This window comes from Amphibalanus amphitrite, unplaced genomic scaffold, assembly GCF_019059575.1.
Source record: "Amphibalanus amphitrite isolate SeventyFive unplaced genomic scaffold, NRLGWU_Aamphi_draft 000173F_arrow, whole genome shotgun sequence".
NCBI classification, from domain to species: domain Eukaryota; kingdom Metazoa; phylum Arthropoda; class Thecostraca; order Balanomorpha; family Balanidae; genus Amphibalanus; species Amphibalanus amphitrite.
The window spans coordinates 575,633-645,978 of record NW_024881668.1 but is presented as its reverse complement, the minus strand read 5'-3'; the positions used below and the strand labels follow the sequence as shown (position 1 = coordinate 645,978).

General features: G+C 51.5%; 5 protein-coding genes across 5 annotated transcripts in view; 1 reads left to right on the top strand and 4 right to left on the bottom strand.

Moving 5' to 3' along the window:
- LOC122383778 (histone-lysine N-methyltransferase PRDM9-like) overlaps positions 1-8,156 on the bottom strand; it is a 16,280-nt gene extending 8,124 nt beyond the window's left edge. Inside the window, exon 1 of the mRNA XM_043370534.1 lies at positions 7,398-8,156. Within this exon, the coding sequence (XP_043226469.1) occupies positions 7,398-7,560 (163 nt within the window). The 5' untranslated portion in view covers positions 7,561-8,156. The remainder of the gene's footprint in view (positions 1-7,397) is intronic.
- A 4,707-nt stretch (positions 8,157-12,863) lies between these two features.
- On the top strand, positions 12,864-17,168 carry LOC122383786 (broad-complex core protein isoforms 1/2/3/4/5-like). Its single transcript, XM_043370543.1, has 5 exons — positions 12,864-13,052; positions 13,811-13,847; positions 14,520-14,644; positions 15,004-15,237; positions 17,157-17,168. Exons 1-5 carry the CDS (start codon positions 12,864-12,866, stop codon positions 17,166-17,168), a joined length of 597 nt encoding a protein of 198 aa, XP_043226478.1.
- Positions 17,169-26,693: 9,525 nt separating this feature from the next.
- LOC122383785 lies at positions 26,694-48,447 on the bottom strand. Its single transcript, XM_043370542.1, has 6 exons — positions 48,408-48,447; positions 47,250-48,022; positions 46,887-47,020; positions 38,893-39,609; positions 38,520-38,647; positions 26,694-27,887 (listed from the first exon to the last, which is right to left on the bottom strand). The coding sequence occupies exons 1-6, from the start codon at positions 48,445-48,447 to the stop codon at positions 27,712-27,714; spliced, it is 1,968 nt and encodes a 655-aa protein (XP_043226477.1). The 3' UTR covers positions 26,694-27,711.
- Positions 28,190-37,588, bottom strand: LOC122383777. Its single transcript, XM_043370533.1, has 2 exons — positions 35,867-37,588; positions 28,190-29,052 (listed from the first exon to the last, which is right to left on the bottom strand). The coding sequence occupies exons 1-2, from the start codon at positions 37,514-37,516 to the stop codon at positions 28,447-28,449; spliced, it is 2,256 nt and encodes a 751-aa protein (XP_043226468.1). The 5' UTR covers positions 37,517-37,588; the 3' UTR covers positions 28,190-28,446.
- A 701-nt stretch (positions 48,448-49,148) lies between the features above and the next one.
- Positions 49,149-51,618, bottom strand: LOC122383784. The gene is made up of 3 exons (XM_043370541.1): positions 51,609-51,618; positions 50,206-50,997; positions 49,149-49,333 (listed from the first exon to the last, which is right to left on the bottom strand). The coding sequence occupies exons 1-3, from the start codon at positions 51,616-51,618 to the stop codon at positions 49,149-49,151; spliced, it is 987 nt and encodes a 328-aa protein (XP_043226476.1).
- Positions 51,619-70,346: the final 18,728 nt, after the last annotated feature.

Genomic DNA, 70,346 nt, shown 5'->3' with positions numbered 1-70,346 from the left:
TGTTTTATTAGTACGACGTTATGGGCGCAAAATGACATTAGAAGTCCGCGCTCCCTTAAGCCTCAATTAACAACAAAAAGACCCAAATGACCTGTGACCTACTTTTCGAGACCATGTTGCCGGAATCGCGATTCGGCGTATGTCGGGCCGACATACGTCGCATTAGCCGCGCGTTTGCAGTCTTTTCGTGGTTTCAAGCATTCAAACATGATGTATGATGCTGCTCCCATGCATTAGGGTGGGTGTCAAGGTCACCTGAAGGTCAGGTCAGGTCATTGACCTTTGATGACCAAGGTCCACTTTTTCGAGTTTTACATGTTTTTAAGCTAGATTTGGGAGCTGAATTCGAATTCAACCATTTGAACCATATGAAGTACTTTGGTGCCTTCATAATATGTTACGAACTGTCAGAGGCGGTCGACACCTACTACGAATACTCGGCAGGACCCCTCCTAGTTGAACTGACCTGACCCTACCTGGCCTAAATGCATGAAGACATTATCTGTGATCAAAACAAACATGACATTCGTGATAAGCACCCCGAAAAACCCTTAGCAGCCACACTTAACGACGCTTTAACAGGTCCCGATTTCCCTGCTATTGGGTCACTTAGTTAATGTTCATTCAAATGGTTGCTAAATTCAAATTCAGCTCCTAAAACTAGCTTAGAAACATGTCAAACTGGAAAAAAAAAGAACCGAGGTAATCAAAGATCAGTGACCTGACCTGACCTTCAGGCTTCAGGCGACCTTGACACCCACCCTAATACATGTCACAGCATCATATCACATGTCTGAACGCTTGAAACCACGAAAAGACTGCAAACGCGCGGCTATGCGAACAGACATCCACCGAATCGCGATTTCGGCCAAACATGGTCTCGAAAAATAGGTCATAGGTCAAAGGTCATTGGGGTGGTCAGCCGGGTCATGACCAGACATGTGCATGGATCCGAGAAAATGGATCTGGGATCTGATCCCACGGATCCTGATCTCGGATCCGACGGGATCATAGATCCAGCTCTGTAATTTATCGAGAGATCCGTAGGGATCACAGATCCGAGTCTCATTTTTTGCTTAAGATCCAGTGAGATCATAGATCCTCACTTATTTTTTGTCAACACATATATCCCAAAAAAGCACTTGTTTCAACTCACAAACGTTCTGTTTTAGTGATTTTAGGTGATCGCACGTCATAATCCATAGTTTTGTGTCACTTATTGGCATAGAAACCCTTTAAAAAATGGTTTCAAATGTGGTGCATGGTGGGATCCACTCGGATCATGGGCCCAATCTTACCAATGCCGTGAATAGGCAAAATGCCGTGAATGGAGCCCATTCACGGCAACGGCATATTACCAATGCCGTGGATAGCTATTCACGCCATCTCATTCACGGCATGCGGTCGATGTTTATCCACGGCATTTTGGCAGTGCTTTAACATGGGCAGTGGCACAAGCTGCCGCGAGAGCGGCAGAACAAACGCAAATAATCAGCTGTTTGCGCTGTCGGTGGCCGTTCCATTCACGCCACCTTTTAGTGCCGTGAATGGCGGGTGTTGTGAAAGGGATAGGTCACTGGGAGGATGTTACTATTGCAATATTTGACACTATTATTTTTTTAAAGTAAAGAATTCTTCATATAATGCCCTTGACATCTTAGAGCGACGATTACACGCATGGTGATTATTTCAAAAACATGTATTTTCCAGGGATAAAATCACACTCGAATCCATAAAAATAAACATGTTTATCCATTATATGGTCTTATTTTTCAAATACATAAGAGTTCGTGGAGGCAATTTTAACATCTGGGCCAAATCATACCAATGCCAAACCTATCTATATATGCTATAATATGGGTGTTTCAGTGTTCACCCCGTCCGGACGTCTCGCAAACATCCTTCATGATTTCTAAGTAAATACTTAAAACAATTAAATACCGTAAACTTGTCAAACAAGTATCAGCACTCACAATGCATGTTTTACCACTTTCTGTCTGGCACAGACAGCTACCTACGGAGCATGCATGCTGTCTTCATGCGTCTCAATCTGACTTCCGAACTGAATGCCTTTTTCTTGATATGTTATGGTTTTGAGATGTAGACGGGTTTCTTCAATATTTTGAGTAATTCCTTTTGTTATCGTGCTCGTAAAAAGCAGCAAATAAGGCTATAGCTTGAGCTGGCCGGGTGCATGTACCCAAAGTTTAAACTTTACGAGCTGCATTTCAATTGCATTATTCCAATGTCTTAGAAACAACAGCGGAGCTATCACTAGGTCGTTACTTCAATAATTTTATCTCAAAATTGTTGCAATATCTTGACAGCTAGTAAATGAAATGATGAGCAGCGCAAGGAGCAGCGAAACGAAGTTGAAATCTAATCCACTCGATTTTCTCAGCGCGAGAATGTCCTCGCGGAAGTTTACTAGGCCAGTAATCCGCTTTTCAGGAGAATTTTTTAGGCAGGCTTTAGTTTTTCATAGTTTGCTATCACGTTTTCCACAAATAACTTATCCTTCACACATATGTATGGCTCTAAAACAAATAAACGCCCGACAAAACTTTAAATAGAGAGCTATACTTGTTCACAAGCAATACGCACAATTTCCGATAGCCAAGGTGACAAGAATTGACCAATCACGTTGCGTGTTTTCTGCTGGCGCTGAATTGTACCGTGGGCAAAATGCCGTGAATAGAAATGCCGTGGCACGGCATTGGTGAGATTGGGTAAATGGAGTGCCGTGGATCAGCCGCCGTGGTAGGCATCCACGGCATCTGCATCCACGGCATTGGTAAGATTGGGCCATGGATCCATGGCCCAATCTTACCAAATGCCGTGAATGCGCATTCACGGCATTTGGTAGCATTCAGAACTATTCCGCATTTACTTATTCATTCGTTCAAGCAACATTCGTAATTATTCACGCTTTCAAAATCATTGGACAAGATTAGCTGGATGTAAATAAAAAGGATATCTTTGATATCAGTGCCGTGAACTCCGGCCAGTGCTGCCAAATCCTATTCACGGCATTGGTAAGATTGGGCCCATGTTCTTGATTTATCGTCAGATCACATGAGATCATAGATCCAAGATGCATTTTTCACGCCGGATCCGGTGGGATCATAGATCCCAACCTGTATTTTGCTTCGAGATCCACTGAGATCATAGATCCATCACTCGGATCCATGCACATGTCTGGTCATGACATTTAAAGGGTAAGTGCAAAATTGATTAACGCGAGGGTATTGAAAGTTTCATCGCGATCGGCCGCTTTTTACATGAGTTATCCGCGCAAACCAGGGGGAGGGTTCGTTCGACCTCCCCCCCCCCCCCTATATACGGGCGAGGATAAACTTGGGTTCTCCAAATAGCCGTTCCGTATGGATTACACTTTAACCCGCGCCCGGCTGGGGGTCCTGGATTTCCACGCCCTGCTGGGGGGGGGGGGGTGTTTGAACACCCCCCCCCTTGTAACTCGGCTCCTGGGCCACGTAGCGATACGCGGAAGGCGGCGTTCGAAAGAGCGTCAAAAATAATGACGAAATCACTTCGGTCAATTTTTTGGTCAGGTCAAAGGTCAGGTCACCAGAGGTCATTGAAGGCAAAATTTCGCCGATTTCCAGGTCGAATATCGAAAATTTCCAAGAAGCCAACGCATAACTCGGGAACCAATAGAGCTACAGCGCCGCTGAAAAGCGCATTCGATAGCCCTATTAACGCCCTTTCTGAGTAATTCTCTCAGATTTGACCTAACGTCAACGGTTTTGCCTGCAGGGGGCAAAAACTGCAAAAATAGCCGATTTTTTCGGAAACAGTTTTTCTGCAATAACTTTTGACCCAAGCCTTGTACGAGCTTACTTTTACCGGTATCGTGTTCCTCTCGTCAAGACGCATCGAATGAACTATAACTTGACCTTGAAAGGTCAACTTGAAAATTTGACCTCAGGTCAAGGTCATGACCTGACCGGAAAGGGTCATGTTGCATATCAGTCGATCCGTATCGTCGAGCTGAACACATCTTAGGCGTTTTCATCGCTCTAGCATGCCTCTATCAAAAGTTATTTGCGAAAAACTGTTAGATACAATTCGTGACCTAAGATGACCTCAGGGCATAAACAAGGGTCACGGACACCATTTTCATATTCAGTGTGTCTAAACCACTTGTAATTCAGTGTTTGGGAGTGTTTATAATGTCTTTCGTCCAAAAGAGGCGCATTTCAATTTTCTCCCATTGACTTATAATGGGGAGGTCGCAAAATTGACCTGACCTTAGGTCACCGATATCAAAATTCCGAGATATACATTTTATAGATACTGCTACTCTTATCAATCGCTGAAAGTTTCAAAGCGATCGGTCACTCGGTGTAGCTATGACAGACATTGAAACTTTTTATGAGGTGAGGTCACTTCAAGTGACCTGGTGACCTGACCTTGAATGACCTTGGTCTGAAATTTTCACAACATGTGTAGAATTGATGTATGATAAGGTATACCAAAAACGGCGGCGCTCCGCGCCGCCGTTTTTGAGATATTCGCGAAAAACCACAAGGGGGGTGTTCAAACACCCCCCCCCCCCCCAGCAGGGCGCGGGTTAAAGCAGCTCCATCCTCCCGCTAGAGATACAAACTACCGAATAATGCACGTTTAATTCATACCATAATTTAATTCATGCTGAATACCGGCAACATGTTTACAGCTTGCTTTTCCGTTATCCTAGCACACCTTTTCCGTGGATTAACCCTCGCCCGTATTGGTGTTTTTCCAGCCGTGAACGTATAAGTGGGGGGGGGGGGGGGGGGCGTTGGACCCTCCTTGCCGTTTCGCCCCTGATCGAGCTAGAGCTTCGCGGTAATAACGAGCGTGTTGCCCATGACGAGAAGCCGAGATACTCAATTTTAAGGTCCTAGGTCATTGGTTGACCTTCCAGGTCAGCTCAACGACCCAAAAGTCGGGAAAATCGGGACCTGTTAGAACGCCGTAGTGTGGCTGTCATGGGGTTTTTCGGGGCGCTGATCACGAATATCATGTTAGTTTTGATCACATGCATTTAGGCCAGGTCGGGTCAGGTCATGTCAGGTCAACCAGTAGGGGTCTTGCCGGGTATTCGTAGTAAGTGTCGACTGCCTCTGACAGCTTCGTAACATGTTACAAAGACACCAAAACTACTTCGTAAATGTTCATATGGTTGCTAAATTCGAATTCAGCTCCAGAAACTAGCCTTGAAACATGTAAAACTCGAAAAAGTGAAACGAGGTCATCAAAGGTCAATGACCTGACCTTCAGGTGACCTTGACACTCACCCTAATGCATGGGGCCGGGGCAACATCATATCCCATGTTCATGTTTGAACGCTTGAAACCACGAAAAGACTGCAAACGCGCGGCTAATGCGGCGTATGTCGGCCCGACATACGCCGAATCGCGATTCCGGCCAAACATGGTCTCGAAAAGTAGGTCACAGGTCAAAGGTCATTTGGGTCACGGTCATGAAATTTTTTGGGTATGTGTAAAATTGATTAACGCGAGGGTACTGAAAGTTTCGTCGCGGTCAGCCGCTTTTTACGCGAGTTATTTGCGAAAAACCGAGAGGGGGGTCTGTTCGACCCCCTCCCTATTACACTGATACGGGCGAGGGTTAACGACACCTCTATACTGATACCTTTCAAGATTCCTCGTTGATGGAGCTACACAGTACACAGTACACATTACCCGGCCAGAAACTGACGGGATGTTTGCCATTGGTTTTGTTTTGTAGGATTAAATCTTTCGGTTCGACGAGACACTCATTAAGGCTGCGCGTATACAGCATACGCAGCCTTCATTAACCCGCGCCCGGCTGGGGGTCCTGGATTTCCACGCCCTGGGCCTCGTTTCATAAAGCGAGTCCGTAACTTACGCCGGTTTTTGGGCTTGTATTGCAAGTGCATGTGAAGCGATAAATTTATTTCCCCTTTTCCCTTCTGTTCTTGCTTGCAAGATAAATAAACTCAACGAATGAAATTATCGTCATCGCTTCATATGCACTTCAACTTGCAATACAAGACCAAAAACCGGCGTAAGTTACGGACTCGCTTTATGAAACGAGGCCCTGCTGGGGGGCCTCGAACCCCCCCCCCCTCCTAAGTTCTAACTCGGCTCCTGGGCCACGTAGCGATACGCCGAAGGCGGCGTTCGAAAGAGCGCCAAAAATAATGACGAAATCACTTCGGTCACTTTTTTGGTCAGGTCAAAGGTCAGGTGACCAGAGGTCATTGAAGGCAAAATTTCGCCGATTTTCAGGTCGAATGTCAACAATTTCCAGGAAGCCAACGCATAACTCGGGAACCAATAAAGCTACAGCGCCGCGGAACAGCGCATTCGATAGCCCTATTAACGCCCTTTCTGAGAAATTCTCTCAGATTTGACCTAACGTCAACGGTTTTGTCTGCAGGGGGCAAAAACTGCAAAAATAGACGATTTTTCGGACAGTTTTTCTGCAATGATTTTTGACCCAAGCCTTGTACGAGCTTACTTTTACCGGCATCGTGTTCCTCTCGTCAAGACGCATCGAATGAACTATAACTTGACCTTTAAAGTTCAACTTGAAAATTTGACCTTAGGTCAAGGTCATGACCTGACCGGAAAAGGTCATGTTGCATATCAGTCGATCTGTATCGTCGAGTTGAACACATCTAAGGCGTTTTCACCGCTCTAGCATGCCTCTATCAAAAGTTATTTGCGAAAAACTGTTAGACACCATTCGTGACCTGAGATGACCTCAGGGGCATAAATAGGGGTCATGGACACCATTTTCATGTTCAATGTGTTGAAACCACTTGTAATTCAGTGTTTGGGAGTGTTTATAATGTCATTCGTCCAAAAGAGGCGCATTTCAATTTTCTCCCATTGACTTATAATGGGGAGGTCGCAAAATTGACCTGACCTTAGGTCACCGATATCAAAATTCTGAGATATACATTTTATAGATACTGTTACCCTTATCAATTGCTGAAAGTTTCAAAGCGATCGGTCACTCGGTGTAGCAATGGGAGACATTGGAACTTTTTATCATTATGAGATGAGGTCACTTCAAGTGACCTGACCTTGAATGACCTTGGTCTGAAATTTTCACAACATGTGTAGAATTGATGTATGATAAGGTGTACCAAAAACGGAGGCGCTCCGCGCCGCCGTTTTTGAGACATTCGCGAAAAACCACAAGGGGGGGGGGGGTGTTCAAACGGTATCGGTAACCCTGGCGTCACCGGTAGCGTTTTCGTTCAAAGTTAAGATTTCCTGTATTAGGCCGCCGTGCCAAGCCGAAGCATTCTGTTTCAAACACCCCCTCCCCCCCCCCAGCAGGGCGCGGGTTAATTAAACATATAAAAACGTAAAGAATGGGTAGCTCTGACTCACCGAGTTCAGATAACTTGTCATAGTTGGACTTCATGTTACAGGGTGTCCAGAAAAAACGGATACTATTATTTTTTGCTCTAATTCCGAAAATAAACACCTTACATTTTAAAATGGCACATGCTTGTATTCGTAAAAATATGGCAAAACAGACAGCAGGCGCCATATGGCATATTAACTCTTTGGTTAGTCGCGGCAGCTCCTCAAAGTAGATACTCAATGTGAGCGGCCTTCCGGCGGATCAGCTCCAGCACTAGCACAGTCTGCAGGTGACTGATGGTCATGTTGACCATCTCGGAGGGCAGACAGACAACTTTCCAACGACGCATTACAGTGCTCATGAGTTTTGCCAAATCTTGCACTATGAGCACACGAAGTTGGAACAAAATCGGCACGTGCGTTAATGAATGCGACTTAATTTTCGTAGTATCTTTTTTTTCTGGACACCCTGTACAATAAACTTGCTTCTCGAGATCACTTAGGGCTTCCCAGGCGTCCTCGGCAAAAAACTGTCGTATGTGTCTAAACTTCCCATCTTCGACTTCCATCTTACGTTACGATATAATCAGCGGTCGCAGCAGCAAGCAAGGGCGTTAAAACAACACAATCGCGATATTATAGGAGCTTAAATATCAATCTGTTGCTTTCCTATATAGATCCAAGCAATCTAATTAAGTTATACCCTATGTTTCAAAAGCCTCTTCTTGGCTTCCTGCCCAATCCCATAGCCCATATATTTCCTGCCACTTCCAGCTGCTTCCTGTTTGTTGCTGTTTACATTCATCTTCTGCTTGGGACCGGAATATACATTCAAGGTTTCATAGAAATAAATCAAATATTTATTGAGGCAAGATTCCTTTTCTACTCCATTGAGTAACTATTTTATTTATTATCCTGTAATTTTGTCAAGATGATGTAGTAAAATTTAAAATAAGGATGAAAAAATTCACAAGGAATATCACAAGAAAGATTGTAAATTTGTCATGTAAAAAGTTATCAAAAAGTTTTACGACAAAATTACACATGCTATTACAACTTTTGCAATTTCTAAAAGAGCATATGTACTTTAATATAGTTTTCCCATATCGAATGGCTGCTTATTGACTTGAAGTATGCATCAAATGGCATCAAATCATAAAAGAAACCTTGCATAGTCTTCCATGACGTCATTTATGTTTGACAAATTCAATGTGCATTTCACGCAAATTTCACGCTAGGTTGATGCCAAGTTGATGATAACGACGCGTTTTGAACGTTCACGCACCTAATTCAATATACCGCGTTCACGTGCGTTTTGAGCGTTTTGAGCTCAAATATATATGGCCTTGGTTTTGAGTGGTTTCCGGCGCGCGTGTTGGTGGTTATCAGGGGCGTCGTTTTGTATAGGCCTGGGAGTGCCCGAGCACTACCAATGTTCAGCTGAGCACTACCAATGTGTTGTTGAGCACTACCAACATTTTTCTTCACTTATTGAGAAAATTGCATTCAAACATGTCATACAAATAAAATGAATGAGGTTCTTAGGTATGTATAAAATCAACATGATAGCAAGTAACTTCAATGGTAAGTGGTAACTATTGATGAAAATCTATAGACTTACTCCACAAGTAGATTGAATTTGAATCGGTTGACCAATTCAATCTTCTTGTAGCGTACCTAAGTCCATAAATTTCCATCAATACCAAGGTATCATTTTCACTTTCCACATCATGTCATTACGTCAAGTAATTTCAAGTTATGTGGTACCTACCTACCTACCTACCTACCAAGTTTCACAATAGTCATGGGGGCGTCGTTTTGTATAGGCCTGGTAGGGCCCGAGCCTTACCAATGTTTATTTGGGCCCTACCAATGTTCGCTGAGCCCTACCAATCTTTTGTCACTTATCAGTTGATAAAAAATCAAAATAAACAGATAAGCAAATATTAAATAAGCACATATGCAAGTACATAAATAAGGTTCTAGCCACAGTAGGTGCATGTAGCTGACAATGAGGTTTCACGTGTCTAGGACTCCGGTCCTTAACCCTCGCCCTGGCAGGGGGGGGGGGTCGATGCGACCCCCCCCCTAAGGTTTTTCGAAGATAGCGTAAAAACGGCGGCGCGCAGCGCCGCCAAATTTGGCACAGCCTATGGGGCAACCTTTTTACATATGACCTAAAAATTTCAGGTCCGGGTGACTTTGGGTCAGGTCACCAGGTCAGCAAAACCGGTACAAGGTCATGGTCAAATTTCAATTTTCTTTTTGCACCTGTCCAACTCACAGTTTTCGACTGATTTCCTTCAAACTTTCAGGATGTGCTAAGTTCACCGAGTTGTATAACATATAGTCCGTTTTTTTTGAGGTCACTGACCTGAGGTCAGACAGAGGTCATTACGTCGTAATGTTAAGCCTATGGGAAAATACTGAATTCGGAAAATACTGGAGATATCCGCTTCGTTTTATCACTTTTGTGCTTTGAAACCACGGTACTTTACAGCAGGTCACTTGGTGCTTCTTTGTTTGGTGTACTTATCCATGGGTCAGGTCAAATGAGGTCAACTGAGGTCAAATGACGTTTTTGCCAATAACTTGGCACATAATGACGCTAGAGCTTAAAAAATGGTATCATTGTGTTCCTGGTGATCAGCCGAATCCAATGATATGCGATATGATGCAATTTGGTTAACTTGAACTTAATTTATTAATTTAAGTTTACTTAAAATTTAAGAAAAACTTTAAGTACACTTAAGCAAGCTAAAAAGTATATCATTCGATGCGCCTTTACGTGCTGAGTTCACTGGTGCTTTTCTTTTTGCTCTATCTTAATTAGATCAAAAGTTATAAGCGAAAAACTTTTGACCTGTTTTTAGCGAAATTTTTACATTTATTCCCCCTAAAACCCCCCTAAATATTGACCTAGAGCAACCAAATTTGCACAGGGGCGAGAACTCCGGGGGGCCCACCTACCTACCAAATTTGGTGTTTCTAGGTGCCATAGGAGCCAATCGCGAGGGGGGGGTCGCATCGACCCCCCCCCCCTGCCAGGCCGTGTTATGAAAAATGCCCTGCCAGGGCGAGGGTTAATGGATTTTAAGAGGCTCGAAAACGCAATTGGTTATAGAGGTCCATAACTGCCTCTGAGTCCCGCATACGCACGCGACCGCCCCTAATAGACCCCGATCCGTCTCCACACCAGCCGCTGGAGGCCCTACACCGATTTCGGAAGGTGCCGCGGTGCTCCAGATTAGGCCATAGGTATATTGATTTGAGTGGGTGATGCAGCCTGATTCCCCAGGGTTCAACGCCAGGTCATTACCGCATCAGACCCCGAAAACTGAAGCTCGTAACTACGAGGGGCGTTCAAAAAGTTTCGGGCCGAACAATGAAGGAGTTGGAATTTTGGCCTGCAAGGCGGTGTGTTAAATGATGTGTTATTGGGATGTCCACTTACGCAAATTAAGTAAGTGGTCATTAATTAAGTCTCTTCTGTGATTGATTCGGGCTTCTATTCGTAGCATAGTTCGCCATTTCGGATAGGATGGGCGACGCCCAGAAGAGAGCAGTGATTCGTTTCATAGTAGTTAGTGCAAAAAAAGCACCAAGCGTTAACCCTCGCCCTGGGCATTTTTCATAACACGGCCTGGCAGGGGGAAGGGGTCGATGCGACCCCCCTCCGCTCGTCAACTTTCCAAAACAGGGGCACACAATTGATGATGTGCGTCCATTCGATAAACATCGAGGAGAGGCTATAGGAAAGCTGACGTAAAGTGTGCACCTGATCCGCGACCACGCACCTGCGTACATGGGCGGGATGACGAACAGTGAAGCGATGAGCTTCGAGTTGTTGTCGCATCCACTTTTTTCTCTCCGAACCTTGCACACTCTGGTTAGTGGTTGCCACCTCTTCCCCAACATAAGAAAATTAGCAGCGGCAACCTCGCTAACAGCAGGGAGACGAAATCAGCCGTCTTGGACGTGCAGGATGGGTCCAAAACCCACTTGGTTATGGAGGCCTTGAGGGCTCTCGCGAAGTGCTGCGCGAAATGTGTTTGTCTTAACGGTGTTTATTTGAATAAATGAACTTTTTGGTCTAATGAGTCGATGCTGCATCTCTCTGCTCCTTCATGGTCGGGCCCGTAGCTTTCTGAACGTCCCTCGTACTGTCATCCTTTTATTTTGGCAAGCAGGTCTTTCTAACTATCGTTGTGTTTCCAGTCCTCGTTAGTTGTCGAACCCTTCAATTGGCGTGGGTCTTCAAAACCGTTCCTGGCCCCGCAGCCGTCTTTTTTAGTCGGCTTGGGCCCTCAAAGCTGTTCCTGTCCCCTTTCAGCACAGCCGTCCTTTTAAGTCGATGTGGGCCTCTTTCAGAATGGCGTGGATTCCTCCGACACTATTGCCTATATAACTGCACGTTTTGTGCATGACGTCCGGTGTGGACCCAGATTTCCAAAGTTTTTTTTTGTGTTTTTTTTTTTTTTAGATTTCGGTTAGTCTTGTCAATGACCAGGGCGAAAAATAAGTGGCCGAAATCAGATGAGAAAGGCAGATTTGGGGGTACCCTACCTTGTAAGCCCCGTCATATATGGCCAGCCGCCGCCTTTGGGCACTACCAATCATTTTCGGAAAACGACACCCCTGGTGGTTATTGTTGTATGTGGGTGTGGTGGGTGTTTCTCGATGATTGTTGTGAATGGCAAGAGTCTTTTTATTTCTCAGTTCGTATTTCCGAGCCGTATGTTAATTTTTACCAGCTAAAATTCAAAGGTAACCCATGGAGCATCCGTCAAATTGCGCTGCAAATGTCGCGGTTGCGTCATATATATCTGAGGGCTGTTCACGGGCTCCTGTGTGCGGTTGGACCGTACACAGCCTCCAAGTTCCGCCCACTGTGTCCCTATGTCAGCCTTCCGTCACCGTTCATGGCCGGTCGGGACCTCGAAGATGGGAAGATGGGAAGTTCTGACGTGACGTCAGAACCGCCTACCCATTTCCTACCCCCACGCCTGCCGCCCACAACGCACACACCGCACTCAGCAGTTTGCGGTGCCCGTGAACACCCCTCTGGTACCTAATACCTATGCTAGCTCAGTTGTTTTGCTTTTTAGTTTTTACATAAAAATATAAGCACACCTAGAGCACGGTATTAGTATATAAAAACCATTCTTTTTTGCTTTACTTCTTACTTCAGGTACCTTACCAGTACAGGAATTTTGATGGCCACCATGGCCATTGGCCTCAGGCCTGTAGGGTCCCTATGGCATCGAGCTCCTGAACTGAGGACTCTGGTGGGAGCTAATCTAGGAATTAGGATAGAGTATCTAATTCGGTTTCAATAATTGTCCAGTCTGGTCTTGAATTGGTTGAGAGTGGATACCAGGATCACACAAGGAACCAAATCAGAACCAAACTGAACAAACCAGAATGGAACAAATCACCTCTCATGAACTAACCAATTGCTGTCTTGCCCCCGATCTTCAGCCCTCCAGGATGGACTTTCAGAAGTTCTGCCTCAAGTGGGAATCCACTGGGTTCCAGGGCGGCGTCACCTCCGTGTTTGACCAGCTCCACTCTGGAGGGGAGCTGCTGGACGTCACGCTCTGCTGTGAGGGACAGCATGTTCGGGCCCACAGGGGGATGCTGTCCGCCTGCAGTCCGTACCTCAGGGAACTGCTGAAGGTGGGTGATGGGGAATGTACCTACTAGAGTTCTGGAGAGTCATATGGGGCTGATGACACTGACAATTGACTTAAAACTTTGGATGCAATGATTATTGTTATTCGAATATGATAGCAGTGGCATTTAGTTATAATACTGACAAAAAACCTAAAAGGCTTTGAAGTTTGAACTTTGAAGTGTAACAGTAGTTTACTTGGCACTCGTGCCCCTAACCCCCAACAAACAAACAAATGTAATTGTAGTTTTGCTTTAAAGAGTAAAAGACATGCTTTAAATCTAGCAGAGGAATGCATTTTCTTCACAGGCATCCTGAATAACTTAAATAGCATTTGGGACGTCAAAATAACAAATATTACACTTGTTTAGTAGAACGAGACCCGAACGTTCCTTCCGTGGGCGGGCAGGCGGGCCGAGAGTGCCGGGTCTGCGAGTCAATAAGGGTCATTTCACGCTTCTCTGTGTGGCTGACTATGTTCTTGCAGGTAGTGGTCTTGTACCTGCAGCTCAGTGCTCACCCATAATGATACTCTATCAAGTAGTACCTATAGCCGTAAAAACACTGACGCTCATTCCCCTTCCCTCCCAGGCTCGGCGGCTAATGCTCCGGGCTCCTTACCGATGACGGAGGAGGGTCCTTCTCTCCGCCTCTGAGGGAGCTCACTGAACTACCCTCTCGCCCCGCGCCATCTGCGCCGTCCTCACCGCCGGCCGATCCGACCAACGAGAACGACACAGACGCCCTCCGGCACTGCTGGCAGAGGAAACTGAAGGAGAGCGTCGCTGCCAAACTACCCGGTGAGTGCGGGTTCGAATCCCGAGCGGGGTGAAATTTTTAAGTGTAATTTTAGGTTAGGTATTTAGACTCACCGCGATCGTCTAGAGTGACCAGATGGTTAGTCAGGTAGAAAAAACAGTTATCTTTGTAATTCACTGAAGAGCTGTTAGCTACATCATAGTTCTTGCTTTGAGTAGATTTGTTTTGTGTCGGTGCGCTAAAATTTGCCCACCGTGATTGAAATCAAGAGACTCTTCTTGACTGTTCTAATATTCACCCATGGTGGTAATTTAAAGGCTTTTTCATTATGTTTTTGTGTTCATTATGTTGTTAATGTGTCAGATCGACTGAATCATTTTGATTTACGTGCGATCGGCGAGAGATACTTATTAGAAGAAGTTTTGCTACGGGCGTTTGCGTCTGCCCTTAGTCTGGCGCCTGGCGCCGCGCATGTCGCCTCCCAGATGGGCGCGCCTGGCGCCACCCCTGCCGCGTGACCCGGGACGGAGTCAGCGGCTGGCTCCCGCGGACGGGCGGCGGCCCGGGAGGAACATGCAAACGGCTGAGGCGAGTACAAGCGTAATATACTCCCGCAATATTATCTTATATCTACATAATTTTGTTTGTCTTATATGGTGGTTTCCATTCGCCCCGCGTTTACCTGACTGACGCTGCCATCTATTCTCCGACAGAGGGCACCTACCTGCACCAGCCGCCGTCCCGGTACATTTTCCCCGGAGCGGAGGTGCTGGTCGATCCTGACGACTCGGACAGCGACAGAGACTCCCTGAACTCGGACCGCGGCAGTGACGATGAGGTGAGTCAGTGCGAGGGCGTTGGCTCGATTCCAGCCACGGGATATTGTATTCTGCGTTTTTTTATACTACATGCGTTTTATTAAAGTTGCACGAATGAACGTTGTTATTGCTTTTATTGATATCGAATTTCGACCTTAAGTGGCTGAGCTGCTCCAAAATTGCTTTCTTTCGGCACATTTTGTCGCAACTCAGCAATAGCTTCGCATCTTGTAATATTACAGGTTTCCTATAAATCTTTCATTTATACTCATCAAGGCACATCATAGGTAATCAATAATCATCCTAGGGCGTAGGTATCACCACACATCATCTCGGAGTACATCAGGGCACTAACACCGCGCCCCTTCTCTTTCTCCAGTCTCCGACCGCGGAGGGCGACCATCTGAACAACTCCACGGATACTCCAGAGACGGCAGTTACTCCTACACACACCGACTCCTGTCCTCCGACGCCTCCTGGACGGACTACAACCTCTGGAGCATCATCAGGAGCACCGGGAACGTCTTCTGCACCACCTGCTGAGGAGCAACCCTCATCTACACCGGCGGTGAACCCTTCCTCGACGTCGGATATCGAGATGGAGCCAGAAACGGTGGGTTCGCCGGGCTCAGCCCTGAAAAGGCCGATCAGTGAAACACTAGGTGGAGAGCAGGAGAGTGGTGTGAAGAGAGCGACGTTCGGTGGTAGGGGTGAGCCTGGCGTGTCTCCCGCCCCCGCCAAAACCGCCCCCGCCGCCGCTGGAGACAATGGTGGCGCGCAGTGTGCGTCGGAAAATACCACCGGCGCAACTGAGGCGATCAGCTAATCTACCGCTTCGGGATTCGGTAGAACACACCGAAGTTGGGGTCAGTTTAGTGAGTTTTCACGTGAATACCTACATTGGATGGTGACCATATAAAGATCTATTTTCATACAGTGTCTATCAGTGTGCGTTAACTAGCGTTGCGTCCTATGACTTGTGCAGTTAGACGGAGTTTTGAGCGAGGAAGTGGAAATCATGAATCCGACCGATTCGGTTAGAAATCAATCATGTCAACTGTTGTGGAGCTGTGAGGCAATGGTGAGCTAATTTAGGGCTACGAGCTCCATGGAGCTATGAGCCAGTGGTTAGGTTCATTGAGATTTCAGCCAGTGGTGAGCTAATTTGGAGCTCGGAGTTTGGGATCAGCTAATTGGAGATCTGTTGACCAGGAATGATCTAATATGAGCTATATGAACCAGTGGTGAGCTATCCTGGAGCCCTGAGCCAGCTGTGAGCTGATTAAGCCCCTTTGTCGGCACGAAGTCGAACACGCACCCACCAGATAACCAATTTTATTCGTGACATCATGAAACACCGGAACTGAAGTTTCTTTTTTTCAGTACTTCTCCTCACTCCTCAGTTTAATCATGTGTTTCAGAATAAAAAGAACCATTTCATCTATCGATTTTGGTGATCGCTTTTATTTTTCCACTCATAACTGTTCATTTTTCATACATTTATAATATTTTACATATCGCCATTGGAAGCGAAATGACCACACTATTGATCTACCCTGAGAACCCAACAAACAAACAATAATATCTTATACACTCAGAGAACTCTTTCTGCGTCATTGGACTGGCGTATGACACAATAGTATGGAAGGGAGCACTGTTTGGTGCTTGGGGTAATACCGGAAATAACTTAAACTAGATGAAAGCTACTTTTCTGTGCCAGGCTGTATGATGGCACCAGGGCCTCTTTTTCCATCATTTGGTACGAGCGATCCCTCGTCATTGTCCGCTCTGAGAGGACTGACTGAGTCTGTCTCTTGGGGTGGCTCGTACGTTGACTTGTCTTGACCCCGACCGTCCGTCATTGTACTTGCGGTTCGTCGGATTTACATATTTAGTGTTGGACGGTGGGCTGAAGTCCTCGTCATGTCATCTGACACACGAGTCTCCAGACGTGGTGGTGATATTCCAACTAGAACCTTCAATGTTGGCACTCTTGTAGAGAATTTGTGGTCCTTTGGAGGGTTGGGTTACTTGGCCGATTAATTTTGATTTCAGTACAGTCCAAGTGAATGGCGGACCAGCGGAACAAACCGTACGCTCCTGGGTACCCCGAACATACGGGGTGTCATCCCGTGCCGCCGCTGGTGGAAAGTCAACCTCCAGGTGACAGCCGTCGAGCTGGTCCTCTGCCGGCCACCACCCGCGCACAAGGATACAAGGCACGTGGTCAGTACCACCGTCTGTAACATCACGAGATGACTTTACGTTGACCGACGGTCCGGCGGTGCTGATTTCTCCGTCTATTATAACCCGACAAAATTCCAGCATGAGATTGCGCATTGTGTGGGCTGGTAGTGCCTCCAGTGAGGTGCAGTGCTTCTAGTGTTTCTAGTGAGAATGGGCACTATTTGAGGTGGGTGCCCATGCTGTCTGTTCCCGAGGTTCCGACATGGTGACACTTTGCGTGAACCACAGGCCAAACGGTTGCACCTTCTCGGTCTCGCTCCCACTCATGACACCCCATCGCCTCAGGCGGTCACGTGATGGCACACAGCGCAGTGGCGGCGCCAGGTACGCCGCAGCGGGGCGCTGGGTCAACGCGCAAGGGCGGCACCAGGCAAACTACCTCGGCGCCAGTGATGTTTCCCGGGAACCCTATTCCGGATAGGATGATATTGGATCTTATATTCGGTCATTGGATCGCAACAGGTGTTTGCCAAGGCTGCGCTTTCGCTGATAAATGAACTCCAAGGTTGAGCAATGAGCATGAATACGAAAAATGTTAATGTATTCATAATAACAAATATCACAACACAACTGTGTTTACGCTATGTACCAAATCTTCTACCCTTACGAAGAGATACCAAAGGGAAGGGATACGAAGGGATGCCCATGCAGGGATAGCCGAAAGGCCGCAGGGACTGGTTGTATCTGGAAGGGGGCGAGTACCATGGTGCCATGGTATACCATGGTACCATGTACCATACCATGATACCATGTACCATACCATGTGGCATGTACCATGTTATATGTTAGCCGTTTCTTCTCCTCTCGGCCTTTACTCATCAACACCAGTTCTTCTCCGGGCATATATTTGCCACACCCAACTCATCACAGTACCGAATCAACACCCGAAACACAACGAACTCCTCAGCGTCGACCGCCACGTATCAGCTGGTCAGCTGACCCCTGACCTTGAACTGACCCAGAAACTCAGACGGTACGAAACTGTATCGTCGACTTTGGTACGGTTGTACCCAGACGGCCTACCTAATCGTCCTAACACTTGGTACGCCGTACGATTGTACCCAAGGACATCTATTGTACCAAAAGCTCTAAACCGCTGCCGATACAAAAGTCTGTTCGCTTCCAAATTACCACTTAGGCGGAAACGCATCGCAACCTTACATATACCACTCGTCGGGACGGTCACGTTCCCGATCTGGCATGACCAGCTGTGGGCCGTGCGCTCCCTGCTCTTCCGACGGCAGTGGCCGGACCAAGTTCACGTATATAAATGAACATATGCTGAGCCGCGGCGCCCTTTTGTCCGCACAGCAGCTATTTGTAGCAGCGTATCTGTTCCTGTCTTGACGAACGCTGCCACAAAGGGGAAAAGCCGCCAAGTTGCAGAAAAACAACTCTGACTTATGTGCATTGACGAATCTGTTTGGGATTGGTCTTGCTCCCAATGCACTTCAATGTATCTACAATATCCAAAACCTTGTTTCATGCAGCACTAGCTTCACCATTATCCTCTAATATTTTATATAATACAACATACATAAACAGCTAACCATTGTCAAATCCCGCTGGGTTGGCCGACTTGTGGGGGCTGGTTGGGTTTCAGTCCGACTTGTCAAAGACAGCAGAGTCTTGTCTAAGGCACGGACAGCAGAGTCGAAGCAGGGCCAGCGGACGGCAGGCGGATAATACCAATATTTATTGTTTTGCTCTTCTAGAGCAAGCTGATATTTCTTAGAGTTTGTGTACATGTTCCTGCATTTGAAAAAAGTTAGTGCAGTGAAACTCTGACGGTCAGAATCAGAATCAGAATATATTTAAAGCTCATCCAGACAATCACTGGTTTTTCATGTGCTCGCGTTAACAATATGGGCAAAAGACACTTAACCGGTAAAAGACACGATATGGGTAAAAGACACTTAAAACATGTAAAACAAAAGTGCAAGTGCTAAGATCACAATAAAAGCTCCTGTGCGTACATATATGTGCGTTCACCGCCGCGCCGTGCTCAAGTATTTCTTGACGGTCCCTCTGAACGCCAATAAGCGGGTCTCCCTAATGTCGCGCGGCATGGCACTGAACGCGCTGGCGGCTCGATAGCCAAACCTTCGCTTGCCAGACTCGGTTTTGACACGTGGCAAAACAAGAAGGTCATCCACGGTATATTGCATAAGTCATTCGACTGTGTCAGGGGCCTTATAACCAATTGTAACCTCTGCGCTCGTGATAGTAAAAATAAAACCTGGATTCTCGCGTTGTGTTGTTATAAAAGAAGACGTTCCTTTCGGCTTTTATTGACTTTAGCCAAAAGAGGTTAGTCAAAGTGTGGCCGCAAGTGACAAGGCCCAACAGTCGAATGTCCGGGGGCTCTGCCCGCTCCGGCCCGGCCACGGCTCGGCCGGCACACAATGTTACACGTCACACATGTACGTCATATCCCGGGGCCAATCAGGAAAGGATTGGCATATTAGGAAGTAAAGCTGGGCGATCGACAAGGAGGCTAATTGATAGGACAGGGGGGTTGATTTAGCTTCGTTACACCAATGAGAAGCATGCACTGCTGTTTTACTGTTGTCAGGTCAGCAGCATCTTCAGGTCAGGTCAGCAGCATCTTCATCAAAACGGTCTCATGACTCATGGCTCGCGTTTATTCAAAGCGGCGAGCAACACAACTGAGATATCTCGATACAAAATGGAAATGTCCCAGTCCGCCTCGGGGTGCCCCACGGGCTACGTCTCGGGCGGCGACTGCCCCTTCTCTGCTGAGGATGCCGGTTGTGTCGTTTTTGCCGCCACAAACGAAACAAATACCACTTCAAGAAGACTTACTGTTGACGGAAGCTTTCGACTTTGTGCCGTCTCGGCAGGGTTGGCGTCATAGTTTTGAATACTTTCGCATCGAAATACCTGAACTGTCGAGGACTTCAGATACAGCGCTTACGGACGGTGATGGAGACGAATCATCGGACGTACAGGGTGTCTCAAAAGTTCGTTCACACATTTCCCATGCCAATAAAGCATATAAGAACCGGCCAAAAGTATAAGGTTTTGGTGTCTGTGTGTACACTAGACAAATATGCATGTTTTGACAACTGATTAAGAAGGTTGGAAACCAACCCATTTGCTGTATCTCCAAAAATATTTTCCCATACCGATTTTTGTTGCTCCGTCAGCTGCCGGAGGCTGATAAAAGGTTACCAGCTTTCAAGCTCTTGCAGGGGAATCCCCTGCAGTTTCTGCGTCGGATTTAGTTTTGACTAGCTCCCCGGCAACATCTGATTTTCCCTGAAAGCCGACAGCTTGCATCGACACCATTCTTGAGTATTTTGTAGGCATTCTCTGGCGCTAACTCCTTCATGAATGACTGGCGCCGACATCCCAAGCGCCATTTTCCTTTTCAAAACGACCCCAGTCCTGAACAAACGGAAAGTACCAGGAGTAAATTTTTCGCATCATATGGTAGCAGAATGTGTCGGACGTCTGTTTCTCAGACACATTGTGCAAATTTTGCAAATTCCAAGCGCTCGTCATTCCCCATGCCAAGACCTTCGCTCGGTTGCGGAGTGTTTTCCTCGGGAGATGTTCTGCTTTGTAAACGGCCCAAACCTGTCCATCGTGTGGTTTTATCGGGATTTTGTGTTTAAAAGAAAATTATTCGCTGCAGATCTGCCTCTTGAAACTTCGCTAGATAAAATTTTACAATAACTGATACTTTTGGAGGGTCAGGTGTCCTTGGCATTGACGATTTTTGTGTTATTGTCCCCAAAAATTAGCGTTATAGATATTATAAACAATTTTAAATTATAATTTGTCTTTATTTTACGATGACCTGCACTTTTTGAAAATGGGTAACCTCTGTCTGTGACCTTCTTGCCAGTTTTCAATAGTTATGACCGCATTTTCAGCTGCTTTCCGGAACACGAGTCTGCTGTTGTGCGAGGGTCGTTCAAAACGCCGTTAGTCTCGCATGGTTTCGTCCTTCAAAAATTTTAGCCACCGTTTTTATGAGATGATCATCATGTTGCACTCATCCTCGCCGACACTTAGCCATGTGTCATTTCCGACTTAACCATTCCCATTACTCCTGAAACAGAGAGTTTCACAACATACCCGACTTTGCAACCTACATTTTCGTGCCTGACCCATGGTCAGAGGTGAACCCTTTTTGTGAGCTCATGAAGGGTCGAATGCACTTGAAAACAATGAGGCTGCTTGAGGAAGGTTGTCACCAATGCCCATGCAAAATTTCGACTGTTAATTTCTTGTTGATTCAGAATTATTGACAAAAAAGCATGGCTGGTACCTGTGAACGAACTTTTGAGACACCCTGTAGGAAGGGTTATCCCGCAGTGCGCTGCCTCGTCTAGAAGTCTCCTCTTAACCCGTCTTTTATGCCGCTCCCTGTAAGCGAGCCTTTACGGCACGCTTTGAAGAAGGTCCATCGGCCAGAGCTGCGGCGGGGCGCCCCGGTGCGGAATTTTCGCTTTCGAATCCGCTCAAACTAATGTCCACAAATGAGTTTGCTATAGACTAAAAAAGTAGCCAGTAAAGTTATGGCACGAGAGTGGACCAGTTGGGTTCACTTGGATCAACAGGGCTCATTAGTCCTCTTTACCTGCACATCAAGTACATCAAGTACATCAAAATGGCGTTGGGTAAACAAATGACACAAAATGACGCACGCGAGACATGAGTGTGTTCAGCGTGAGGTACCGATAACCTAGTGTGAACGCAAGATAAACAAAGGACACAAAGTGGCGGACGTGTAACATGAGGTGGTGTTCGGCTATTTATATTGGCCAGGACGAACTAACCGGGTTGTTATATTTTAAGTTCCAAAACGAAGTAAAAAAAGCAAAAACGAAACAACGAATTATGCAGTGGAGAGACGAAAAGACGAGAAGAATAATCCAAGTTTGCCAAGTATGCCCTGCCTAATCTAAAAGTTCTAAGTACCGAACAGAACGGCCTCTGTTTGTCGGAGGCCGGGACGTGGTGCACGGTGGCATGGTCCTCGGCGCATCCACCGTTCTTCAGTAGTTGGTCAATGCCACCACTGTTTCTGGGAGGTCGGGCTGGGTTGCTTGGACCGCGGCGCTTCCACCGTTCTTCAGTAGTTGGTCAATGCCACCACTGTTTCTGGGAGGTCGGGCTGGGTTGCTTGGTCCGCGGCACGTCCACCGTTCTTCAATAGTTGGTCAATACCACCACTGTTTCTGGGAGGTCGGGCTGGGTTGCATGGCCCGCGGCGCTTCCACCGTTCTTCAGTAGTTGGTCAATGCCACCACTGTTTCTGGGAGGTCGGGCTGGGTTGCATGGCCCGCGGCGCTTCCACCGTTCTTCAGTAGCTGGTCAATGCCACCTCTGTTTGTCGGAGGCCGGGACGTGGTGCCCAGTCAGTGGCGGCGGAAGGTAATTTTGGATGGGGGTGCAAAGTTTTCTCAAGGGGCCCCTCTGGAAGTTTTGGGCCCCCCTTCGTTTTTTTTAGTGATTATTATTGATTTATGAAAAACGAAGATTTTGGAAAACTATCCCCATACACACAAGTTCTGTAAAAGGTTTGAAATTGCAGTGTACCTACCTATCTCAAATAATGAAAGCACAAAGAAGCAAATGCAGCTAGTTTTTTATCGGCTATCATTTTAGTCTAGCCACCACCCGCCGCAGCGTCTCAAACCACTTTTCTGGATCCACAGTGGACCATTGAGGGCCCTACGAGACCGTTCCAAGAAGACCATGTTTAGAAGCCCCTTGGAAACCGACCACATAGAGACTCCTCCAGAGACCTACATGACTTCCCAGACTGAATGAGCCCTCCGGTCAGGGTCGGTCCCTTGAAAGTTGCTGAAAGGTTCCAGAAAGCAGCATAGGCTCGAAAGTCTTTTGAGGGCTCTCAAAAACCGGCATCGGACCCCCAAAAAGCCTGCATGGAGGCCCTCAAAAGCCGGTATGGAGGCCACATGAGTCGATGTTTAGCCTAAAGAGCCGGTATGGAGGACTGAATAGAGGAAAGGGGTCTCAGTGGGGCCTTCAGGGGCAAGCGTTTGAGTCCCAAAAGTATGTGTGGGGTCTTAGAGGCAGGTAGACCCCTCGGGTACCCACGGGGTCCCAGGACTAGCTCGCGTGTGAGCCCAAATAGGTATTCGGCTGGCGGCTACTAGCACCAGCATGGGGATTCTTAGAATCCGCTTAGACCCACATTTCATGGGTCATGAGTCCCAAGAGTCGATGTAGGGGGCAGGGGCCATAAAAGCCGGTGTAGGGCCCATGGCCCCATAAGTTCCGACATTGAGACTCTCAGAGGCCGGCGACGGGGCACCAAGAGCAGATAAAGTGACTCAACAAGCCGACATGGGGCCTGAGAATCCTGAGGGGGGGGGGGGCCTGAGAACCCTTAGGGGTTGAGGGCCTGAGAAAGGGCTCTCAACCCCTCAGGGACCGTCCTGGGGTCCTCAGAAGTTGTGAGGGGCGAGGGCCCTTAGAAGCTTTCGAGAGGATCATCAGAGGTCGTCATGAGGGTCCTTGGCCATAGTGAGGGTCTTCATGGGCCCTCAGATACCTTTGCATGGCTCTCAGAGGCCTTATTAAGACCGCTAGAGGCAATCGTTAGGGCCCTCAATAGACCGTTGCAATAGACCGTTGGCCCTCAGATGCCAGCATAGCCCCTGCGGCCTGCAGCCTGGTTGTGTTGGGGCCCTCAGAGGCCGTCGCTGGGCCGTCTGAAGCCAAATGGGCCCTCAGAATTGTGTGGGTCTAGGGCCGTCACAAGGGCCCTCAGCGACCGTCGTAGAGGCCCTCAGAGGCCAGCGGGGCCCCTGGAGTCCTGTGGGACCCTCAGCGGTTGTCATGTGGGCCCTTAGTGGTCGTTATAGGGCCCCAGGGGACAGGGGACGTCGTGAGAGCCCTCAGAGATCATCGTAAGGGCCCTCAGAGGCCAGCGTGGCCCCTGGAGTCCCCTTGGGGCCCTGGAGTCTGAAGGACCCTCAGCGGTCGTCATGAGGGCCCTTAGTGGCCGTTGTAGGGCCCCAGGGGACAGAGGTCGTGGGAGGGGAGCCCTCAGAGATCGTCATAAAGGGGCCCTCTGAGGCCGTCGTGGGGCCCTCAGATGCCGCATGGAGCACCAAACGCGGCTCGGGACACTTCTAGCGGGTGTGGGGGCCCCAAAGACTAGCATGGGGCGCTCCTGACCATAATTGGACATCCCGGATGACTCCACATCAGTGTTCGTTTCCCGATCACTGGTTTTCAGGAGAAAATGTATTGGATGGTGCGACGGGCCCCTTGTACGGATTTTGGGGGTGCAAAAAGATATGTTTGCACCCCCATGTTTTTCGATGGGGGTGCAGCTGCACCCCCTGCACCCCCTATTCCGCCGCCACTGTGCCCAGTGGCTGTTCGGCACCCTCTTGTCCCTCGGCGGTGCGTCACCAGCGGTCACCATGGCAACCATCTCCGGCCCGTGTCACGGGGTGGTTGAATAATCTGGTAACAAATTGGTGCATTTTTCGTTCTGTCAGAAGGCTGATAAGCTTTTCTAGCAACGTTTTTAGTCTTATGCTACGATTCTGCAATGAACATATTATACATATACGCACAAAAACAAGAATCAAAATTTTTAGTGGCCGCTTGGGAGTTGTCGGGACGTACCTGTTTGTGGTTGACCGGCCGCTGGAGAGGGGTGCACACACACTGCACTACCAGTCGTCTGAGTCGCGGTTTAGCGAGCTGGGAAGTTGCACGTGGAGTTGTCCGGCGGCGTTCGCGCAAGCGGCGGGCGCGTGGTTGTCAGAGTTGGCGGATGACAGCGGTGTCAAACCACGTAGGGGTGACAGCTCCTGGCTCCAGGCTCTGCGACTTGGTCCGCGGTACGGGCCCGGAGCAGCGTCTGCGCTGCGGCAGCTGGCGCTTGCGAAGCAGGAGGTGCTTCAGCTGGGTGATTTTGAAGTGGTCCGGGTTGGCGCCTTCAAGGCGGCAGCAGCGCTCCAGGCACAGCGGGCAGCTGCACGAATGGATCCTGTTTGTAGAGACGGTGCACAGATTCTTGCCACAGCGATGGCAAAATCCGCACTCTGGGCGGAAATTGCGCTGACTGTTGTCCTTGCAATCACACGGGTCGCGGCTGATAGGCGTGTTGATTCTGGTCTGGACGAAAGTTTTATGATATCCGCAGAGGCGCGGCAGCACGTCTTGAAGATTAGCCCTGAGTGTGGAGACTGGTTCCAGAAGGCGCCAGCAGATGCAGTTTACAGTATATGACTTCGGGTCGATGGGTACGTCGAGGTGGATACGGAAGCCGGCCAGTGATCCGTGGATTGGCATACCAACCACTGGCTGATTGTAGTTTTCCGTCGGCTGAGAGTTGCACGAATAAGCAGATGGAAGAGAAGACGGCTTCTACGGCAGCAGGCTCGATCCCGGTCAGCGGCACCAGTGAAGCACGCCGTTGTTCTCGGGCCCAGGGCTGGGGCACGGCGGGTAGGTGTTGGTCCTTGCTAGATGCTGGTTTCTCGGCACAGATGTATTCACTGATCACACGATTCAGACTAGGTGGAACACGTCCGGTCTCGGTGACGGCCGAGGGTCTTCTGAGCTCACCCCCTCTCGGTTGGGTAGAGCTCGACTCCCTTCGACCCAATTCCTACTGCAGGGCGGTGGCCCCTTACTCTGCGTGGCGGCTTACTGGCTTAGGACTTTTTAAACAAGAATCGAACGCTTGTGATTGGTCGTCCGTACGTCACAGTTTCTCGAACGTACTGGAGAGTTCTAGAGGTGAGGTGTCACGTGGGTAGCTAGTGTCACGCGCTGGTCTCGTGGCTGAAGGTGTTCGTTACGGTCCAATGCGGACATGAGGACAGGTGGCGCCGCCGCCGCTCCTAGCGGCAGGAATCTCAACTACCCTGTTTACCATTGGCCGGCCGTTACCGGCCGTCGGGGCGCCGATCTCGGAGAAGAGTTCCGACTTTGTGGCGTAATTGAAGGCTGACGTGTACCTTGATATGATCAGCGAGAGTATTTTCGGAATCAGAAATTAATTCTCTATCATATGATGCTACTTTCATTGTGATCAGGTTGAAAACCTAATCGCCTTTCTCACTTAAGCAGAAAACGCCGGCCGTCGGGGCGCCGATCTCGGAGAAGAGTTCCGACTTTGCGGCGTAATTGAAGGCTGACGTGTACCTTGATATGATCAGCGAGAGTATTTTCGGAATCAGAAATTAATTCTCTATCATATGATGCTACTTTCATTGTAATCAGGTCGAAAACCTAATCGCCTTTCAACTTAAGCAGAAAACGCCGGCCGTCGGGGCGCCGATCTCGGAGAAGAATTCCGACTTTGCGCCGTAATTGAAGGCTGACGTGTACCTTGATATGATCAGCGAGAGTATTTTCTGAATCAGAAATTAATTCTCTATCATATGCTGCTACTTTCATTGTGATCAGGTCGAAAACCTAATCGCCTTTCTCACTTAAGCAGAAAACGCCGGCAGTCGGGGCGCCGATCTCGGAGAAGAGTTCCGACTTTGCGGCGTAATTAAAGGCTGATGTATAACTTGAGATGATCAGCGAGAGTATTTTCTGAATCAGAAATTAATTCACTATCCTATGATGCTTCTTTCATTCTGATCAGGTCGAAAAACTAATCGCCTTTCTCACTTAAGCAGCAAACGACGGCCGTCCGGGCGCCGATCTTAAAGAAAAATTTCGAAAACATTTCTAAGAAACACTTCCTCTATGGGGCAACATGGGTAGTTGATGAAGATTAAGGACAGAATGTCAAAGAAATCGAGTTGAAAACATTGAAGCGAATGTATAAAACGAGTCACATTTATTCGAAGCGTGTATTTCTTTGCACACAACACAACACAACAATCCTCCTAAAGTCCTTGCACATATGAAAGGGATATAAGCATGGACACTTCGCTCCGTTGTGCGGTAAATGACGGAAGCATGAAATCCGAAAACAGCTGATAATTCGGCCTCAGGGATAGTCATTCACGTGTTTTCCATGTTTGAAAGAACGTGGTTCAGTACCCTCGCCCGCCTGAACATGATTTGCTTTGGGGACTGTTTGAAGTTTGTGGTGCTGAAATAAGTTGAAGTTACAATGTGGTTCAACTTTTCCTCGCTCTGCTGCTCAAATGCTCCGATTCGGCCGACACGGGAAACGAGTTCGTGACAGTGGTGCCCAAGAATATGGAGGTACGGGGTCACCATAGATGTCTGAAATAATGCCAAAAACATTTTCATGAAGCTGCCACAGGTTTGCTCGACCTCAGCAGCGTCGCTGCTGTCCTTGGCCACTCCAAGCACCTTGATGTAAGCGACCAAAAAACATCTCAGCTGGGAGCCCCTTGCTTTTCCCACAAACCGAAGCAGCGCATCTCCCTGAGAACTCTTTGGGTATCCGCCGCCTGTCTTCACCGTCTAAGCAAGAGAATTCGACGTTGCCGTTCACGACAACAATTTTTCCACGGCACGTAATGACCGAATGCAGATAATCAACGAAAGAGTTGACATGCACCTCTGGCACTTCACGTCGAATCATTAGAAGAGTTTTGTCAGAGGTTCGCAAAAACAGATGTAAGTAGCAGAAAACTACATTTGACGCTGGGATCGAATCTAGTAAGTTTGGCCGCTTAACGCCCTGCGTGCCGACACGGAACTCTGACCTGGGCTCACCACCTCCTCGTTTCCAATAAACCACGTTGGAAGAATTACAGTAAACACAAGCAAACCTGGCATTTGCAGCATTCATACCCAGAACAGTGAGAAGAAATTTGTAGTCACCGCCCAAAAAGAAAACAAATTTTGTCTGCATACCGCCAATGACAAGACCAGTCTCCTAGAGTTTCTTAACGGAGTGGTTGATAGGATGGAGAATGACGGCAAGATTCTCGTAATTCTCACGAATAGCTGACGTCGCAAGCAGAATAGGTGTTCTCTTTGGCTGATCCTCATCGATGAGAGTGACAGTGATATTAACGAACGAACGATACTTCCCTGCCGGAGCACCGTCTCCTGCAACGAAGTGAACAACCACGAATTAATGGAGCACTAAAACTTGTATAGAAATATCCAGCTTTAGATAGCAGTACATTTCATGGGTGACTTGGCGACGATTTGATAACTCGTAATCGTTTCAAAGGTCAAAGGTCATTCAAAGGTCATCAAAAGGTCATCATATTTCAAAGGTCTACATCACTAAACTTAATGATTACGTCCACGTTGTGACAATTATAAAGATATACGAGTGAACCAGCAGGAGGGAAAACATTTGTCCATTTGAAGAGATAAGCATTAGTGTGGTGCTGAAAATTCAAAGTTTTTCCTTTCTTCCAGGCCAGTGCCTCATTTTGTTCCTTTTGGAAGATAATCACTGTGTGCAAAATTTGAGAGCCTTCGTGCTTCATTAACCCGTGCCGCACAGCAATCAAAATTTTCCCTTATAAACATATATTTGCATACAGTCACAAAAAGCGAAATTTCGCAGCAAAGCCTACACACATGGTAGCGACGCTTGGCGCTCAGCAGTAAGTGCTATCGTAGAACGTTGGATGAGAAGTCTGATAAGAAGTCATCAGTGGACGACAGAAGTGGAAGTGGACGCGGCGGCGACTGTTGACTTGTTGGCATTGGGGAATCGCTTCCGGTGCTCCGTCACCACATGGAGAAGTGCCTGCTTTTGGCTCTCGTCTTTGGTGAGGAGCGCGTTGTAGTCTTGGATCAACTTCACGCCGCGCTCGGCCCTGTCATTGACCGTGACAAGGGCAGACGCAACCTTCTTTGCAGTCTGGAAGGATACATCGTCCACCCAGTCGTCTGGCACCTTCTCCATCCACCCCACTTCGGTTCCCAGGATCTCGAAGAATCTTTTACTTCTTGCCGTCACGAGATCGGGGAGTGGCAGAGAGGCGGGATCCCCAAGCTTTGGTCTCTTGGGCGGACGACCGTCCATCTCCGTCTTGAGGGCTGCTGCCATCTCCCTCTTTGTCTCTGAGGGAACGCGAGGGTCAAAAAAGGCGAGGGCCACGGACTCCTCCCCAAGATACCATGTGTGGCGTCCCATGGCCTCTGCTGCTATCTTTGACGTTTCCGCGTCGATAGCATAAAAAGATCGAATCTTCTTGAAGAGGTTCAAGTCGTTGAGTGGGGCTTCCAGAACCTGGGGAGCACGGAACCAGGCCTTGTTGTTTGTTAATTGGGGCTTTAGGGCGCGCCGACTACTTAGGTCATTTTGCGCCCATAACGTCGTTTTAATAAAACAAGTGTGTCAAAAGAGAGAACCTCTAGATACGAAGACTAAAAAATAAAAGACTCGATATAAAAGAGCAAGGTAAGATAAAGCAGCGCAAGAGTGTCGTCCTAGACAACTGACTAGATGTAAGGACTAGAGAGGACTAGTTGGATTTAATGTCAGGTCGAGTAAATCACTTGGAAGTTGATCGAACGGATAAAGGAGAAAATGTTGCCGGATAAAACCCAGGGTGAGTCGTCACCCAGAAGGTGGCGGATAGTGGTATCCGGAGCGATGCGCCCGAGATAGCGTGTCCGGTTCGGTTCAGCGAGAGGACAAGATAAAAGCACGTGAGAGACAGTGAGAGGCACGGCACACCGACTGCATGTGGGTTGTTCCTCTCCACGGAGGAGATAGCCATGAGTCGCGTACGTATGACCAATACGTAATCTGCAGAGGGCCACTTCCTGGTGCCTGTTGCTTTGGAAGCAAGACTGCCAGGGCTCCAAGGTAGGCTTTACGCTCCGCAGCTTCCCAGATCCTTGGAGATGCCACTCTGCCTGCCAGCTTGACATCGTGAAGGTTTGGATGGCTGGGTAAAAATCACGAGCCGGCAGGGGCAAACGCCGAAGGCATGGAGCCGCAGCCGCGCGTCTCGCGGCCGCGTCGGCGAGCTCATTGCCAGTTACACCCACATGGCTTGGAATCCAGCAAAACTTAATAGTTTTGCCTGACTGCTCCACCGACGTGAGCCGAGATAAAATGTCTTGGACTATCGGATTGTCTGGGTTAAACCTCCGTATAGCCAGCAGGCTGCTGAGAGAATCCGATAAAATGAGGTAAGACAAGTTGTCAGACACCTCGATAAAACACAACGCCTTCTCGATTGCAACGAGCTCGGATGAGAAAACGGAGGCAGAGGAAGGCAATGAAAAAGTGCGCGTGTCGCGACCAGCCACGAAAGCGCAGCCGACGCCGTCCTCCGTTTTCGAGCCGTCTGTAAACACCGAGATAAAACCGTCGTATGACGCAATGTGTTCCAATGTCCGTGCTCGTTGCACACATGGCGGCAGGTCGTCCTTCTTGACCTCAGAGAGCGTGAGGTCTACTTGCGCTGGAGCGTATTTCCATGGCGGAGAGGGCGTACCCCACGTACGTCGCACTTCACGGAACTCTATGTTGACTGTAGAAAAGAGCTCTTTTATGCGCAATCCGAAGGAGACCGATTGTCGAACTCTGTCAAGACGATTAAAATCAGGAGAAAAGACGTACGGATACGTCGGATGTCCTGGGAACTGGCGGAGTTTCAGTGCGTACCTCATCCCCAGCATCTGACGGCGGAGAGATAGTGGCGGTTCGTGTGCCTCGGCGAGGAGGCTGCTCTTGGGCGACGTGCGGAATGCACCTGTGGCAACACGTAGCGCCGCGTGGTGCACGGAGTCAAGAGCCTTTTTACTGGATTCGCTGGCAGAGTCGTAAACAAAGCATGCGTAATCCAGTTTCGATCGGACGATCGACCGATATAAAAGAAGGAGCGTCCTGCGGTCCGCGCCATAAGATGTGCGGGCGACACATTTTAAAACGTTCAGGGATTTAAAACATCGTTCCCGAAGCGTTCTAAAATGTTCTCTATACGTCAAACGACTGTCAAAAAATATCCCAAGAAACTTCGCCACCGGCCGAGTAGGAATCACCTGTCCACGGAGCTTGATTCCCAAGGCTAAGTCGTCGCAGCGGCGGCGGCAAAAGTGCATAGCGACGGTCTTTGTTGTTGAAAAACGAAGGCCGTTGTCGTCGCTCCACCTCTCTAGACGGGTTACAGCGAGCTGCAACTGTCTGGCAACGTGACGGGCGGTCGTGGCAGAAAGCCAGATCGCGAAATCATCGACAAATAGCGATCTGCCGATGGATGGTGCAAGTTTGTCGCCAATATCATTGATCGCCACAGCGAACAGCGCCACACTGAGAACTCCGCCTTGGGGAACTCCGTTCTCTTGCGTAAAACTGCTCGAAAGACAACCGCCAACACGGACTTTGAACCGACGACCCGATAAAAAGTTCTTGATAAAGAGGCCCATCCGGCCGCGTATGCCGTACTTGTGTACTTTGGAAAGTATTCTGTGTCGTAACACTGTATCATAGGCCGCCTCAATATCAAAGAACAATGCTCCAAGGTGCTTCTTTGCAGTAAAACAGGTGCGTATCTCGGTGTCGAGGGCTAAAATGTGGTCAACAGGGCTGCGGTGCTTTCTAAAACCGCACTGGGCGTTTGTAAAAACACCGTGATGTTCCAGAAACCAGCTAAGACGCACATTGACCATCTTCTCCATCAGCTTTGAAAGCGATGATGTGAGAGAGATGGGCCGATAGTGGAGAGGGTCATGTCCCGACTTGCCAGCCTTCAAGATAGGAATGATAGTGGCTTCCCGCCAGGTCTCAGGGAAAGTGCCAGTCTCCCAAAGCGAATTGAAAGTTGCTAGCAGCGCCTCGAGGGCAACCGCCGGGAGATGACGGAGCATGTCGTTGTGGACAGCATCCGGACCTTCTGAGACGCTGCGCAACGAGCTGATGGCAGACGTGAGCTCAGCCATAGAGAAAGGCTCGTTGTACACCAAATTTTCAGCTGTGCTGAAGTCCACGGCGGCTGGTGCAGGTCGTGAGGACGGCTCTCCTCGGCAGCGCTGATAGAGTGCACGGCCTATCGTCTCTGCGACGTCTAAAGGGTGGGATATGTCCGTGTTGTTCACTCTTAAAACCGGAAGCGGAACAGAGCTGAACCGGCCTTCAATGCGCTTCATGCGTGCCCATATCTGGGTCGTAGGAGTAAAACGGTTTAAGGAACTCACGTACATGCGCCATGAAACAGCCTTTGCCTCTTTTAAAACGCGACGGGCAAAAGCCCGCGCTTTCTTAAAAGCGATGAGGTTCTCAGTAGTACTGCTCCGGTCAAACTTTCTAAAAGCGCGCTTCCTGGCACGAATCGCATCTCCGCATTCCTTGGTCCACCACGGGACCGGAGGACGACGAGGCTGACTCGACGTCTTGGGTATGCACCCGTTTGCGGAGTCAATGAGTAAACATGTAAAATCCTCTGTAGACATCACAGAGGCGTCGGCTCTGGATAAAACCGTGGCCTCTACGGCGGCCTGGAATTCGCCCCAGTCGGCCTTCCGAACATTCCACCTGGGTGGACGGTTGCCTGACACTGGGGACTCCTGGTGCTCCAGCCACACTGGGAAGTGGTCGCTCCCGAGTGGGTCGTCATGGACGGACCAGGTAAAAAGCTGAGCTAGCCGCGGACTGACTAAGCTCAGGTCCAGAGCCGATGTTTGACCGGAGGGTGTTGTAAAATGGGTGCGCTGTCCTGTATTTAAAATACACAGCGCCTCATCGCGGATAAAAGATTCTAAAAGTCGACCACGAGTGCCAGTCGTGTCGCATCCCCACGCCAGGCTATGGGCATTAAAATCGCCGACTACCAGGACCGGAGGTGGAAGCTCATCGACAAGTCGATGCAGCTCAACCACCGGGAGCGCTATACCTGGTGGAAGGTATAAAGAACAAACTGTCAGCTCCCGGTGGTTGAAATCAACTCTAACGGCTACCGCCTGCAGAGGAGTCTGCAGCGGAACCAGACGTGCGGGCACACTGTGGTGCACTGCCAAAAGTACACCTCCATGGGCAATGGTCGGGGTGTCTAAGTCTCTTCTAAAAACAGAGTAACCCTTGATGGCAAAGGTAACGTTTGGCGCTAGCTTGGTCTCCTGGAGACCTAAAACAAGGGGTGTGCGCCTACGGATAAGAGACTGTAGGTCCTGGTAGTTGGCCCGGAGGCCTCTACAGTTCCACTGTAGAATAAAAGGCGTGGTTAAAAAGGCGCAAAAAGGGCGCGTATAACATGAGGCAAAGGCGCACACAGATACCTGACTGACCACAAAAAAGGTAAAAAGCACCGAGAGAAATGCACCTGGTAAAAAAGCGCAATAGCGCGAAAAAAATAAAAGGATAAAAGAGGAAATGACTAGACTGAAAGACTAGACTAGGTCCTCTAACTCCGAGGAGGCGCTCCCCCCGTAACGGATACGGGGGTGCCCTGAGCCCTCTCGGTGAAGCCTCCCTTCAGCAGAGGCAGATCGGGCATGGCTCGGGCCCGGCTGGGGCCTTTTCGACCGGGGGGCGTCGCCCTCCGAAGGTGACCAGCTCGGGGGCGTCTGCCGCTTGGCGAGGCGCCCTGGAGCCGCGGAGGGCTGTTGCCGCCCCGACGGGGATGTCGAGGCGGCGGCCTGTGTCCTCGACACAGGCGTCTCTGGCAGCGGCGGTGGTGGCCGCCGCTGCGGAGGTGGAGGAGGCGGCGGGGGGCCCATGATGGGCCGAGTCCCCGCCTCAGGTGTCTCCGGGGTGTCAGCGGCGACAGCCGCATTGGCACTCCCGGAGGCGGAGTCGGCAGACGAGGCTTCCTTAGCCTCGAGGGCCTTCTGGACGAGGCGAGCCCTCCTCGCCTCACGTGCCCTTCTCTCCTCCTCCCCCCGCCGCAGAGCCTCCTGCACCGCCGTAGACGGTCGGGGGCGGGGCGGGGTGGGTGGCGCCTTACCCTGCGCCGGGGGGCGCCGACCACCCTGTCGGCGCTGGACGACGGTCCAATCGTCTCCATTACCGTTCGCGGCTGGAGCGGGACTGGGTGGACCCCACACTGACTCTTGAGCAGCCTGCTCTGTGTTGCTCGGCGGCGCACGAGGCGCCGTGTTGTCCGCTGAGTCACCAGTGGCTACGACGGTGAGGCCGAATCGTTTGAGAAGCTGCACGAGCTGTGCTACGCTCATCTGGGAGGCATCGGTAGAGTTTGTGACTCTCACCTTCTGGGCATACGAGGTCTTCGGGTGACTCTGGTTGTACACCTCCCGGGCCTCTTTGAAAGACAGATTTCTGGTAGCCTTGATGGTCATGATCTCTTTCTCCTTGACGTATGCAGGGCAAGACCTATCATACGCGGAGTGCGGCGTCTGCCCCTCTCCGCAGTTGACGCATCGGGGGGTCTCCGAGTCACAGGTTTCGTCAGTGTGGTCCTGCGAAGCACACTTGGAGCACGTGGGTCTTCCTCGGCAGTTGTCCTTTGTGTGGCCGAAACGTTGGCAGCGGAAGCAGCGCATGGGCGCTGGGACGAAAGGCCGCACGCGAACCTTCACGTAGCCCACGCGAATCTCACTCGGCAAGTCGGTAGAGTCAAATGTCAGAATGATGTTGTTGGTCGAGACCGTGCCTCTCTTCGTCATGATGCGGCGAGCCGCTGTCACGCCGAAATCGGCGAGCCCGTCCGCAATATCCTCGTCGCTCACTCCCCTCAAATCGAAACAGTTAATGACCCCTCGTGAGGAGTTCTTAGAACGGTGGGGCTCCACTGTAAGCGGGATGGAAACGAGCCTCCGGCCGGATGCCCGTCCCTCGGAGAACACGAAGCGAGTAGCGTCCAATGCTTTCGCCGCCTCCTCGCTTTTCCTGAACTCGACCTCCAGCGCGCCATCACGCATCCGGTCACAACGAACTATCGAACCAAACCGGTCGCAGCCATCCTTCCGCTGGAAGGGCGACAGAGAGCTCAGCTCCCTGTCTGCGCTCCGGAAGATGAGGATCTTAGGAGATCGTGGACCTTTTTCAAGCACCGTTCGCCTGTCGGCCGAGGCCAACGGGCGAGGATCGGCCGAGGCCGAAGGATTGGTAAGAGTGGGGGAAGGGGGGTTGGTCGAGTTATCCATGGAGTGTGCTTGGTCTCCGCCAGCTCGGCCGCCGACGCTCCGCAACGGCGCCGCTACAAGGCCTGGGACGGCCGAGCTGACTGTACGGGACTTGGCGGCACCTTCCGCGGGGGAGAGAGAGACTCACCACCCCCCACGGTCGGATACCGCCTCCTCCCTTGACGCCTAGCCGAGTCACCGCCAGGGGCAGCGACAGATCAGTCCCACCGACGGAGGACGAGCACAAGTGCCCGAACCCCGCCGGCGACACCTCTCAGACACCACCCCCGGCGGCGTCACGACTGGGAATGGCTCCTCAAGTGCGGCGCCCCACTGAGTGTCCCGCCCTTACAGAACTCAGGGCCAAAGAGGCGTGTTGCCCAGCCACCGCGACTGGCTCCGCACGGTGGGGGGCTCAACCTCCAGGATCCCGTTGTCCTGGGGTACGGGTCGGCTCGCCTAGCCTAGTAAAACCGGCTGGTACCCGAGGGGACGCCACTCCCCTTACACTAGCCCAACTCGGCTGTGTTCCTGCGGGTGCAAAAACAACGAAAAAGGTAGGAAAAGAATCAGAAAGCTGTGATCGAAAGAAACGCGGACATCCGGTGAAAAGCAAAGCAAAAGCAAACAGAGACCGCTCAAGAGAAACAAAACCACGAAAACCAAGAAAAGTCGGGCCGTACCATCTGTCCAACCAGCGATCAAAGCAAGTCGCAAACAAGCATGGGTCAAGCTGGGGCCGAGGGGGCGCTACTCCCCTTGCTGGCCGAGGCCAAGGCCGCCGCGGGGCAAAGGCCCAAGGAACCCAGTCCGACAGCGACCCCGGCCACTGCCAACCCCCTGCGGGGCCAGTCCTGCAGACAATCCATCCAGTAAGCAAGGCAAGTCCAAGTCAAAACGCGCGTCAAGCTGGGGCCGAAGGGGCGCTACTCCCCTTACTGGCCGAAGTCACAGCCGCCGCACAGCCGGAGCCAGATGACCCCGGCTAAGCAGCAGCTCTGACCACGGTCAGCCCCCTGCGGGGGGAACCAGGCCTCAGTGTACACCAAGGTGACGAAGAGACTGAAAACTCTCAGGGCCGTGGTCTCCTTCACTGTCAGCTTGAGTTGGCTCCGGAGCAGGAAGATCTTCAATCCGTAGATTGCTTTGGCCATCCATCGGGCCTGGTGCATGGCTCCGGGTGCCATGATCCGAATGCCTCTGGGAGGGACTCCGCCAAGGTAGACGATCGTGAGCTCCAAGAGCTCGCGGAAGTCGTCGCGCTGGTGGTCCTGCTCCACAGTCTCCATGGCATACTCCAAAGCAGCAGTCTTGAGATCCTGATGTCCAGCGAGGATGACGGCCGTTTCTTTATCCAGCGCACCCTCCTCCGGTCGATCCCGACAGACAAAGGACCACTTTTCCTTGAAGCGTTTGAAGATGGGGATCTCCGGGCCAGAAGTTGGCCCGAAGAGGGACTTGAACACATCCGCCAAGACGATCTCCAGAATATGGTGACGACAGGGGAGGAACAGCAGATCTCTGCCCAGCTTCCCTTCGATCAAGACAGCTGCACCTCCCCGAACTCCCGAGTTACTGGCGGTCGTGTCGAAAGACATGGCCTTCACGTGATCGGTGAGACGCCAGCTCTTCAGCGAGGCTACGACAGCGTCCGCCATTGCGTGACCAGCTGCGCTTGGCAGCTTAGGAACGTTGAGCAGCTGCTCCCGACTGGAACTGGAGACGATGATGGGGAGACGATCCACCTTCTCGTGTTTTCCGGTTCCCATAAGATCAGGAAGAAGCTTTCCGTCCCAATGTACGACCAGCGGACCATTGACAGTTTCAGCAAACTCAGCTTGTAGGTCCTCCATGACTTGAGTCCTATGAGCTCGCCTGCTTCGATTGATGGTCCACTTATTTAGAGCTAGCTCTTCGGGGTTCACTCCCTGAGCTCTGGAGATGGCTGCGATGGTGTGCACTGCCATCCGATCTGTTGTCTTTGTCCTGTCCAGACTTGCGGCCACTTCCGGGAAGATGATGTTGATGGGACGTTTCTGCTTAGGCGGAGAGGCCCCTTCGTACTCGGATGAGGAAGAGTTGGTAGAAGATGCGGAGTCGGAGTCCGAAGACTCCGCAACAGCCCCGAAACTACTGAATGACTTCCTTGCTGCTTCTTTCTTCTTCCGAGCATCCTCGGCGGCTACCTTGTCAGCTTTCCTCTTCATCTTCTTTTCAAACGTTTTGTCCAAGGCACCAATAGTTGCCCTTCTTTCGGAAAACTGGTCCTGAAGGAAGACCCGATCTTCTTGGCAGATCACCAGAGTCCTCCAGTCCTGATGGCGGAGATCCAACGTCTGGTTGAGAGTGGCCTGGAATTCCTCTTCCTTTTTCTTTTGCGTCGGGCCTCCTCTCTTGGCTCCCTTCTGCAGCGTCCTCCAGGACTCGTAGAACTTCTCCACTCGTGTGATGCTATGCTTCACCTGGCACATTGGGAGATTAGCGCGTGTCCATGTCTTTGCAACCTCTTCTACCGTTGCCGCAGCACTTCCCCGGACGGAAACTTTGTCTTCCTTGAGTTTCCAGTAGAAGAAGGATAGAGCCTGACCAACAGTAGGAAGTTTTGCTCCAAGGATTGGTTCACCAGTCACGTTTCCCAGTAGGTAAACAGTATGGCGCGATCGAGTTTTGGCATTAGCAGCCATAGTTACCTGTGGGAGAAACAGAAGCGGAGCAAGTTAGACATTAGTAGCCTACAGCTGATCAAAAAGGCAACTGTGGTATCAAACAACCTTATCAAACAAACCTTCCGTTATTATTCACAAACGGCATCTTCAACCGAACCAAACCGACATAACTGACCGACCGACCGACCAACACTTTCTCTCAAATCCACATAACCGACCGACCGACCGACCGACATCACACACAAAATTCACCAACCGAACCGACCGTCCGACATCTAAAAAAAAACTCCCCTAATCTCTTAATCCATCTCTGTTTCCCTCCAAAAAGTATAAACATTCAGCTGACGACGAATTCTACCGGTTTCTACTGGCCGCGTCGCCATGACAACGGTTCTCTACCGTTCCGCCGCTCCGTAGTATGGCGGAGCCGCCGCTCCCTAGTAAGTTCAAGACAGGCCAATAGATGGCAGCACGCAAGGCCCTATAACAACGCAGCACGTACCGGCGCGGCTCGGCGGTAGCGGCAGAGTCCGCGACAGCAACATCATTGAGGTACTCTTGAACCTAGAACGTGAATATAAACGGTTATGGTAGCCTTTTGTGCTGCTGTTGAGAAAGGAAACCCTCATTCAGGGAAGACTTCAGCCAAGGTTCGATGCGTACCGAAAAGGTCGATGCGGCAGGGGTAAACAACTGAATATCGCAGTGAAATTTCTGTGACACACTCACGTTAGGGAAAGGAACAAAATTATCACCTGGCCTGACAAAAATTACTAAGTTGATATTTTGCCTACCACCCTAATAAGCATGCGTTAAAAATGGCAAATTATAACACTGCAGAAGCATTGTTCACATCCTGACTTTGCATCTGAGTCAAGCATAAATCCTATAGCTTCATTGTCAGTTTTTTTTTTCATAATGCAGAATGACACATAACATCGACAAGCAATGGGTGCTTTATCTTTTGTGGGATTAAACGAATGCTTGTGTTAGTTTCATAATACCAGTCTGCTATGCTTACCTGCTAATTTCACTCTGATGGAACCGTTGTTGCCTTTAGCGACGGTTGGCTGAAGTTCGGTGAGGACGTCTTCGAGATCACGCCGGGCGCCACCCTCGCAATCGTGCACACGAACGGAGCTATTCAGCCTGAGGAAAAATAGACATGCCAGCGTTAGGAATATCCACGGCACCAAAATCCAGTACCAGCATAATATCACACCTGTCTTGAGAAGTTAACTCCTCAAACATCTACGTGTCGGACGAATCTGTTATTTCGACTGACGCATTTCGTTTGTTAAATGATGCGGCAACCTTTTTCTACAATAAATAGATCCCGTATAAAGTATCCCGACCAACACAGCATACACCAGCATTATAGCGTGCTATCTTACCTTTGCTGATGCGCTCGAACGGCGTGTTTTCTTGGGAGAGATGGAGTGAGGGCAGCTATTCGGCTGTATTTCCGCAGGGAGATGTTATTCTCATCCAGAACAGCTGTGACACGACGTACATCGGCGGTTTCGGTGGTTGGCGGGGGCGTGTGCTGGGGCGCCAGCTGGAGTCCATAGGCTGCCGCAGTAGCAGCAAGCTGGGCCTTGATTCGGTGCTGATGTCGTCTGCTATACGTTTCCAATGGGCGGCGTTGCTCCTTGCGCCTCTCCCTCAGCTGGGCTCTGTACAAGTCCAAACGCAGCTGGGCATTCTCGGATCGGAGCCGCCTGCACTCGGCTTGTGATTGACTAAGTAGTTCATCACTTGCCCTTTTGACACGCTCACTGTTTGGTGACTCCCCGCAAGAGGTTAACCTCTCATCACCATTTTGGTTGTCATGTCTGATTGCCCCACTGTCACTAGCATGCCCAGATGCACCACTGCCAAATCCATGTCCATCACTCTCATGTCCAGCTGACGCACCATTCACCACATCAAAACAATCTACAATGGTATTATCCACACAGGATTTTACTACACTGGACAATTTTATAGACACAATTTGTTTCTCTGCCTTAGTCAAAAACTTTGCACATGGGTGACCACCTTTCCTTTTAGCAGCATTATATCTACAACTTATGTAACATATTTGTTTCTTGAAGGTTTGAAGCTCACGTCTAGAGGTGGCAAAACTGGAAAATTTTGGGAACCGGACCCGGACCCGGTCTCACTGGCAAATTTCTGGAACCGGTCAGACCCGGTCTAAGTCAGCGTTGGAACCAGATGGACCCGTTCCCTAAATCCATTATGATATGAATAATGAATATTGTATACAGTTGTAGGTATAGCAAGAAGAAAATATTTTCTGTCCAATTGGGCATACTTGTGTTGCAAAGTAAAAAACTCATGCCATGATCATTTTACTTTGCTTCACAGTTTGTACTTAAAACCAGATTCAGGTCATATTTAAGAATATAAGAAGTAAGAAGACCAATGAATTTCATGCTTACCTAAGCCCCTTTTACTGCAGCTGCTAAAAATGATGTGAACTGGGGAGTGGGGATCCATGGAGCAGTGCCTTCACCAGTCAGAACCTAACATCAACATTGAACAAGATACGCATCTCACATACTGATACATACCTTTTCTAATATTCTTGGTAAAAGATATTCGTCTTTAGAATTAAATACATTAGTCCTTACAAATATTATCAACTATCCAACGTCCCAAACCAGAAAATATTCAAAATAAAAATAGAAACATCAAAACTTTATGAAGTCCGCCAGAAATGTCGACACCGATAGCAATTCAAGGACAAAGCAGGCGTTAAATCACTGCAAAATTCTGTTGGGGTTAAAGTACTGCAAAGTCGTAATAGCTTTAAACTTTAAAGTACTGCAAGGTTGCGATCATGACTTAAATGCCAATTCATTAACGTAGAAAGCAAGCTACATTTTGTTGTTAGTACCTAGATATAGAATAAATATCAAGGGTGCTGAGACTTACCTGATTTTGGTCTTGTCGTCTTTGACCTGGGATCCATGAGCAGAGTAACTGCATAGGTATAACAATCTACAAACTATCACAATGCTGAACTAGTAGGAAAATCCGTTCCTGATGCACATCTATTCGTTAATGTATTTGGGGTCTTTGTATCAGATGTCATTAGGCGTTTAGTATGTGCTAGAGTGGAGGTTTTGTCCTCTTCCCGAACGTGTTCCAAAATTGTAGCCTTTTTGCAGTAGATTAGCGTGCGTAAGGCTTAGCATATATGACGCTCAAATGCGCCATTTTCATATCAACACGGAATCATTGGCCTTGGAGAAGGGCATTGGTATTGACTCAGTTATTTGCCATCTGATGCCGTATGATGGCGCTAGTAGAGCGCTATACGTGTAATACGCTCTGCTAGCGCCATCATGCGGCGCCAGTTGGCTAAAAATCTGGTCAATACCACTGTTTCTGGAGAATGCCTTGGATTCATTTACAGATAGATACAGATATATTCGAGCCAGATCCACACAATGGAGTGGCTTTTCACAAGCTCACGTCATACGATGGGGGACATCATGGGGAGGGGGGAGTATATCGAGCACACATCCACGCATTCACAAATCACAGTACGTATGCTCAACATAGACACACACAATCTAAGCATCTTGTTCAGGCATTGCTCGCAGCACCTTCATAGCGTTAGCTCTGAAAGATGACACCATTGGGTCAACTTTGAGCTGGTTGAGTCGTGCCACTCCCCTGTAGCACAGCCGCCGTCGGCCTGCCTCCGTCCGAATGGACGGGAGCGTGAGCAAACTGGCGCGCCTTGTGTCGTGCTGGTGGCGATTGCTCGCCTGGCGCCCTATGGTGCTGCTCAGGCGCTCAGGCTGGGAAGATACGATAGCTCGCTGTACAGCGCACACAGTGTGGTAGTCAATTAGTCGCTTGGCAGATAACCATTTCAATTCGCGCATTACAGATACCACACTGTCGCGACGCCGCTTGTTCGACACGACCCGGGCACAGAAGTTCAGTACTTTTTGGAGCCGCCGAAGTTGCGTCTCTCCGCACGATCCGTAGACGGACGAACAGTATCGCAATACCGAGATCACCAGTGACTGGACGATGCACTTCAAGGCAGACCTCGGCACAACATGACGTGCATGCATCAGTGCTATGAGCATGCCAGTACATTTCTGTGTAACGCTGTCGACATGCGGCTCAAAACTCAAATGACGGTCCGCATCGTCACTCCGAGGTTCCTCACCGTTCTAGACTCAGTGATTCATTTTGAGCTTTCTGGATTTATCCAAGGGCATGTTGGGTTTATGAGTTGTCTTCTGGCCGTGATAGAAATAATTTCAAGGCTGTTCGAGTTATGAAATGCTTTTGAATATCAAACATGAACTCCAATTTCTGGTGGGCATAGTACCAGCTGACTTTGGTATATCAATGTCTTTGAAAAGGCAGGTAAGAATGCCACTGGTCAGCCTTGCTTCAATTAGATTTGTGTCCATTTATAAATGGATTTCAATCATACCTACTTACCTACATATGTCATTGGTATTTGATTTCTACAGCTCAAAATATTGTTAGGTGCTGTACAGCAAACTGAATGGAAGTGATGCGTACAAACATTTGGTGATTTTTTTTCTGCATTGCCAGCACTTAAAACTTGTTTATTTTGTTGTAGGTGACAAGATAAGAAATTGAAGCAAGACTGACCAGTATGCTAATTGCTATAGAATAGGTAGCCCAATCTGCAGGAATATGAAAATTCAAAAGTGGAATTAGGACTCATGGACTGGAAACTGCATCAACTATGTTTGCCAAAGCATAAAAGATATTAACATTTACCATAAAGTACAGGGGAATGATAGGACCCGGTTGGACCCGGCCAAATATTTTGGGGGACCCGGTCTGGACCCATCCGGGTCCAGACCGGGTCTATAGACCGGGTCCCCGGGTCCACATTTTGCCACCTCTACTCACGTCCTACCAAAGAAATGAAACCATAATTTTTGACAGCATCTATCTCAACAAGTTTTTGATACACCTCAGTATGATTAAAGTTACACTCAATACACAGCTCAATTAGGCTTCTCTTCACCACATCCAAAGAACATTTCTGGGCTGACACACTACATACATTATCAATCATACACTCATGCTAATAAAAGCCATGTAAACACCTCTACATATATGTACACAACCAAGCAAGTGCATATATACACACAGCCAAGAATGAGATCCAAAAACAATTATTGGACAACAGTAAAAAGTGTACTGCGTATAATATACACTAAACAGCAGCCCTGTTGATCTGCAACCAACATCAGCTCATCCTCAGTCCACGTCCTCAGCTTTAGTCAGGCTGACCTGCTGGCTGCCTCTCCCTCCACATGGTCACTACCAGTTCGTAGCCATGATGCCTGTCTTTGGCCACAATGGCACCACCTACTGGCATGTAGTGCTTGTCCTTGCGGACTTTTGCCACTGCAGTGGTGCATTTTCCAGGGTTCACCTTGTTAATGTCCCCTTGGTCGTTCACATATCTCTTGTGCCAGTCTGGCCTGTAGGTGTCACTGCACCTGAGGATGCCATCAAGGTTGATCCGTTTGAAGAAGTGTAGGTCTTCGTGCAAGATTGGAATCCGAATCTTGCACTTAGAATTTTGCCGCAAGGGGAACCAGAGAGCTTTGAAAATTTTTGGATTTAATGACTCAGCCACAAGAACTATCGATGACTTGAATACTGTCTTCTTTGGAGGTCCGTAAAACTTTTCAGTACTAATGCCTTGCATCTGAAAATCATTGAATAGAGCTGATTGTCTTTGTATGGCTATGATAGATCTTTAAGGCCCAAAGGCCCATGTAGATAAGTTATGTGTTAAGTAAGAAATGCCAAGTAAAATATCAACTCTGAAGTGCTGCTTTACGTATACCTGCAAAAATAATATCTACAGTGTCCCAAAATTATATTTTGGCTTGGGTGTCAGAGGGGAATATTCACCACTACAAAGAGGGCTGAGAGTGGAAAGTTGCCAGTCAGAACGGCACAAAAAAGAGCGGCAAACAGGGTCTACAATTTATTTTTGAATATTGGAGGATGTGAGAGCTGCTTTATAAAATAATTGAATTGAATGTGGACTGTGGAAGGAGGAAAAAGGCACACATGCGGACACACAGATGCTCTTCATTAACACAATAGGGAGTGAAAATTGATCTAAAAAATTGGAGGTGAGAGTGAAAAATTAGGTACCTATTTTGAATTGGACGTCACTTAAACTTCCCACCCAATCTAAAAATTTTTGGGACACTTAATATCTATAAATCCAGTTACATGGTCTTCTAGTATTAACTACGATAAAAACCAAGAACTTCATTAACATGGTATCTTTGTGCAATGAACACACATCAAAAATATGCTCACTCCAACGAGAACATAGACACTAGCTTGCTACAATGAACAATCACTTTCTGGTTTAAAAATGAAGACACAAAAGCATTCATATTTTATCATTTACTATAAAACATATTGAAATGTTACAAAATAACAAATTATTTAACATTAAATAAGTATGAAGCCATCCTATCCTTATCAAACTAGGTGCTGTTGTGAAAAGCCCAAAATAATTACACCAGCATCAGAAGCAGACACAGATCGTAGTCTGAGAAATTCAAACAATGTAATGAAAATAAATCTATACCGCCATGTCCCGAACAACTACTACACGCAAACTGCGCAAACCGCACGGCTCAAACCCCTACGCAGTGAAAATATTGCCTGATTCGTAAGAAAATAAATTTAGTACACTATAGCGTAACTCATTTTCTGTATTATTCACGTCATACCTATTAAACTGGCTACATGATTCCCTTGGTAACTATATTTAAATACGATATATTTGGTAAAGTTTTGAAAAACTTACGCCAGTTTTGATATGTAAATACCATAATTTTTTTTTTCGTAGGTACTTAAATGAGCGCGAAAATCCAGTGGGCAAAGGACACTGGCCAACTCACCGCCTGTAATGCGGGAAAGTGCGCCAGTAATGTCTGAGCCGCGTCAAACATGAAACAAGCCAAACTGAGGTGTGATTCTTCTTCGGAGCCCCAATGACCGCTGCTGCATAGTGTTTGGACCGTAACGCGGCGCAGGAGAGTTCCAAGAAACACGTCAAAACCATTAGTGGACATTTAGCAGGCTAGAAGTGTTGCAAGAGACACATGCGTGTGTTGAGATGTTCAGAGAGCGTCGGCTGCGGTCGCTTTGTGTCCTGGCGCCAGCCGCTGAGTGGTGAGCGCGGAGCGGCATGAATAACAGATGACGCATCACAGGCCAGGCGCGGGTTGGGACGTACTGTGGAGCTGAACTGAGTTCTCGGCAGAGGTGAAATAGTGTTAATTATATGAAACCTAAAGCGTACCTATTGCCGCCTTGCAGGTGTCGTTACACGCAGGTGTCGTTACTAGTGATAAATATACCGAGATAATAATGTTAATTGTACGAAGTCTAAAGCATACCTATTGCCGCCACGCAGGTATAACGTCACTAGTGATTAAAAACAGGTTACATAGGTGGCACCGGAAACATGTACTAATGAGAGGCACACACCTTACACCTTCTATACATACTGCGCCATCCGCAGTCACTTTTTTGGGGGATTGGTGTTATGTGTAGTACCTTTACGCACATGAGGTACCCAGTGATACTGATGCAGGGCCTTGTGTAGAGTTGGGCGAAATGGTAAAATATGCCCCCCAGATCAAAAGTTGCAGACCGCCGAGGTCAGCTCTTTGAACTTGACAACCGCCTCATTCTCGACGTAGAGTGTGCCATCTGGAAAGTACGGCCAGGCTCTGGGGTTCGGCCAGGCTGCCTGGTTCAACGACCGCGCGTTTTTCGTATTCCGCCGTCTGGGACTCTCGGCTGTGGCTGTGCAGTGTCGTTTTTGTGATATGTCTGAGTGTTTCTTGCCGTGAGGTCCGGAAATGCTGAAATACGATTTATATGAAACTTAAAAAAAAAAACGGGACAACCGGCCTCACACCGTGCAGCTGCAACAGCTGCTTGCGGCACCGCACGCAACGGTACTGGGGCTTAGGGCCGTTCGCGAACACACGCATGATTGTCGTGACATTACCTCTGCAGTTAGGGCGGTCCGGATTAAAGCCGATTTCCCCACAGACCCCGCAGAGCTCGTCCATCCTACCATGGGCCGCTTGGCCGGGCGCTGGAATTTGCCCGGACTTTGTCCTCGGTGCTGGAACTCGTGACGATAGAGCCTGCTGTCCGTCCCAGTGTCCGCGGCGCTGGAGCTCGCTGCGCTGGAGCCTGTGGCGCTGGAACTCGCGGCGCTGGAACCTGCTATTCCAGTGTCCTCGGCGCTGGAGCTCGTGAGGATAGAGCTTGCCGCCCCAGTGTCCGCTGTGCTGGAGCCTGCTGTCCCAGTGTCCGCGGCGCTGTTGCTCGCTGCGCTGAAGCCTGTGGCGCTTCCCTTCTTGTGTCTTGAGGCCGGGCGACTTGGGATAATCCTCACCTTACTTCTTTCCCAGGAGGGCAGCATCGCGACGCTCACTCAGAGTCTCGAGGTTGAGGAGCTGGCAGGCAGGGGCGTAGTCTGTGTCGTATTCTGCCAGGATTTTACAGGTTCTTTTCTGGACTTTTTTCGTGCCAGTCAAAGCCGACAGGAAATGTTGGTGTCGGCGCGTAAGGCGCCTAATAACGCCCTCCAAAACAGTGTGTTCAGGGACCACTGCTTCTCACAGCAGACCATTTTGAGGGGTGTTGTGTGTTGAGCGCTCCCTCACCAGTCGGAGGGAACCGATGATGACCTTACGTTACTCCGCGGTTAGCTCCGCCGCCACGCTGATGGCCGGGTAGAAGTAGCAGGGCAGCACACCCTCATCGAGGCGCTGCTCCAGCCAGTCCAGGAGCCTATGCACGCCGTCCGTGACGCACATCTACGAGCCACCGGGCGTCTCCTGAGCCATCCAGAGCGCCGCCGTCTTGATGAAGTGCGAGTTTAAGTCTTCGATGGCCATCTGGCGTCTCCTGGGCCATCCAGAGCGCCGCCGTCTTGATGAAGTACGACTTTAAGTCTTCGATGGCCATCGGCCGTCTCCTGGGCCATCCAGAGCGCCGCCGTCTTGATGAAGTACGACTTTAAGTCTTCGATGGCCATCGGCCGCCTCCTGGGCCATCCAGAGCGCCGCCGTCTTGATGAAGTACGACTTTAAGTCTTCGATGGCCATCGGGCGTCTCCTGGGCCATCCAGAGCGCCGCCGTCTTGATGAAGTACGACTTTAAGTCTTCGATGGCCATCGGCCGTCTCCTGGGCCAGCCAGAGCGCCGCCGTCTTGATGAAGTACGACTTCAAGTCTTCGATGGCCATCGGCCGTCTCCTGGGCCATCCATAGCGCCGCCGTCTTGATGAAGTACGACTTTGCCATCGGGCGTCTCCTGGGCCAGCCAGAGCGCCGCGGCGAACAGCCGTCGCAGCTGCCGCGGAAAGGCGATGACGGCCGCCTCCGCCATGGCCCGGTGCCAGTGCTGGCCGTCTTCCAGCAGGCCCAGCGCCGAGCAGGCCTCCTGAAAGGTGGCGCAAAGGCGGCCGTCCACTGTCCGTAGATCCGCGTAGGACCGTGGCCCAGGCACCTGGTGAAGCAGCACGCGCAAAAAGAAAGACTCTCCAGCGCGCGTGCTCACACTGAAGACGCGCCCAATGGCTTTCGCGACAAAAATGCCGGCTGTCTCTGGGTGAGGTGCCCCGCCGCCGCCAGCTGCGCGTCGGCTGCTGCCAGGTGAAGAAGCGGGGCACGTGGTGGTAGAACAGAGTGGCTGCGAAATCATCTTCAGCACATAGCTTGGAGAAGCTGGTTAGCTTGGTGTCCACCCCGCGCTGCACCACCTCGTCTAGCCTGTCGCCGGCGGCGAAGCGCAGCGGCTGGTCCTCGCCGCCCAGATGCACCGGCAGCCGCTCCACCGTCGGCGCGTGGTCGTGGACCGGGTAGGCCAGCAGACGCCAGGCCGCCTCCATGGCGCTGAGGTAGTGACTTTGCTGGTAGGTGGCGATCTCGTCCACCACTTCCTCCCCATCCGCAACCCTGAACATCACCTGATCTGCGCCCTTAATGACATATTTTATCACATATTTTATGCACGTGAAGGCGTGAGTTATTATTTCGAAATTCACGTGGCAGTCCAGGGCGCGGCTGAGGAGGGGGTTATAGGGGACGACCCAACGGTTGTCAATGACAACCTGGCGGCCCTGCCTGTCGAGCACGACGGTGCGTCCACCGTCCGCTGGGCTCCGGCGGCGGTACTTGGGGTACCCATTGTCGGTCACCGCGGTGACAGCGGCGAACGACTTGGGGTACCGTTTGCTGCACACGCCGTCAGTCATGCAAGAGGCTGCCGGCCGGTGGGCGCCGCACGGGCCGTGCACCATCTTGGTGGTCACGGTGGCGTGCAGCTCTGGCTCCGCCACCGGGTCGGGGATGTCGGCCGACACGAACTGGTCGATTGTGTCCGGCCGCGGCTTATCTTCGGGGTCGAGCCAGATAATAATGTGCGCGTGCGGCAGACCGTCTTCTGGGCCAACAAGTTATTACGTGCGCATACCGTAATACGTCGTGATCTATTTCACACAAGAAATAATGGGATCCGCATTACAGGTCATTCCAGATCTGTACCTGTAGTGTATTGATTGTCCGCCGCGTCTTTTCGTTAACCTGCGTATCTGTTCGTCTTTTTGACACACACGCGGGTTGTCAAAAAGACGAACAGATACGCAGGTTAACGAAAAGACGCGGCGGGCAATCAATACACTACATCTGCCTCTCCCTTTTAAGCCAACCATTAGAAACCAAACCGGTCGGGCGGTTTCACAATTCTCCCACATCTCATCCTCGTCGCCAAAATGTCGTGTCGTCTCTTCTCGCCTTCTTCACCCTTCACCCTTCTTCATATCATTCACCTTCTCCATCTTCATCAGCCAGCTCCGTAGCAACTGACATGTCATATTCCTCTACTTCCTTCAGCTTTTGTTGTATGCTCGACACACAATCACTTGCAATGTTTGGATGTACATCCTCCTGCTGCAGGCTCTTGAGCGTTAGAGTGATAACACGTTTGACATGACCTCGTTTGACCTTCAAACTTCTCAGGTCTGGCTTTGAGTCTGTCATTGTGCCTTAACGTTGAGATAACAAGAAAAAATACAATAATGGCGCAGGATGAGCAATGTTACCACAATCTTGTGAATAACAATCTTATAACTATATGATCTGGTGAAGTAACTATCAATCACTTGCGACAGTCCAGAGATCTTCAACCAGTGAAGCGACACGATCAGCAGCTCGGAAAGTGTCAGTTTGTGAGTGTGAATGAGACGACACAGTAAGCTCGGATAGTGTCAGTTTGTGAGTGTGAATGTGACACGAGCAGTCAGTCACAATATATGTTTGCACTGAACCACTTCAGGTTCTGCTCGTTTGATAATGACGAACAATATTACCCAAGGAAATAGTTAACACAGAGGGAAGTTTTGACGATGAACAGTGAGTTACCATGAGTTTTACAATTTTACAGATGTAAGGCGCCTAGTAACGCCCCCCAGCAGTGTGTTCAGGGACCACTTCTTCTCACAGCTGGCCATCAGGACTGTTGACTGTTAGTGCTCACACACCAGTCGGAGGGAACTGATGATGGCCTGACGTTACTCCGCGGTCAGCTCCGCCGCCACGTTGATGGCCGGGTAGAAGTAGCAGGGCAGCACTCCGTCATCGAGGCGCTGCTCCAGCCAGTCCAGGAGCCGGTGCATGCCGTGCGTGATCCACAAGCCACCGGGCGTCTCCTGAGCCATCCAGAGCGCTGCCGTCTTGATGAAGTACGACTTTAAGTCTTCGATGGCCATCGGGTGTTTCATGGGCCATCCAGAGCGCCGCCGTCTTGATGAAGTACGACTTTAAGTCTTCGATGGCCATCGGGCGTCTCCTGGGCCATCCAGAGCGCCGCCGTCTTGATGAAGTACGACTTTAAGTCTTCGATGGCCATCGGCCGTCTCCTGGGCCCCAGAGCGCCGCCGTCTTGATGAAGCACGACTTTAAGTCTTCGATGGCATTCGGCCGTCTCCTGGGCCATCCAGAGCGCCGCCGTCTTGATGAAGTACGACTTTAAGTCTTCGATGGCCATCGGGCTTTTCCTGGGCCATCCAGAGCGCCGCCGTCTTGATGAAGTACGACTTTAAGTCTTCGATGGCCATCGGGCGTCTCCTGGGCCAGCCAGAGCGCCGCCGTCTTGATGAAGCACGACTTTAAGTCTTCGATGGCATTCGGCCGTCTCCTGGGCCATCCAGAGTGCCGCCGTCTTGATGAAGTACGACTTCAAGTCTTCGATGGCCATCGGGCGTCTCCTGGGCCAGCCAGAGCGCCGCCGTCTTCATGAAGTACGACTTTAAGTCTTCGATGGCCATCGGGCGTCTCCTGGGCCAGCCAGAGCGCCGCGGCGAACAGCCGTCGCAGCTGCCGCGGAAAGGCGATGACGGCCGCCTCCGCCATGGCCCGGTGCCAGTGCTGGCCGTCTTCCAGCAGGCCCAGCGCCGAGCAGGCCTCCTGAAAGGTGGCGCAAAGGCGGCCGTCCACTGTCCGTAGATCCGCGTAGGACCGTGGCCCAGGCACCTGGTGGAGCAGCACGCGCAAAAAGAAAAACTCTGCAGCGCGCGGGCTCACACTGAAGACGCGCCCAATGGCTTGCGCGACAAAAATGCCGGCTGCCTCTGGGCGAGGTGCGCTGCCGCCGCCAGCTGCGCGTCGGCTGCTGCCAGGTGAAGTAGCGGGGCACCTGGTGGTAGAACAGAGTGGCTGCGAAATCATCTTCAGCATATAGCTTGAAGAAGCTGGTTAGCTTGGTGTCCGCCCCGCGCTGCACCACCTCGTCCAGCCTGTCGCCGGCGGCGAAGCGCAGCGGCTGGTCCTCGCCGCCCAGATGCACCGGCAGCCGCTCCACCGTCGGCGCGTGGTCGTGGACCGGGTAGGCCAGCAGACGCCAGGCCGCCTCCATGGTGCTGAGGTAGCGACTTTGCTGGTAGGTGGCGATCTCGTCCACCACTTCCTCCCCATCCGCAACCCTGAACATCACCTGATCGGCGCCCTTAGTGACATATTTTATCACATATTTTATGCACGTGAAGGCGTGAGTTATTATTTCGACATTCACGTGGCAGTCCAGGGCGCGGCTGAGGAGGGGGTTATAGGGGACGACCCAACGGTTGTCAATGACAACCTGGCGGCCCTGCCTGTCGAGCACGACGGTGCGTCCACCGTCCGCTGGGCTCCGGCGGCGGTACTGGGGGTACCCATTGTCGGTCACCGCGGTGACAGCGGCGAACGACTTGGGGTACCGTTTGCTGCACACGCCGTCCGTCATGCAAGAGGCTGCCGGCCGGTGGGCGCCGCACGGGCCGTGCACCATCTTGGTGGTCACGGTGGCGTGTAGCTCTGGCTCCGCCACCGGGTCGGGGATCTCGGCCGACACGAACTGGTCGATTGTGTCCGTCCGCGGCTTATCTTCGGGGTCGATCCAGAGAATAATGTTCGCGTGGGGCAGACCGTCTCCTGGGCCAACAAGTTATTACGTGCGCATACCGTAATACGTCGTGATCTATTTCACACAAGAAATAATGGCGATCCGCATACCAGGTCTGCTCCTATTTATTCTTTGTTTGCTATAAAGAGCTACAGGAGAAAAAGCCTGTTCCATTGCAGTGCTAAGTATACAAATACAATAAATTACATATTCTAAACGTCGGAGAAACGTGTACTTCACGTGGCACGGCTGTGCGGCGTGAAAGTCGTGACCTCGCGCTCCGGCCCGGTCTCGCCACCGCGCCCCCAGGGTCGGGCGAAAGTCATCTCAATATTTAAGAACAGCCGTACAATGAACCAGATCATTTGCCCTCCTGGTTGATTAGACCAGAGGTAAGGGTGATATGACGGCAGCGGATGTCCAAGGGTCTATTAACGGTCAGGGAAATGTTGCAACAGGATATGACATTGTCAGGAATCATTACACCAGAGGTAATGCTGCTCCAAAGGTTTTATGGAAGGCCGATGGAAAATGCTTGACTATGGCTCATCTGATAGGTAAATCTGTCCTTTAACTCCTCATGCTAACTCACACAACCCCATGCCAGGGAACTGACAGGACTCCCAGACCTTCCAGAACCTTATACCTTATAACATAGGTACCGACAATTAATAGCATCCATACAACACTACTCTAAGTGAAATAGCGATCGGGCGCTCTCTTTGTCCTCTGGGGATCGTCGATATATCGGAGGCGTCCTCTCGGGACGAGTCGGGATCTGAGCGTACAGCTCGTCCCGATGCAGCTGTCCTCTGACGGGCTGTTTGCCCGATAGGCCATCTTGCTGGCCACGGGAATCGGACACATCCAATCCCGGTTCTCCATCGGAGGAGGAACCATATTCCGGGCCCTAAGGCCTCCAGAGCTCTGCTCTGGTGACTCCACTGCCGGATCGAAGGTCGCGCTCGATCCTGGTTCCAACAGCGGAACTGCGAAGCGGTATCGTTGGCTCAGAAAATTCGCCCTGCCCCAGGCTGTCTGTAGCCCGGGCTTCTATGTCTTCCTGCCGTTCCTCGGCAGCGACTGGGATCTGCATAGATCTGAACTGCATCGCAGCCTTTCTCTGGCCATCCCGATACACATGGGAGACTGGGCGACCCTACGTGTTCATTTTAATGGTGTTCATACGCTTCCCTCGTCCAATTCGAAGATGTGCGCGCCCCTCACTGAAGGCTCATTGAAATCACAACTTGCTGTTTAGGCTAGCCTACGTCAAACATAGGTACCAGCAATATTTTTGATGAAAAGGGAGTGTATTTCCAATCGATTTGTGATCACAAGTCACAACTGACTGCCACACATACCGAACGACATAGATGACTTCCCTTTGTGAGTCTGGGCCTCAGGTGAACCGATCGGTTCGCTGGCCGCAGAGGCGCGCCCAGCGAACGGTGCAGGGGTGCACTCGGCGCTCAGGGGCGCGCCCAGCGGGCGGTGCAGGGGTGCACTCTGCGCGCAGGGGCGCGCCCAGCGAACACTCACTGGGTTTCCCAGCCGGGTGTGCCGGCAGCTGTGAACACCGCACGAATGTGAATCGGTCTGGCGTGAAACATTTCTTGGCAGCACCACGCTCCAGTCTTGCCAATGGTGATGTTCGGTGTGGTATATTCACCAGCATCTAGGAGCTGCTGCGTCAGGCCGATTACGCCCCTGTCGGGTGCCCAGCTAGGAAAAGGCCCAGAGGGCGGCACCCCTGTTGAGTGGCATCAGCCAAACCTTAGCGCTGTCGGCCCCTTCTGCAATTTGCGCCACCTGCCCTTCAATCGCCCGAATGCGCATTCGATAGCCATACGACCTGCGCTATGATATACACTGAACGACTCCCGCTCGGCTTCCAGCTGATGTCAGCTCCATGCCTCTTCAAGGCTCGGTGCGTTTACTTGGTACTGGGCACTGTGCGCATCACTGACAGTCGGAAAATACCAAATGCGACTCCAGAATAAAGCACCAGATCCGACATGTAGGCATTGATAACCTCATCATCCAACCGTGCGCACTGCGCAGCTCTCCAAAGACACCAGGCTTTCCAGAGAAAGCTGTGTGCCAACTCGGAAGGACGCTGTATTCCGCGGCCGTAGTACCGGTAGCGGTGGTACGCGCGGCGCTGGAGCCTGCTGTTCCAGTGTCCGCTGTGCTGGAGACTCTTTTCCCAGTGTCCGCTGTGCTGGAACCTGTTGTCCCAGTGTCCGCGGCGCTGCTGCTCGCTGCGCTGAAGCCTGTGGCGTTTGAGCACGCGGCGCTGGAGCCTGTGGCGTTGGAACTCGCGGCGCTTGAACCTGCTGTCCCAGTGTCCGCTGTGCTGAAGCCTGCTGTCCCAGTGTCGGCGACGCTGTTGCTAGCTGCGCTGAAGCCTGTGGCGCTGGAACTCGCGGCGCTGGAACCTGCTGTCGCAGTGTCCGCGGCGCTGTTGCTCGCTGCGCTGAAGCCTGTGGCGCTTCCCTTCTTGCGAAGGGACACAACGAGCCACTGCGCTGGGAGGCGTTATGCGCTCGTACAAGGAGGGCGCCTGAGCGTGACGATTTCTCTTCGCCCATAATTATTCCTGTCTTGGATTCACAAGCGGTGGTTTCTGCTTCTTGCATCTCGGGGCTGGGCGACTAAGGATAGCATCTTCTTTCACACGCGTGGCAGTGTCCTTTAGCAGTCGTCGGACAAGTCCACCACGTGAAGACTGTGGCGTCTTTAGAGGAGTTGGCGTTTTACGATGCGCATGTGCGACTCCACTGTTGCGTTGAAGGCGACGGTACCGGGCATTAGACAGCTCCTGAGAGGGATCAGCGGTATGATGTTGGTAACGACGATCTGCACAACTTTATCTACTGACTTAGACTCTACAAAGGTCAGGCGTCGGAACCTGGCCTTCAGAATACCAAAGGTGTGCTCGACCTTCACCCTGGTGCCTGACAGCACTCTGTTGAAAAGCCTTTTCTTCCTTTCATTGTCCGCTGGGTTGGGCCCTTGATAGTGTTGGTTTTCGCGAAAGGGGGTCATCAGCCATGGCTGCAGCTGGAAGGCAGCATCGCCAATAATGTACTTTCCTGGCTGAATAAAGTTTTCATCCGCAAGTTTCCTACCCAAACTACTGTTCCTGAACACCCTAGAGTCATGCACAGAGCCAGGCCACCCCACACATACATCCAAGAACCTGGCATCTGCATCACACACCGCAAGCAAGTTGATAGAGTAGAGCCCCTTTCTGTTGATATAGGCTTCCGGATCAGCCGGAGAGGGATCAGCCGCATGACGCTGGTCAGCATGTGCTGCACCAGACTTGGGCCGTAGAAGGCGCTAGTAACCGCTGGAGTATCTGCCACTTTCACTTGGGCGTCTTTTGCCGCCTCCTCGATTTGACGACCGAACGGCGTTTGCGTACCGGCTGCGGGGAGGTTATCGTCTGCTGTCATATGGAACTCGTGACATGATGACTCTGATGCCACCGAGTGCAGATGCATCCACTGCCGTTCCTTCGACAGCGCCAGCAGACAGAAATTTTCGAAGTCGTGGTCTAGCTGCGAGACTGGTAACCTTCTGCATTCTGTCGAAGAGCCCCATGTAGCCGCCAGCTGCCTCCTTTCTCACGCTCCGTCGCTGCTCGGAGGTTCCGTGACAGGCCGTGAGATAGACCTGCACCGGGAGAGGTGCTTATACCCTATTTAAACTTTGTATGTAATTTCCCGTAGGAGAACCGCTTTGCGTGCGGATGATGGCATCTATGGCGACCTGCGCCCAGCCACACTCCTTGACACTGGACTCCGCCAGGTCCAGTGGGTGTGCACCATCCCACAGGCAGGGGACACATGCCTCCTCTGATCGCGCCGCGAGGTCTGGCTGTGAGGATCGGAGGTTGGTCAGGAATTTGGCCGGAACGTCGGCCCCGTGATACTGGCCGTCAGTACATATGGCGGAGAGCTTTCTCGTTGCTTTCACTCCAACTGAAGCCACCGTTTTTAGCCACTCTTCCGCCAGTCCATCACCATCGTGCTTCTGCACAACCGGCGAACCCACCACAGAAGGCTGGATGAGACTGCTTCACGTTGACATCAGTTCTTTACCCATAGCAACTGGGACCAGAAGTTCCTTTGAACTTACTTCTGTTGCCAATCAGTTCTCAACCCACAGCAACTGGGCTGCTGGCATTGAACTCGCCTTTGCTATTACCCTCACTTTGCTGCTGTACTGCAGGGCATTGTGCACATTTCCTAGGCGAGGGGCTCTTTCGTCGGAAGCCGCGTACGTGATTAAATAGGAGAACTCCCAGCGCTGTATATGAACGGGAGGGACAGACGTGATCTGGGAAAGACGTTTGGTCTTGATCTGGGAAGGACGGACAGTTAGTTATGAGATATTTCTGTAGAGGATTTGGCGATGAAAGCTTCTTTAACTGTCCATAATTTTACCAAAACATCGATCACACGGGTCAGCTTACGTCATCCCTGTCACACCATTGACGTCATCTCTTTCTCACACCATCTGTCACGCACACTGGTTTTATTCTGTCACGCACACTATTTCTGTTTTTATACTTTTTTTACTTTTTACTTACTCAACGACTATCATTCTCGTCCCCCTTTTCTCGCACTGTCACGCACTACTTCCGGGCGAACTTAAGGGGCGCGTTAGTCTGCAGGTACTGGACCATGACAGTGAGGACCGCCCGGGTACCCTGTGAAGTGAGATGAACCCCATCTCGTAAAAAATAGTGCGGGTTAGCACGGAGCGTCTTCCCAGCTTCCTCGAATCTCGCCCTTGCCCCGCACGCTTTTGAAACCGTCCCCACTCTTTGCCGCATGTTGTAGATTGGGCATGCGGGGATGGACGCCCGAGCACCTTGGAAGTACAGTGTCAACGCGTGTGCCATCTCCTTGGTGTAGCGCCGAACCTTTGGAGCCGTGCCAGCTGTCCTCTTTTGCAGACTGAAGATTGTCTCTGCCGCCTTCGACAGTCCAGCCTTACAGTCACGTGACGCTTTCTCTTTCTGGTCCTCCAACTTTGCCTCAAGCTGCTGTATACGGAGCCTCTGGCGGCGAACTCGTGACTTGTCATCTATCCTCGCTGCTCTTAAAATTCTTCACCCAATTTTATGAAATTAAGAAATGCCATTTCCACTATGCAGGTGCTTCATGGTATTTTTGTACTAGTCTGTGAACAGCCACAGGGCCTTCACAATGAATGTTAGCTTTACAACAGTACTATCTCAGGTGATACGCATGACACGTCAATCGTCAATACTCCATTTAAACAGCAAAACTCTGGAAGTTATGTATTCATGATTTGCACTTCGGCACCCCTCAAGGGCTTTCTACTGTGTCGCCTCGTCTCCGGATACAGATTTCAGCCCGCTTACGCAGATAGTGCACCGCGCACTTCACGTCTTCCGCGCACAGGCTTCCAGCAGCTGCGCACAACACGCAGTAATTTGTCCTCTACGTCGTCGAGGTCATCAGGTGCCACATTTCTCATAAGAGTACCGAGGTACTCGAGGAAGCACGACACCCTGTCCTTTTCTGTGGCCTTTGCTTGCTTCCAGCAGTCCACTAGGTCTCTGCCAGGACTGCTGGCTGGCTCCTTCGTCAGCAGGTGTTCTCTGGGACGGCTGAGGCAGCCGCGGGTGGCCAGGCTCGGCCCCGGCCGACGAACGTCGGCCGACGTGCGTGGTCTACTCGGGCAATTGTAAACCTCTCTGTGGACACGCGCGTCGTGCCCCAAGAAGGTCGCCAAAAGGTCAAGCTCATTATCCTTGAGATTTAGCACTTGGGACATCGTAGCGATATGTTTACGGAGCTTCGTTGATGTTACAGCACCTGGGTTTTGCAGCCCACTGAGAATTAGCAAACTTCCGCAGGCAGTCGCATCCGCGGAGAGGTCTACCATCTGCAGAACTACTGTTTACGAATACGTAAGGCGACGAGAGCACACCAGCCTCCTCACGCATCTCCAGCATCAGATCTACGCGCGCGCGCGCGCTGACTTCGAAAACAATATTGGAACCCCTCTGACCTTTTTCCCACTTACTATTACGCGAAGGAGAGAGCCTGCGAGGTGTTTTTCGAAGTCGCTGAGAGCGTCTGTTATCTCGGGGTGTTGTTCTGATTGGCCCGTAGCTGTTGCTGCCATATATGTGTCGACTCTCAGCGTGGATGCCTCTCCCTGCCTCTTTCTGTTGAACAGAATGAGGGATGTCAGAACAAGTTCGGCGAGATTCTGGTATGTCCCCGCTGACGGCTGCCTCTTGAGTTCCTCTGACTGGCCCACGTCGCGCCACGGCGCGCACGGTTCAGGATCCGGTCGGACGGAGACCGAGGACCCAGTCCGCAGCGACGGGCGATAGAGTGGCCTTGTTTCCTAAACTATATTCCGATAGGAACGCGCAACTCGCGTCAAACATGGGTATATTACGAAAAGATAGTTGTCACCTCACATATTTTGAAGTGTGATGCCAGGCTATCTATTGTCGCCTGAGCCGTAGATTGACGAGCGTTGTTACGCGCAGAACACCGTAGCCAGAGCGTTGCTTGTATTCGTCAAGATGCGGTCGACTAGCGAATACCGATGCGTAGGTGCAGCATATGAAGCAGCGTGGCAACTCAAACTGGCACTAGCGCAGGTAGGCATGGTATAATAACGATGCATCTAGCGGTTTCTGCAAAGGCAAAAACATTGAATAAACGATACGGAAAAATAGAACAAATTCAAGAACGCGATAATCTAAAAGCAATAAATCATAATGTTCAGATCTTACCAACGATTTCGTCCACTCAGGCGCCATGCCTCCATTCTCGACGGAGTACACCATAAAAAGGACCGAGCATGGCGGCTGACTTAGAGCCCGCCAGTCACGGGAACCCGCAAGTACTGCAGAGACGCGGACATAAACATTAACACATGAGCATGCCATACTCATCCGTTAACAAATAACATACGGAATAACATAAAAATATCCCCGTATAAACTTATCCCGCGAAACACAACACAAAAGGATAACACATATATCTTACGCAACGAACAAGTACCGCCCGCGACAGAGATGGGCAAAAGTATCAATCAGCTGTTCGCGCCGTCTGAGACACGGCCAATAAAGCTACCGCGCGAAGCCAGCGTGGGGGGGACGGGAACGGCTCAGGGAGGGGCAGGCTGCTCCATCTCGCGGCTGTCTAGGAAACTCCACCGCACCGCGCAGACCGTAAGGCGCAGGTGTCGCTGAAGACACGCCGCACCCTGTGTGAACGCGGCCCGTTCAGCATCTGCGGACGCAGCTTCGTCAGAGGACTGCTCATAGGCACTCCGACTGGGCCATCGTCACATCCCTCTCTCGGAAAATCAGCCAGGTCCCTCTGGGCGTGCCGCAAAACAACACGCTCTGCCCCGCACAGATCTGACACGGTCAGGTCAGTCCTTTCACCGTGTCCGCGCCGCCTCAGGCCTCTCCTTCTCGCCAGACACCATCTGCGGAAACAGCTGTCACGCAGGACACAGAGGAAGCGATGATACCACGCCACCGCTCGCTTGAGTCGAAAAAAGGACGAGAAACTCCTGATCAGTAGATCGAAAGGGCTCTCGGGACCGGCGGCAAGCGACACCAGGGCTACAGGCGAAGACTTTACCTCAGAGTCGGGAATAGCTGCTGACACAGCTGGCTCTTCAGGCCTATCATCAAGGCCCCCGAGAAGAAAATCCGGTCCACCCAGCCACGGCTTCAGTCCCGCCGGCTGACAGCCACGAGATCCAACATCAGCTGGGATCGCAGTCGAAGGCACATACGCCCAGTCACTCACTTTAGAGCCGTCATGAATGTACGCCAAAAAGTCTTAAATCTCGTCGTCCGGTTCCTGACGTAGGCCAGTACTACCATACTGTCAGTCCACATGTGGAAAGAGTCGAATTGGGTGTCTAGCTCTCTCTCAAGCACCCGTCTCACCCTCACGGCCAGCACTGCGGCGGCTAGCTCGAGCCGCGGCACAGACACGAACCGCACGGGATTCACAAGCGCTGGCCGCTGACGGCCAGGCGACTGGCTGGGGGCGCCACTACTGCTGAGGTGACTGGCAGCCGCCGCTGCTGCCGGCCAGGTGACTGACATCACCGGCCCTGTCACTGACGTCAGCACCGTCTCTGACGCGGAAGCTGTCGTCGTCATGACGTCTTCACTCTGGTGTAAGGCCGAAATAGCTTGTATTGTGACGCCGACAGACGCCGACCAGCAGCCGAGTCGCGCTCTAGAAGACTGACTACGGCGCCGCCGCCGCCGCCGGGCGGGCGCGGCCACACAATAGCGTCTCGTCTTGCGCTCGGGGAGGGGGTGCAGGAGCACTACCCTTCCCCCCTCGAGCAACCGCCGACACAGCTACTCTGGAGGCTAACGCACACTGCGACCGACCCGGTCCAGACGAATGCTGAGACACGAGTGGCCCGCTCCTCCCGGACAGACCGGAGGTCACTGCGGGTAAAACCACCTCTAGCTTAGCATTTGGCATTTGAGTCTTCCCCTACCAGTTCAGCTATGAAGCAAGGTACGACAATTAGTTGTGCCAGTTAGTTATAAAATGCCACTTACGTTTAGTTCGAGGAAAGTAAACACCGCGGCTCGTCCCCAGCGCGTCGATGGCGCCAGCACCCAGGTCACAGCTACCCTCGTCGCTGGCGACCGCCGGGGCACGGTCACCGCTGGCCGGGGCACGGCCACCGCTGGCGACCGCTGGGGCACGGTCACCGCTGGCGACCGCCGGGGCACGGTCGCCTCAGGCCGGGGCACGGTCATAGTCACGTGACCGTGCCCCGGCCGATTTATCACGTTTCTCAGATCAAGTGGACTGCCGCAGTAGTGGCACACTCAGGCCCCCGTCTCCTGCCAGCCCCCTGTCGCCTTCACCAATCACCGTTGGCTAAGTACCGATATCAGGTCGCACGCTGCCGCAGCAGCGGCACACGCCCCCTGTCCAGGCCGGCGCGTCTCGACGCTGGACGAGAGCTCCTGGGCCGGGGACTGGTCGGTTCCTGAACTTGACTGCGGCGCAGAGGCCATAGCCGTCTCCTCCACGGCCGTCCGGATGGTGTGGTAGTTGAGGCCGTGGGGGTTGACTCCGTCGGCGCCGAAGTCCCTCACCCCCAGCCTCGGGAAATCCTGAGGCAGGGGGGAGAGGGACCACGCGTCGCCAGAGCCTTCCTCCACGGCCCGAACTACCGCACCACCCAGGAGGCCGTGGAATGAGACGCGGCGGCGCCAGCTGTCGGGCGCCGAGCTCTCGGCGTTCATAAATCAAAGTCAGTTTCAAGTGGGACACACGCTGCCTTCCCCCGCAGCCTTCACACACGGCTCAGTAGGCTACGTAGGTCCCGCACGCTGCCGCAGCAGCGGCACACGCCCCCTGTCCAGGCCGGCGCGTCCTGCCACTGGACGACGAGCTCCTGGGCCGGGGACTGGTCGGTTCCTGAACTTGGCTGCGGCGCAGCGGCCATAGCCGTCTCCTCCACGGCCGTCCGAATGGTGTGGTAGTTAAGGCCGTGGGGGTTGACTCAGTCGGTGCCGAAGTCCTTCACCCTCAGCCTCGGGAAATCCTGAGGCGGGGAAGAGGGACCAGGCGTCACCGGAGCATTCTTCCTTCCTTGCTTCGGGCCACCGTACCGTCCAAGAGTCACCGGTAGGAGCCGCGGTGGCGCCAGCTGTCGGGGGTTCCGAACTCTCGGGCGTTCAGCAGCCGTTCGACGTCGAGCAGGACGCAGCGGGGAACGAAGTCCGCCGCTACGCCTCGCAGGGCGTTTGACACCTACCGAAACACCGAGAGGTCGGCGTCGGTCAACTATGCCCGCGGAACCACCGTCATGAGAACGACAGTGGCCGCCGGGGCGCTGAACATCAAGAGACAGCTCACCAGTCATCTGAGGTTCTCGGCCATCACCGCGGCTATGGCGGAGGTGTCTTCGTGCGCGCATTGTGGTGTCGCCCGGGGGGTCAGTGCGTTACATCCGAGGAACACCACCACTGATGGCGTGATCTGCCCGTCAGTGTCGCAGCAACGGCGCCACGGACTGCTTAGTGCCTACATTATTGCATGTTTTGACGAGAGCTGTGTACCTATGTACATATCTCTGTGACCACGGACTGCTTAGTGCCTACATTATTGCATGTTTTGACGAGAGCTGTGGATGTCCATATCTCTGTGCTTATGTACAAGTCTGTGTATGTACATAACACAGACTTGATAACGCATCTCTACAAAACGGCTGTGGTTGCTGTATATTGCCGGGCCAGCAGTGGGTGTCGGAGTCGTTCCGTCAGCGCAGTCAGCACAGCGCGCGCCAGAGCTCGTAGAAGGACGGCCAAGAACTGAGAAAGTAGTGTGACGGCCCGACAGCTGAACGGACGCAACAGCAAAATGCAAAACACGCGACTTCAAGACGTGTGTGTTGGAGTCATGCGTCAGATAATCGGCAAATTAACAATTTATGAAGATGCCCTAACTTCTAGAAGTGGACTGTGGTTAGACGTTGGAGCCTGGAGGACCTGTGAACTTGACTATTTATGCTTATCTTAAATTACCTTTACCAGCTCCTGGAGGCCCTTTCGTCCGGCCTCGTCGACGACCTTTGCCGCCAACGCCGGGACGTTCCCGGTGAGGTCATTTAGCGTCTCCTCACGCAGAGCCAAGAAGCTCTCGATGGAGCGCAGCTCCGAGTTCCACCTGGTGGCGGTGGCGACATGGAGGTGCTCCTTACGGCGGTCCATGATCTGCGAAATGAAGAGAATGATGTTTTATTTATGCGATATTTCATAACTAAAAGGTCCAAAACAAAGCACGATGAAGCCTAAGCTACGGGCGCAGCATGACATTAACTGTTGACCAATCAAATTAAGCAGCTGATTCATGACCGTGATTTATCTAGTAATACAAAAAAGCACAACAAATTAAAAATACAATTACCAACGGACAGCCTTTATTTCTATTACTACAATTCATCAGTCCTTCCCGTGACCAGAATGTCTTTTATACATACTCGCCGGCCAAAACAAGGGAAGGGATATCATCCCCGTGCTATTTCGTCTACATGGAGCTAGAGCTTTGCGAAAAAAAAAACGAAAGTGTCCCGTGACGAGACGTGGCAATTGGTACTGTTGGACGTTGGTTTGGTAGTTGGTACACAATTTTCAAGTCTGGGAATGGATAAACTGGGGATCTCAGAGCCCAGAAGTCAGGACAGGTGAAATAAATGAGTGTTCGTCAGTAGTCACCACTCACCTCACTTGTCAGGTCAGACATACCTCTGCTGCCACGCTTTGTAATCACACTAGATTGTCGTACATTACAACGTACCAGGAACGCGAGGTGAATCCTGTGCCGCTGCCGACCGCGGCTGTTCGCGTGATCGATCAATCACAAAAAACACACATCAATCGCGCTCATAACTCGTCTTTCAAAGTGTCTCTGTATGCCTCTTGCCTCTGTACCACAGCTTACAACTCGCTGAGCACCTGCCTGAAGCCGGTGTAGTTGTTGTCGGGTGCCGGGTACCGCCGCCTGATATCCCACACCACGCAGGAGGGGACGGCGCGAGGACGACCACGAAAGTGGGATACCCCGCTCCGCCGCCGCTCTAGATCGCCAATGGAAACGTTTGCGACTAACGCCCGGTCAGCTGGCTGCGAATGATCGAGAGACACGACGGATGACATGTGGGAACACGACAGGGACATCGAATCACGTCCTTTTATTCAACAACGTGTTGGTTTGTTCGTGACTACTTTGTTTATGTTTGTTCAACCAAAATCTGCTTCAAACAGCTCATTACCTTCTTAAGTTGGTTGATGACATACACATGTATTTTTGTCTGTATTCCAGCAGTAAATACCATGTACATTACAACACGTGCACACCGTTCACAGGTGGGGTTCGCTGGGACGCGGTGTGCGCCGGGAATACGATTCAACTCTCATTCGATTTTTTTGCGCTCGAATTTGACTTTGCGCAAAATAAAACGACAGCGCTTAATAGCGACAGTTGCCGCAAATTGCACACTCAAACTGCGCTGAAATACGACATTTCTTTCATGTCGCAAAATCTTCAAAGTTATGCATTCTAGGAAGCTCGCTGCAATGAAAAGAGGTAAATTTAGCCCCCCGGAATATGTGATAGTATCAGGACACTGTTTGATTCCGCCACAAATGAGAAAAAACGCGATGCAGAACGATGCGGTGAAACTGCGCTCATTCGCGACAAATCGTGGGCAAATTGCGCCTATATTCAACAGTCCTGTTGGAGCCTGAGTGGTCGAGTACTTTCCGTTTTTCTGTTCTCATTCGTTTATTTCGTGACCAATCTAAAAAAAAATGATGCTCATTTGAAAGAGATTTTCTCGCTCTTAATTTCTGATGCATAATGCATACATTTGGTACATCACACTCACAACTCAGGATGTGTTGCGTCAGTCGTAGACTCACTGTGTCTTGCACGCAACAAGTTTGGGTTATCGTGGCAGCGGACATAAATTAAAAAGGCGCCAGTAAAACATATAACAACGATGAACGAGCACCCTTTATTAGAGCAGACTCATGCAGTCAGACGTAACAAAGCGAACCGCTCGAACCAGCTCACTAGCTCAACCAGCTCAAACCAGAACCAGCCCCCGAACTCGCCACAACTACTCTCACCGAACTCGCCGCTGGCGACGTACCACCGATCTAGTAAGGATGCCATCTACAGACATCTCCCTGACCTCCTTCCTCAGCTGAGTCTCTACTGCTCGTGGAGACACACAGTCAAACAGCGGTTTGACTGTGTGTCAAACCTGTTCAAGCGCATGCCGCTCGTGAACAGGTATGTTTCTAAACGCCATGTGCCGTGCCTCTCTCCTTATTGCTGCGCTCTGACCTGGCGAGAGCTGCGGTCGTCTCTGCTGGCGAAGCAGAGCTCCGGCCGAACTGGGCACTGTACTTTCGACATCGTCATGCGTTGGACAATCTGCATCTCCGCCACCATCGGATATCTCAGCATGCACGTCTTTGGACACGTTTGGGTATACATCATCCACATTTTCCCCGAACGACACACTACTCGCCGAAACATCGCCATACATAATGTCCTTCATACGTTTTACACTGTCTGTGACGTCTTCACGTCGGGTTTTCGCCGCATATGACTTGTAGGCCGTTTCGGGTCTATGGGTCATATGATTAGCGACCCTGCGGCGCTCTACCTCTGTCAAACTGCCATACGCTACGGTGGAGGCAGCCTTGCGTAGCAGCGTAGGCGTCATCCTCTTCACGCCGAACATCGTGCAGATCTCCCCCATGTCTTCCCACGGATCGGATGAGGGAAAGAAAGCCGATTCTGTTGCTTCTCTCACAAGGAGAGGCCTCGCCTTTTCGACGTAAAATTTCAGGGATTCTTCCACGTCGGTCAGGACCAAAATCGCAGACCCATACGACGTCCGACTCTTGTGGTCTTTGACCTTCAGTATCCCATCGGCCCTTTCTTCGTACTTAGCCATGGTAGCGTTTTTGATGGTGCCTGATCTCTGGTAGTTGTCAAGAAGTATCGCAGTGGACACTAGGCGTCGGATCTTAACCGCTTCCCGCCTTTTCGTCACTTCCTTCTTACACAGCTGGTGCAGTTCTGAATGCACGCTGGACCTCAAGTGAATTAGTTCTTTCTTTGATGGGAGGTAGGAACTCTCCCCCATCTTGTCCTGCATCGGCTTCCCGATGATGGTCCATCATAGTCGCATCTCGTTTCCAAACATCCAGCCTTCTCATAGAGGCATCCCACTGCGCGCTAAGACGCGGCTCCCGCACGCTGACGAATCGAGAGAACTCGAGCAGCGCCACCACTAGAGACTTCACCATAGCAGAGTGGCCCGCGAGCTTCTCGAGGAGAATCTCTTCTATGGTGTCGAGATGTTGGCGAATCACTTTGGACTGGTCTGATTCACCACAACGCGTCTCGGCTTCCTCAAACAGGTTTTTCAGCTGACGTTCTTGGCGCAAAGCTGTCGTTGGTTTCTGCCGCCATCCGGATTTGCTCCTGGCGAACTTTTCGACCAGTGTCTCCTCTTTGGAAGTGCCGGTTCCGCTCACGTTTCCTTTCGGCAGCTCCATTTCCTGGAGGGCAAGACACGAACTGTTAAATACTGCACTTGCTTTAACCGCTTACCAGAACCGTGCCAGGGAGAATGAGGTGGGCGAGGGAGAAGACGAGAGCGTATGGTTCACCAGGGATTGCGGGAATAGCTGACCCCCCCCCCCCCCCCTCTGCAGTTGATGCATCGAGGGGTCCCGAGCGACTGTCCTGGTTGGGCGTCATTCCGGGACGCGCACTAGCTTACCTTGGCTGTTGCCCAAGGTGTGGCCGAACCTTTGGCAACGGAAGCAGTCCGTGGCATCGGAGGCACGCGCACAGTTACACTAAACTTCAGACAGTTCTTCCTCTTGGTCCGAAGCAGGATCATCGGCTGCATTTGGGAAAGAACAGTGCATCTGAGAAGTCTGTGGTGCCTGATCGTCTGATACCGCATAGAGTTCTTCCTCTTGGTCCGAAGCAGGATCATCGGCTGCATTTGGGAAAGAACAGTGCATCTGAGCGGTCTGTGGTGCCTGATCGTCTGAAACTGCAGGCCTTCCTCTAGGTCCGAAGCAGTATCATCGGCTGCATTTGGGAAAGGACAGTGCATCTGAGAGGTCTGTGGTGCCTGCTCGTCTGATACCGCATAGAGTTCTTCCTCTTGGTCCGAAGCAGGATCATCGGCTGCATTGGCGATTTCCACAAGACACGATGGGCTGGGCGTTGTGGTTTCAGGGCCCTCACTACTGCACCGGACTAGTAAATGCAATAATAGTGTTAAAACAAGTAATCAAAGCAAAGTTTACGTCACCGATGCATCTACTGCTGTTTCTTCGACAGCGCCATTAGACGGAATTTTTCGGAGCCGTGATATAGCTGGGAGAGACTGGTGGCCTTCTGCATCTTGGCGAAGAGCCACATGTAGCCGCCCAATCCATCAACTATTTTTTTTTTTTTGGATGGCTCATAATTATCAAATAAATAAATAAATACATCCAGCCTTTGTGCTTAACTCCAAAAATTATAAGCAAAAAGGTTGGTAAAAATACACTTCATCCAACTCCCTTGAGGTCGTCAACACCTTGCTGACGGTGTAACCAATTTTCAACGTCAAAGAGGGATCGTCGTGCCGCGTATTGTTAGTCGAGAACACAAAATAACATATGTGAGGTATGCGATGAGGAAACAACAAGAGCTGCGAGCGACACGCAGGTGCAGCGGGACACACACAAAAAGCATCACGTATGCTGGCTCTGGGGACGGACATGTGAGAAAGCCCGGCGATTTGCGCGTTGCGGGACATGTTGGTCAGGGCCTGCCATACCGCAGCTGGCGGTTGCACGCCGTCGGGGCCAAGGAAGTCATCTGCAAGCGTGAACTGTTCGAACGTGACTTCGGCGCTGGCGCTGGGGCGGGAGAACTGTCGTCGCAGCACCTGGTTCGACAGTCGCCGCCTGCGCCGGTTCACTGCAGCCAATACATCACGGGCCCGAAGGCGAGAACGCGGCGGGAGCGGCATCACGATTACCCGGCCAGCACCGGCTGCCAGCATGCCCATGGTCAGCCCTTAATGCAGTACAACCTCCGCAGTACAACCCTCACAAGTTTTGTTAACCCCTCCCGGCTCCGCTGGTAGGTGAGCGGTGGTCCGAAGTTCCCCTTTCAGTTCTGCTTCTCCTTCCCGTCCCTCTCTCGCCAACAGTCCATCTTCCGTGGTACGGCCTCACTGAGGGCCCGCAGTAGCAGCTTGTGCCGCAGCAGTAGCTCGGCTCGGCCCGCGGCTCCGCCGGCGGCAGCAGCAGCTGCCGACCCCACCAGGCGGCCACCGCAGCCGGGTCACCCAGCAGGGACTCCAGCCCCGCAGGGGGCTGACTGTGGTCAGAGCTGCTGCTTAGCCGGGGTAACCTGGCCCCGGCTTTGCGGCGGCTGTGACTTCGGCCAGTAAGGGGAGTAGCGCCCCCTCGGCCCCAGCTCGACGCGCGTTTGACCTGGACTTGCCTTGCTTATTGGATGGATTGTCTGCAGGATTGGCCCCGCAGGGGGTTGGCAGTGGCCCGGGTTGCTGTCGGACTGGGTTCCTTGGGCCCTTGCCCCGCGGCGGCCCTGGCCTCGGCCAGCAAGGGGAGTAGCGCCCCCTCGGCCCCAGCTTGACCCATGCTTGCCTACGACTTGCTTTGATCGCTGGATGGACAGATGGTACGGCCCGACTTTTCTTGGTTTCCGTGGTTTTGTTTCTCTTGAGCGGTCTTTGTTTGCTTTTACTTTGCTTCTCACCGGATGTCCGCGTTTCGTTCGATCACAGCTTTCTGATTCCTTTCCCCCTTTTTTTCGTTGTTTTTTGCACCCGCAGGAACACAGCCGAGTTTTTTTTTTTGGAACACAGCCGAGTTGGGCTAGTGTAAGGGGAGTGGCGTCCCCTCGGGTACCAGCCGGTTTTACTAGGCTAGGCGAGCCGACCCGTACCCCAGGACAACGGGATCCTGGAGGTTGAGCCCCCCACCGTGCGGAGCCAGTCGCGGTGGCTGGGCAACACGCCTCTTTGGCCCTGAGTTCTGTAAGGGCGGGACACTCAGTGGGGCGCCGCACTTGAGGAGCCATTCCCAGTCGTGATGCCGCCGGGGGTGGTGTCGGAGAGGTGTCGCCGGCGGGGTTTGGGCACTTGTGCTCGTCCTCCGTCGGTGGGACTGATCTGTCGCTGCCCCTGGCGGTGACTCGGCGAGGCGTCAAGGGAGGAGGCGGTATCCGACCGTGGGGGGTGGTGAGTCTCTCTCTCCCCCTCGGAAGGTGCCACCAAGTCCCGTACAGTCAGCTCGGCCGTCCCAGGCCTTGTAGCGGCGCCGTTGCGGAGCGTCGACGGCCGAGCTGGCGGAGACCAACAGACTCGCATGGATACCTTGACCAACCCCTCCTCCCCCTCTCTCACCAATCCCTCGGCTTCGGCCGATTCTCGCCCGCCGGCCTCGGCCGACGGGCGAACGTTGCACGTTCCAAGACCGAAAAATCCCAGAATCCTCATCTTCCGGAGCGCAGACAGGGAGCTGAGCTCCTTGTCGCCCTTCCAGCGAAAGGATGGTTGTGACCGGTTTGGCAGCATCGTCCGCTGCGACCGCATGCGGGACGGAGCACTTGAGGTGGAGTTTCGGAAGAGCGAAGAGGCGACGAATGCCTTAACTGCCACTCGATTCGTGTACTCGGAAGGACGTGCCTCCGGTCGGAAGCTCGTTTCTTTGCCGCTGACGGTGGAGCCACACCGCTCCAAGAACTCCTCTCGAGGAGTTATAAACTGCTTCGACTTGAGGAACGTGAGTGACTAGGACATAGCGGACGGGCTCTCGGAGTACGGCGTGACAGCCGCCCGCCGCATCCTCACGCGAAGAGGCACGGTCCCGACAAATAACATCATTCTGACATTTGACACCACCGACATGCCGAACGAGGTCCGTGTGGGGTACATCAAGGTCCGCGTGCGCCCATACGTCCCGGCACCCATGCGCTGCTATCGGTGCCAGAGGTTCGGCCACACGAAGGACAACTGCCGGGGTAGACCCACATGCTCCAAGTGCGCTTCTCAGGACCACACTGACGATACGTGCGACTCGGAGACCCCTCGATGCGTCAACTGCGGAGAGGGGCAGAAACCGCACTCCGCGTATGACAGGTCCTGCCCTACATACGTCAAGGAGAAGGAGATTAACACCATCAAGGCTACCAGGAATCTGTCATTCAAAGAGGCCCGGGAGGTATATAACCAAAATCACCCGAAGACCTCGTATGCCCAGAAGGTGAAAGTGGCAAACGCTACCGATGCCTCCCAGATGAGCGTGGCACAGCTCGTGCAGCTTCTCAAAAGATTTGGCCTCACTGTCGTAGCCACTGGTGACTCCGCGGACTCTTCGGCGCCTGGTGCGCCGCCGAGTGACACAGAGCAGACTGCTCAAGAGTCAGTGTGGGGTCCACCCAGTCCCGCTCCAGCTGCGAGCGGTGAAGGAGACGATTGGACCGTCGTCCAGCGCCGACAGGGTGGTCGGCGCCCCCCGGCGCAGGGTAAGGCGCCATCCACCCCGCCCCGCCCCCGACCGCCCACGGCGGTGCAGGAGGCTCTGCGGCGGGGAGAGGAGGAGAGGAGGGCACGAGAGGCGAGGAGGGCTCGCCTCGTTCAAAAGGCCATCGAGGCTAAGGAGGCCTCTGTTGCTGCCTCCGCCTCCGGGAGTGCCAATGCGGCTGTCGCCGCTGACACCCTGGAGACCCCTCAGGCGGGGACTCGGCCCATCATGGGTCCCCCGCCCCCTCCCTCGCTCTCGCAGCAGCGGCGGCCTCCGCCGTCGCTGCCAGACACACCTGTGTCAAGGACACAGGCCGCCGCCCCGACATCCCCGTCGGGGCAGCCTCAGCCCCCTGCGGCTCCGGGGCGCCTTGCCAAACGGCAGACGCCCCCGAGCTGGTCGCCCTCGGAGGGTGACGCTCCTCGGGCGAAAAAGCCCCAGCAGGGCTTGAGTCACGCCCGATCTGCCTCCGCAGAAGGCAGACTCTACCGAGAGGGCTCGGGGCACCCCCGTATCCGCTACGGGGGGAGCGCCTCTTCGGAAAAAGAGGACTTAGTCTAGTCATTTACTCTAGTCATTTCCTCTTTTATCCTTTTCTTTTTCGCGCTATTGCGCTTTTTTACCAGGTGCGTTTCTCTCGGTGTTTTTTACCTTTTTTGTGGCCAGTCAGGTATCTGCGTGCGCCTTTGCCTCATGTTATACGCGCCCTTTTTGCGCCTTTTTAACCACGCCTTTTATTCTACAGTGGAACTGTAGAGGTCTCCGGGCCAACTACCAGGACCTACAGTCTCTTATCCGTTGGTGCACACCCCTTGTTTTAGGTCTCCAGGAGACCAAGCTAGCGCCAAATGTCACCTTTGTCATCAAGGGCTACTCTGTTTTTAGAAGAGACCTAGATACCCCGACCATTGCCCATGGAGGTGTGCTTCTGGCGGTTCACCATAGCGTACCTGCGCGCCAGGTGCCGCTGCAGACTCCCTTGCAGGCGGTGGCCGCCAGAGTTGATTTCAACCACCGGGAACTGGCCGTGTGCTCTTTATACCTACCACCAGGTAGAGCGCTCCCGGTGGTTGAGCTACATCGACTTGTCGATGAACTTCCACCTCCGGTCCTGCTAGTCGGCGATTTTAACGCCCATAGCCTGGCGTGGGGCTGCGACACGACTGGCACTCGTGGTCG

Bases quoted from the DNA above. Each gene is read 5' to 3' on its own strand.
- LOC122383785 (XM_043370542.1), bottom strand. From the start codon at position 48,447: ATGTCAGTTGCTACGGAGCTGGCTGATGAAGATGGAGAAG. The intron at 39,610-46,886 runs GCCCGATGGCAA...TGCCACCTCTAG, and splicing joins CTCTGGCTGGCCCAGGAGAC to ACGTGAGCTTCAAACCTTCA. The intron at 38,648-38,892 runs GTAAGATAGCAC...ATTTTTCCTCAG, and splicing joins GTTCGAGCGCATCAGCAAAG to GCTGAATAGCTCCGTTCGTG.
- LOC122383777 (XM_043370533.1), bottom strand. From the start codon at position 37,516: ATGGCTGCTAATGCCAAAACTCGATCGCGCCATACTGTTTACCTACTG. The intron at 29,053-35,866 runs GCCTGGTTCCCC...ACAAACAACAAG, and splicing joins TCACCTTGGTGTACACTGAG to GCCTGGTTCCGTGCTCCCCA.
- LOC122383784 (XM_043370541.1), bottom strand. The intron at 49,334-50,205 runs GCAGCCGGCATT...TGGCCATCGAAG, and splicing joins GCAGCGCACCTCGCCCAGAG to ACTTAAAGTCGTACTTCATC.
- LOC122383786 (XM_043370543.1), top strand. From the start codon at position 12,864: ATGGACTTTCAGAAGTTCTGCCTCAAGTGGGAATCCACTGGGTTCCAG. The intron at 13,053-13,810 runs GTGGGTGATGGG...CACTGCTGGCAG, and splicing joins ACCTCAGGGAACTGCTGAAG to AGGAAACTGAAGGAGAGCGT. The intron at 14,645-15,003 runs GTGAGTCAGTGC...CTCTTTCTCCAG, and splicing joins ACCGCGGCAGTGACGATGAG to TCTCCGACCGCGGAGGGCGA.